This window comes from Triticum aestivum, chromosome 5A (genome assembly GCF_018294505.1).
Source record: "Triticum aestivum cultivar Chinese Spring chromosome 5A, IWGSC CS RefSeq v2.1, whole genome shotgun sequence".
NCBI lineage: Eukaryota > Viridiplantae > Streptophyta > Magnoliopsida > Poales > Poaceae > Triticum > Triticum aestivum.
Window position 1 is genome coordinate 384,358,865 of NC_057806.1, and position 71,907 is coordinate 384,430,771.

Genomic DNA, 71,907 nt, shown 5'->3' on the forward strand with positions numbered 1-71,907 from the left:
GAAGAAAGAGTATAAGGAACTATTGTTCCTCTTTCTTCAACAAGTATCGGTATGTTTTCGGATTCGTTTTGTTCATGCGATATGTGCAATCTTGGAGCGTCTTTTGCATTTAGTTTTCATTTTTCTTTTATGCACCATGCTGGCATGAGATAGTCCTTGGTTGATTTATAGAATGCTCTTTGCACTTCACTTATATCTTTTGAGTATGGCTTTATAGAATGCTTCATGTGCTTCCCTTATATGATTTGAAGTTTGGATTGCATGTTTCTCTTTACATAGACAACCGCCATTTGTAGAATGCTCTTTTGCTTCACTTATATTTGTTAGAGCGTGGGCATATCTTTTGTAGAAAGAATTAAACTCTCTTGCTTCACTTATATCTATTTAGAGAGATGACAGGAATTGGTCATTCACATGGTTAGTCATAAAATCCTACATAAAACTTTTAGATTACTGAATATGATGTGTTTGATTCCTTGCAATAGTTTTGCGATATAAATATGGTGGTATTAGAGTCATGCTAGTGGGTAGTTGTGGATTGTAGAAATACTTGTGTTGAGATTTGTGATTCCCGTAGCATGCACGTATGGTGAACCATTATGTAACGAAGTTGAAGCATGAGGTATTTATTGATTGTCTTCCTTATGAGTGGCGGTCGGGGACGAGCGATGGTCTTTTCCTACCAATCTATCCCCCTAGGGGCATGCGTAGTAGTACTTTGCTTCGAGGGCTAATAAACTTTTGCAATAAGTATGTGAGTTCTTTATGACTAATGTTGAGTCTATGGATTATACGCACTCTCACCCTTCCACCATTGCTAGCCTCTCTAGTATCGTGCAACTTTCGCCGGTACCATAAACCCACCATATACCTTCCTCAAAACAGCCACCATACCTACCTATTATGGCATTTCCATAGCCATTCCGAGTATATTGCCATGCAACTTTCATCATCATCATATACATGACTTGAGCATTCATTGTCATATTGCTTTGCATGATCGTAAGATAGCTAGCATGATGTTTTCATGGCTTGTTCGTTTTTTGATGTCATTGCTACGCTAGATCATTGCACATCCCGGTACACTGCCGGAGGCATTCATATAGAGTCATATCTTTGTTCTAGATATCGAGTTGTAATATTGAGTTGTAAGTAAATAAAAGTGTGATGGTCATCATTATTAGAACATTGTCCCATGTGAGGTTATCAAAATAAAAGTGGCCAAAGAAGCCCCCCCCCCAAAAAAAAGAGAGAGGCCAAAGAAGCCTACAAAAAAAGAAAAAAATGAAAAAAATGAAAAAAATGAGAGAGAAAATAGAGAATGGGAAATGTTACTATCCTTTTACCACACTTGTGCTTCAAAGTAGCACCATTTCGTCACTTTCATATACTAGTGGGAATTTTCATTATAGAACTTGGCTTGTATATTCCAAAGATGGGCTTCCTCAAATGCCCTAGGTCTTCATGAGCAAGCAAGTTGGATGCACACCCACTTAGTTTCAGTTTGAGCTTTCATATACTTATAGCTCTAGTGCATCCGTTGCATGGCAATCCCTACTCACTCACATTGATATCTATTGATGAACATCTCCATAGCCCGTTGATACGCCTAGTTGATGTGAGACTATCTTCTCCTTTTTGTCTTCTCCACAACCACCATTCTATTCCACCTATAGTGCTATGTCCATGGCTCACGCTCATGTATTGCGTGAAGGTTGAAAATGCTGAAGCGCGTTAAAAAGTATGAAACAATTGCTTGGCTTGTCATTGGGGTTGTGCATGATGTGAGTATTTTGTGTGGTGAAGATGGAGCATAGTGCTACCTCTTTTAGCACTGCGTTGGTTTTCCCCGAAGAGGAAGGGATGATGCAGCAAAGTAGCGTAAGTATTTCCCTCAGTTTTTGAGAACCAAGGTATCAATCCACTAGGAGGCTACGCGCGAGTCCCTCGTACCTGCACAAAAAAATAAATCCTCGCAACCAACGCAAATAGGGGTTGTCAATCCCTATAGGGCCACTTACAAGAGTGAGATCTGATAGATATGATAAGATAATATTTTTGTTATTTTTATGATAAAGATGCAAAGTAAAATAAAGGCAAAGTAAATAACTAAGTAGTAGATTAATATGATAAAGATAGACCCGGGGGCATAGGTTTCACTAGTAGCTTCTCTCGAGAGCATAAGTATTCTACGGTGGGTGAACAAATTACTGTTGAGCAATTGACAGAATTGAGCATAGTTATGAGAATATCTAGGTATGATCATGTATATAGGCATCACGTCCGAGACAAGTAGACCGACTCCTGCCTGCATCTACTACTACTACTCCACTCATCGACCGCTATCCAGCATGCATCTAGAGTATTAAGTTAAAAACAGAGTAACGCCTTAAGCAAGATGACATGATGTAGAGGGATAGACTCATGCAATATGAAGAAAACCCCATCTTGTTATCCTCGATGGCAACAATACAATACGTGCCTTGCTGCCCTTACTGTCACCGGGAAAGGACACCGCAAGATTGAACCCAAAGCTAAGCACTTCTCCCATTGCAAGAAAGATCAATCTAGTAGGCCAAACCAAACTGATAATTCGAAGAGACTTGCAAAGATAACCAATCATACATAAAAGAATTCAGAGAAGATTCAAATATTGTTCATAGATAGACTTGATCATAAACCCACAATTCATCGATCTCAACAAACACACCGCGAAAAGAAGATTACATCGAATAGATCTCCACAACAGAGGGGGAGAACATTGTATGGAGATCCAAAAAGAGAGAAGAAGCCATCTAGCTACTAACTATGGACCCGTAGGTCTAAAGTAAACTACTCACACTTCATCGGAGAGGCTATGGTGTTGATGTAGAAGCCCTCCATGATCGATGCCCCCTCCGGCGGAGCTCCGGAACAGGCCCCAAGATAGGATCTCGTGGATACAGAAAGTTACAGTGGTGGAATTAGGGTTTTGGCTCATGGTCTGATCGTTTGGGGGTACGTGGATATATATAGGAGGAAGAAGTACGTCGGTGGAGCAACAGGGGACCCACGAGGGTGGAGGGTGCGCCTGGGGGGGCAGGCGCGCCCCCTACCTCGTGGCCTCCTGTTAGTTGGCTTGACGTAGGGTCCAAGTCTCCTAAGTTGTATTCGGTGAGAAAATTACGTTCCCGAAGGTTTCATTCCGTTTGGACTCCGTTTGATATTCCTTTTCTTCGAAACCCTAAAACAGGCAAAAAAACAGCAATTCTGGGCTGGGCCTCCGGTTAATAGGTTAGTCCCAAAAATAATATAAAAGTGGATAATAAAGCCCAATAATGTCCAAAACATTAGATAATATAGCATGGAGCAATCAAAAATTATAGATACGTTGGAGACGTATCAAGCATCCCCAAGCTTAATTCCTGCTCGTCTCGAGTAGGTAAATGATTAAAACAGAATTTTTGATGCGGAGTGCTACTTGGCATAATTTTAGTGTAATTCTTCTTAATTGTGGTATGAATATTCAGATCCAAAAGATTCAAGACAAAAGTTCATATTGACATAAAAATGATAATACTTCAAACATACTAACTAAGCAATTATGTCTTCTCAAAATAACATGGACAAAGAAAGTTCATCCCTACAAAATCATATGGTTTAGTCATGTTTCATTTTCGTCACACAAGAATGCTATCATCATGCACAACCCTGATGACAAGCCAAGCAATTGTTTCATACTTTAGTAATCTCAAACCTATAAACTTTCACGCAATATATGAGCACGAGCCATGGACGTAGCAGTATAGGTGGAATAGAATATAATGAGGGGGGTTATGTGGAGAAGACAAAAAAGGAGAAAGTCTCACATCAACGAGGCTAATCAATGGGCTATGGAGATGCCCACTGATTGATTTTAATGCAAGGAGTAGGGATTGCCATGCAACGGATGCACTAGAGCTATAAATGTATGAAAGCTCAACAAAAGAAACTAGTGGGTGTGCATCCAACTTGCTTGTTCACGAAGACCTAGGGCACTTGAGGAGGCCCATTGTTGGAATATACAAGCCAAGTTCTATAATGAAAAATTCCCACTAGTATATGAAAGTGATAACATGAGAGACTCTCTACTATGAAGATCACGGTGCTACTTTGAAGCACAAGTGTGGCAAAGGATAGTAACATTGTCCCTTCTATCTTTTTCTCTCATTCTTTTGGGCCTTTTCTCTTTTTTTGGCCTTTCCTCTTTTTTTATATTCCTCACTTGGGACAATGCTCTAGAAAATGATGATCATCACACTTCTATTTATTTACAACTCAATGATTACAACTCGATACTAGAACAAAGATGACTCTATATGAATGCCTTCGGCGGTGTGCTGGGATATGCAATGAACCAAGAGTGACATGTATGAAAGAATTATGAATGGTGGCTTTGCCACAAATACTATGTCAACTACATGATCATGCTAAGAAATATGACAATGATGAATGTGTCATGATGAACGGAATGATGGAAAGTTGCATGGCAATATATCTCAGAATGGCTATGGAAATGCCATAATAGGTAGGTATGGTGGCTATTTTGAGGAAGATATAATGAGGTTTATGTGTGAAAGAGCGTATCATATCACGGGGTTTGGATGCACCAGCGAAGTTTGCGCCAACTCTCAATGTGAGAAAGGGCAATGCACGGTACCGAAGAGGCTAGCAAGGATGGTAGGGTGGGAGTGCGTATAATCCATGGACTCAACATTAGTCATAAAGAAATGACATACTTATTGCAAAAATCTAAAAGTCATCAAAAACCTCGGTACTATGCGCATGCTCCTAGGGGGATAGATTGGTAGGAAAAGACCATCGCTCGTCCCCGACCGCCACTCATAAGGAAGACAATCAAATAACACCTCATGTTTCAAATTTGTTGCATAACGTTTACCATACGTGCATGCTATGGGACTTACAAACCTCAACACAAGTATTTCTCAATTTCAAAACTACTCAACTAGCACGACTTTGATATTATTACCTCCATGTCTCAAAACAATCATCAAGCATCAAACTTCTCTTAGTATTCAACACACTCATAAGAAAGTTTTATTATTAATCTTGCATACCAAACATATTAGGATTTTAAGCAAATTACCATGCTATTAAGACTCTAAAAATAATCTAAGTGAAGCATGAGAGATCAATAGTTTCTATAAAACAAATCCACCACCGTGCTCTAAAAGATATAAGTGAAGCACTAGAGCAAAATTATATAACTCAAAAGATATAAGTGAAGCACATAGAGTATTCTAACAAATTCCAAATCATGTATGGCTCTCTCAAAAGGTGTGTACAGAAAGAATGATTGTGGTAAACTAACATGCAAAGACTCAAATCATACAAGACTCTCCAAGCAAAACACATATCATGTGGCGAATAAAAATATAGCTCCAAGTAAAGTTACCGATAGAAGTAGACGAAAGAGGGGATGCCTTTCGGGGCATCCCCAAGCTTTGGCTTTTAGGTGTCCTTAGATTATCTTGGGGGTGCCATGGGCATCCCCAATCTTAGGCTCTTGCCACTCCTTGTTCCATAATCCATCAAATCTTTACCCAAAACTTGAAAACTTCACAACACAAAACTTAAAGTAGAAAATCTCGTGAGCTCCGTTAGCGAAAGAAAACAAAAGACCACTTCAAGGTACTGTAATGAACTCATTCTTTATTTATATGGGTGTTATACCTACTGTATTCCAACTTCTCTATGGTTTATAAACTAATTTACTAGCCATAGATTCATCAAAATAAGCAAACAACACACGCAAAATAGAATCTGTCAAAAACAGAACAGTCTGAAGTAATCTGTAGCTAGCGCAAGATCTGGAACCCCAAAAATTCTAAAATAAATTGCTGGACGTGAGTAATTTATCTATTAATCATCTGAAAATAATTAACTAAATATCACTTTCCAAATAAAAATGACAACAGTTCTCGTGAGCGCTAAAGTTTCTGTTTTTTACAGCAAGTTCAACAAGACTTTCCCCAAGTCTTCCCAACGGTTCTACTTGGCACAAACACTAATTAAACACACAAAAAACAACCAAAACAGAGGCTAAATAATTTATTTATTACTAAGCAGGAGCAAAAAGCAAGGAATAAAAATAAAATTGGGTTGCCTCCCAACAAGCGCTATCGTTTAACGCCCCTAGCTAGGCATAACAAGAAAGAATAGATCTAGGTATTGCCATCTTTGGTAGGCAATTCTTTAATGAGGCATCTACCATCTTTAGGAGTTTCTTTCTTTTTATTAGTTATCAAACTTTTAGGCACAAGATCGAAAAATTCATTTGTAACAAATGGTTCCTTAATGATAGCAAAAAGATTGGGATGAACACTTATAGATTTAAGATCCGTATTTTCCTTACTAGATGATTCACCCTTATTTTTAGGAACATACATAAGCTTGGCAACTTTAGTGGAGGAACTTGGAGTACTCTTTACGGAAGAAAAAGCGGTTCCCAAATTGGTAATAATATCCTCAAGTTTATTGATCCTAATGGAATCATGATTTATTTTCTCATTAACTATGAGTTCCTTTTCTTTAATATCTTTCAAAGTAACTCCTACTTCAGATCCATATTGAGAGATTCGGCTGTGGATCTTTTTATCCAAATTTTCAATTAACTCTAGGTAGCAACCTTATTTTCAATAATTTCAAGCCTTTGCATTACATGCTCCAAAGTTAATATAATTCCATTAACCAAAAGAGGGGGAAGCCAAATAAATCTAACATAGCATTATAAGAATCAAAAGTATGGCTACCCAAAAAATTCCCTCCGGTAATAGTATCAAGAACATAACGGCACCAAGGAGTAATGCCTACATAAAAATTGCGAAGGAGAATGGTAGTAGATTGCTTCCTAGCAGATTTATTTTGAGCATTGCAAATTCTATACCAAGCATCTTTTAGATTTTCACCCTCCCTTTGCTTAAAATTTAGAATTTCATTCTCAGGAGACAACGGAGAAGATAAGGGACTAGCCATAACGACAAGCAAGCAAACTAACACACAAGCAAACGAAAAGCAAGCGGACAAAAAGGGCAAATAGAGAAAGAGAGAGAGGATAGAGAGAGAGGGCGAATAAAACGGCAAGGGTGAATTGGGGGGAGAGGAAAACGAGAGGCAAATGGCAAATAATGTAATGCGGGAGAAAAGGGTATGTGATGGGTACTTGGTATGTTGACTTTTGCGTAGACCTCCCCGGCAACGGCGCCAGAAATCCTTCTTGCTACCTCTTTTAGCACTGCGTTGGTTTTCCCCGAAGAGGAAGGGATGATGCAGCAAAGTAGCGTAAGTATTTCCCTCAGTTTTTGAGAACCAAGGTATCAATCCAGTAGGAGGCTACGCGCGAGTCCCTCGTACCTGCACGAAACAAATAAATCCTCGCAACCAACGCAAATAGGGGTTGTCAATCCCTATAGGGCCATTTACGAGAGTGAGATCTGATAGATATGATAAGATAATATTTTTGGTATTTTATGATAAAGATGCAAAGTAAAATAAAGGCAAAGTAAATAGCAAAGTAAATAACTAAGTAGTAAATTAATATGATAAAGATAGACCTGGGGGCCATAGGTTTCACTAGTGGCTTCTCTCGAGAGCATAAGTATTCTACGGTGGGTGAACAAATTACTGTTGAGCAATTGACAGAATTGAGCATAGTTATGAGAATATCTAGGTATGATCATGTATATAGGCATCACGTCTGAGACAAGTAGGCCGAATCCTGCCTGCATCTACTACTATTACTCCACTCATCGACCGCTATCCAGCATGCATCTAGAGTATTAAGTTAAAAACAGAGTAACGCCTTAAGCAAGATGACATGATGTAGAGGGATAGACTCATGCAATATGAAGAAAACCCCATCTTGTTATCCTCGATGGCAACAATACAATACGTGCCTTGCTGCCCTTACTGTCACCGGGAAAGGACACCGCAAGATTGAACCCAAAGCTAAGCACTTCTCCCATTGCAAGAAAGATCAATCTAGTAGGCCAAACCAAACTGATAATTCGAAGAGACTTGCAAAGATAACCAATCATACATAAAAGAATTCAGAGAAGATTCAAATATTGTTCATAGATAGACTTGATCATAAACCCACAATTCATAGATCTCAACAAACACACCGCAAAAAGAAGATTACATCGAATAGATCTCCACAAGAGAGGGGGAGAACATTGTATTGAGATCCAAAAAGAGAGAAGAAGCCATCTAGCTACTAACTATGGACCCGTAGGTCTAAAGTAAACTACTCACACTTCATCGGAGAGGCTATGGTGTTGATGTAGAAGCCCTCCATGATCGATGCCCCCTCCGGCGGAGCTCCGGAACAGGCCCCAAGATAGGATCTCGTGGATACAGAAAGTTACAGCGGTGGAATTAGGGTTTTGGCTCATGGTCTGATCGTTTGGGGGTACGTGGATATATATAGGAGGAAGAAGTACGTCGGTGGAGCAACAGGGGACCCACGAGGGTGGAGGGTGCGCCTGGGGGGGCAGGCGCGCCCCCTACCTCGTGGCCTCCTGTTAGTTGGCTTGACGTAGGTCCAAGTCTCCTAAGTTGTATTCGGTGAGAAAATTACGTTCCCGAAGGTTTCATTCCGTTTGGACTCCGTTTGATATTCTTTTTCTTCGAAACCCTAAAACAGGCAAAAAAACAGCAATTCTGGGCTGGGCCTCCGGTTAATAGGTTAGTCCCAAAAATAATATAAAAGTGGATAATAAAGCCCAATAATGTCCAAAACATTAGATAATATAGCATGGAGCAATAAAAAATTATAGATACGTTGGAGACGTATCACATAACCAGACTATATGATTTTGTAGGGATAACTTTCTTTGGCCATGTTATTTTGAAAAGACATGATTGCTTTATTAGTAGGCTTGAAGTATTATTGTTTTATGTCAAATGATAGACTATTGCTTTGAATCACTCGTGTCTTAATATTCATGCCATGATTAGACATATGATCAAGATTATGCTAGGTAGCATTCCACATCAAAAATTACCTTTTTATCATTTATCTACTCGAGGACGAGCAGGAATTAAGCTTGGGGATGCTGATACATCTCCGTCGTATCTATAATTTTTGATTGTTCCATGCCAATATTATTCAACTTTCATATACTTTTGGCAACTTTTTATACTATTTTTGGGACTAACATATTGATCCAGTGCCCAGTGCTAGTTCCTGTTTGTTGCATGTTTTTTGTTTCGCAAAATATCCATATCAAACGAAGTCCAAACGGGATAAAAACTGACGGAGATTTTTTTTGGAATATATATGATTTTTGGGAAGAAAAATCCACGCGAGATGGTGCCCGAGGTGGCCACGAGGCAGGGGGTGCGCCTGCCCCCCGGGCGCGCCCCTGACCCTCGTGGGCCACCCGTAAGGCGGTTAGTGCCCTTCTTTCGCACAAGAAAGCTAATTTACGGATAGAGATCGTGTTAAAATTTCAGCCCAATTAGAGTTACAGATCTCCGGGAATATAAGAAACGGTGAAAGGGAAGAATCTGGGAATGCAGAAACAGAGAGAGACAAAGAGACAGATCCAACCTCGGAGGGGCTCTCGCCCCTCCCACGCCATGGAGGCCATGGACCAGAGGGGAAACCCTTCTCCCATCTAGGGAGGAGGTCAAGGAAGAAGAAGAAGGAGGGGGGCTCTCTCCCCCTCGCTTCCGGTGGCACCGGAGTGCCACCGGGGGCCATCATCATCACTGCGATCTACACCAACACCTCCGCCATCTTCACCAACATCTCCATCACCTTCCTCCCTCTATCTACAGCGGTCCACTCTCCCGCAACCCGCTGTACCCTCTACTTGAACATGGTGCTTTATGCTTCATATTATTATCCAATGATGTGTTGCCATCCTATGATGTCTGAGTAGATTTTCATTGTCCTATCGGTGGTTGATGAATTGCTATGATTGATTTAATTTGCTTGTGGTTATGCTGCTATCCTTTGGTGCCCATCATATGATTGTGCGCATGGATCACACCCTAGGGTTAGTTGTATGTTGATAGGACTATGTATTGGATGGCAAGAGTGACAGAAGCTTCAACCTAGCATAGAAATTGATGTATACGGGATTGAAAGGGGACCAATATATCTTAATGCTATGGTTGGATTTTACCTTAATGAACATTAGTAGTTGCGGATGCTTGCTAATAGTTCCAATCATAAGTGCATAGAATTCCAAGTCAGGGATGACATGCTAGAAGTGGCCTCTCCCACATAATACTTGCTATCGGTCTAGTAAGGTAGTCAATTGCTTAAGGGACAATTTCACAACTCCTATCACCACTTTTCCACACTCGCTATATTTACTTTATTGCTTCTTTACTTATAACAGCCCCTACTTTTTATTTACGTGCTCTTTATTATTTTGCAAACCTATCCAAAAACACATACAAAGTACTTCTAGTTCCATACTTGTTCTAGGTAAAGCGAACGTCAAGCGTGCGTAGAGTTGTATCGGTGGTCGATAGAACTTGGGGGAATATTTGTTCTACCTTTAGCTCCTCGTTGGGTTCGACACTCTTACTTATCGAAAACTGTTGCGATCCCCTACACTTGTGGGTTATCAGTCAGCAGCCCACTGGTTTCATCGACACCGACTATTCGGACCACGTGTGCTTGCTCTCCCATTCTCTTTACGGGTTGAAGCAGCAGGCACCCCAGGCCTGGTACCAGCGGATCGCGGCCTTCCTTCAGCAGCAGGGTTCTGGTCCACACGGTTCGATGCCTCCCTGTTTGTTTATCACCAGGGCGCCGCCACCGCATACCTTCTCATGTACGTCAACGACACCATCCTGATTGTGTCCTCGCCAGTGCTACTTCAGCAGATCACAGCTCACCTAGACACCGAGTTCGCCCTCAAGGACTTGGGGGCTCTCCACTACTTCCTCGGCATCGAGGTTGTCGGTCGTGCCACTGGCTTCTTCCTGCATCAGCAGAAGTATGCCTATGAGCTTCTGGAGCGAGCCGGCATGCTTCCACGCCTGTCGACACGAAGGCTAAGGTGTCCGCCGTTGAGGGCTCTTCGGCGTCCGACACTCCCTTCTACCGCTCCATCGTCGGTGCTCTCCACTACCTCACCCTGATGGTCCGGATATTCAGTCTATTGTCCAGCAGGTGTGCCTCCACATGCATGCTCCTCATGACACCCATTGGGCTCTGGTGAAACGTATTCTCCAGTATATGTGTGGCACCACGACTATGGGTCTCACCCTGATGGCATTACCCGACACCAGCCTCGTCGCCTACTCTGACGCCGACTGGGCTGGGTGTCCCGACATTCGGCGCTCCACCTCCGGCTACTGCGTCTACCTTGGCCCTCTTTGATCTCGTGGTCGCCTAAACGACAACCCACGGTTTCACGATCGAGCGCCGAGGCCGAGTACAGGGCAGTGGCCAACGCCATCGCGGAGTGCTCCTAGCTACGACAGCTGCTTCAAGAGTTGCTATGTGAGGTTCCCAATGCCACGATTGTCTATTGTGACAATGTCTCCGTGGTCTACCTCTCCGCTAACCCTGTTCATCATCGCCGGACGAAGCATATTGAGCTCGACATTCACTTTGTCCAGGAGCACATTGCACTTGGCCGTGTTCGAGTCTTGCATGTACCCACCGATCAGCAGTTCGCCGATGTCATGACGAAGGGACTGCCTACCTCGACTTTCGAGGGTTTATGGTCCAGTGTTTGCGTCTCCGGCGACACTTTGGCTACAGGGGGTGTTGAGCACGGTTGTTATTGCATGTATATCTGGCGGCTAGGATCTCTTGTATTACTTCCTAGCTTAGCAATATCTCCCAATCCTTTCCCTGTATAGCGGATACGGCTGAGATCTCGCAACCCTTGTACCTATATATGTGCCTAGTGCATGATAAATGAGATTTATTGATGCACACAATCAATTCTACAATAACATGTGATAGATTTAAGCTAGGGTTTCTCTGCCTCCCGTCGACGTCGTCGTCGGTTCGCCTCGTCTTCGGTGGTCTTAGGGCCATGAGGGCGGAGTGGATTCCGACCTTTGTCGATGGGAGGGCTCCGATTTTAGATCTTTCTTCGATTTTTGTTAGGGTTTGTGTCGTACTTAGGAAGGTGGGACGGTGGCGGCTGTCTGAAGATGGAATAAGATTCTTCCCACCTAGCCCCCTTTCTGGTGGTGCGTCTAGCATTGTCGATGGGCGTGTGGAGGTGTGCCTCCGGTTGATCTGTCTTTGGTGGATTTGCTCGGATCTAGTTGTTGTTCGTCTATGTTCGTGTGTCTTCAGGTTGCATCCTTCGGATCTACGATACTCTTCATTGGCAATGGTTGTTGTTTTGGTACGTTGGTCCTATAAGGCCTTAATACGACGACTTCCCGACTGTCTACTTCAACAAGTTTTGCCCGACTCCGGCGAGGGAGGGGCGACGACAACGGCACGTCTTCAACACGCTTCGGTGCTTGTAGTCGTCGCTAAGTGGTCTTCGGATCAGATATAATTTTTATTATTTCTAGTATTTATTGTATTACCATGATTAAATATGAATAGATCAAAAGTTTTCATGTTCCATGCAATGTTGTACTAGGTGAATGCAGTACTTACACGCCACGTAAGTTTAAAAATGGAGAGATCACTCTTTCTTTCTTTCTTTTTTGTACTTGGTAATCTTAACTGTGGATGGAGTGCAGCGGTTGAGTTCTATTGTTACCTGCCAGGGCTTTTTCGCGTAAACAAACAAACAAATAACAATAATACAACACCCCTGAAGACCTTACGTAACTTTTACTAAACCTTCCTAACTAATTAACTCAGCCCCTGATTTTCATTGGGGTGGGCCCCTTCCTCCGGACAAGACTTGCCTGTTCTTCGCGTGTGCGCCCATCCGTGCTCCTACATGGTTTGGTTTTATTGAAACAAAATAAGGCCCGGTCTTATCCCTTTAAAATCAAGGAAGGAAATGATTAGATTAGAAAGGAAAAAAAGACAATCATAGAATAAAGTAAGAGCACGAATGGAAGCATGAGAAGGAAGTAGGCAAGCCGGATCCCTTTCCTCCCCCTATTTCTAACCCCACACCTTCACGTCAACTTGTACGTAAAGGCTTTCCGTTACTTTTAGTGGGTCTAGCATTGCTCAACAAATAATGTTATGTGACTTTTCTTATAAAAAACCTTTAATCTATTCATCTTCAATTATTGTAGTACAACGAACATTAGAAATAAAAAGGTTTTATGAACAAAAAAAGGTTTGCGAAAATGTTCTCCCTATTTTTTATCTCTACTACTTAAAAAGAACGTAAGGTTCCCATTTCACCTTTTTTTCGTCCAACCTTCCATATATAGGTCGCACTCTTTCCTTATCCTTTTTGATTTTTTCCTCCCATATTTGATTGTTCTCCCATCCATTTAATTGTCTCATGTTTATTAACTTACCAAAATAATCACATATTTTGTTGGCAAGTCATTAAATTCTTACCAAATAAGTGCTTATCTCTACTACTTAAATCTCTACTACTTAAAAAGAACGTAAGGTTCCCCATTTCACCTCTTTTTTGTCCAACCTTCCATATATACGTCGCACTCTTTCCTTATCCTCTTTGATTTTTTCCTCCCATATTTGATTGTTCTCCCATCCATTTAATTGTCTCATGTTTATTAACTTACCAAAATAAACACATATTTTGTTGCCAAGTCATTAAATTCTTACCAAATAAGTGCTTAACAATAAAATGGCAGAGAAATCATGGCGATTGCATACAAACATTTGGTAAGATTTTAGGGATCAATATAATAATATACATGGATTCTCAAAAACAATAATATAGTACAATAATAGTCGTGCAGTCAGGGGCTAATCTACTAGAATGTTTATACTCCCGTTGCAACGCACGGGCAATTGTCTAGTTTATTTAAAAAGAACATAAGGTTTCCATTTCATCTTTCTTCACACCACTCTTTCGTCCAACCTTCTATGTATATGATAACCAATCACCTTAATTACTTACCTTTTGAACCAATTTCACTTTAATTTACTTACCAAACTTCTAATCAAAATATAACGGTCGGAATTTGATGAATATTTATTTACACAATCGCATTACTGTTGACAATCTAATATATTAGAATATTTATATCACGTTGTAACGCACAGGCATTGTTCTAGTTTTAAATGATACAATCGTAGATGCTCACACAAAAATGTATCAATAAGCATGGTGCCACATGCACACGAGTGTACAATAAAATTGAAAATGGCAAAAAGAAAAGTAAACATTTTTTAATAAAGATGCCCAAGTGTTCTCTTCTTGTGGTGTTTTGTGAAAGAATGACACCTACTCCTATGGTGCTATGAGTGAAGAAGATAAAATCGATTCTCTAAAGTTGTTTTTTGCCTGGGATACTACATCGTCATTTCATCACGAAAATTCACATGTAGACAGAACACTTGGCCGTGTTTGCTACAAGATCTTTTTTTTACCATTCATCTATACGCAAGTGTACCTAGGAGCCAAAATTCGGTGACGTAGGATGCTGAATTTTTAACATGGGTATACACGCATCCTTTATAATAATAAAAATTCTAAAATAGTAGAAATAATAATAATGATTTTTTCTGTAACATACATGGTCAAGTATTCTACCTACATGGTGAAGGTTTGGAAAAGAAATGACATCCATAGTACTGGGCAATTGGGGTTGCCCACGACGCGATTGTTGAACTCAAAGAGCCTCACCCGCAAGAACCAGCATATTTGCGAGCGCGCCTGCAAGGTGGCGGAGAAAGGTGTTGCAAAGAAGGAAGTCTTGTGCCCTTGGCCATGCCCACGTTTTCGCTCTTGGACGACTCTGGTGAAGGAAATCTACCCTAGAGGAAATAATAAAGTAGTTATTTTATATTTCCTTATTCATGATAAATGTTTATTATTCATGTTAGAATTGTATTGATTGGAAACCTAAATACATGTGTGAATACATAGACAAACATTGTATCCCTAGTGAGCCTCTACTTGACTAGCTCATTGATCAAAGATGGTTAAGGTTTTTTAACCATGGACATGAGTTGTCATTTGATAAAGGGATCACATCATTAGAAGAATGATGTGGTGGACATGACCCATCTGTTAGCTTAGCATATTGACCGTTCAGTTTTATTGCTATTGCTTTTTTCATGTCAAATACATATTCCTTCAACTATGAGATTATGCAACTCCCAGACACCGGAGGAATGCCTTGTGTGCTATCAAACGTCACAATGTAACTAGGTGATTATAAAGATTCTCTACAGGTATCTCCGAAGGTGTTTGTTGGGTTGGCATAGATCGAGATTAGGATTTGTCATTCCGGTATCGGAGAGGTATCTCTGGGCCCTCTCGGTAATGCACATCATAAGAAGCCTTGCAAGTAAAGTGATTAATGAGTTAGTTACAAGATGATGCATTACAGAACGAGTAAAGAGACTTGCCAGTAACGAGATTGAACTAGGTATGTGGATACCGACATTCGAATCTCGGGCAAGTAACATACCGATGACAAAGGAAATAACGTATGTTGTCATAACGGTTCAACCGATAAAGATCTTGGTAGAATATGTAGGAGCTAATATGAGCATCCAGATTCCGCTATTGGTTATTGACCGGAGAGGTGACTCGGCACGTCTACATATTTCTCGAACCCGTAAGGTCCGCAGGCTTAATGTTTGATGATGATTTAGTATCATATGAGTTATGTGATTTGGTGATCGAATATTGTTCGGAGTCCCGGATGAGATCATGGACATGATGAAGAGTCTCGAAATGGTCGAGAGGTTGAAACATATAGGATGATAGTATTCGGACACCAAAAGTGTTCTGGATAGTATCAGGTATTTATCGGAGTACCGGGGAGGGGGGGGGGGCTTACCAGAACCCCTGGGGAAAAGATATGTGTCATAGGAGGGGAGCACACCAGCCCACAAGGGGTGCCCCCCACCAAGGAAGGAGGCTGATTGGGAGAAGGGAAAGAGGGGATTCGCCCCCCCCCCCCCATTCCTTCTCTCCTTCCTCTTCCCTTTTCCCTCTCTGGCAAAAAAGAAAGGGGGAGGCCGAATTGGGAAGGACCCCAAGTAGGATTCCTCTTACTTGAGGCGCACCCTTGCTGCTCCCCTCCCCCTCTCACCTATATATGTATGGGGAGGGGGCGCCTACAACACACAACAACAATCGTTAGCCGTATGCGGCGCACCCCTCCACAGTTTACAACCCCGGTTATAATTTTGCGGTGCTTAGGCGAAGCCCTGCGAGAATCACTTCACCATCACCGTCACCACGCCGTCGTGCTGACGGAACTCATCTACTACCTCGACACCTTGCTGGATAAGAAGGTGAGGGATGTCACCGAGCTGAACGTGTGCAGAACTCGGAGGTGTCGTACGTTCGGTGCTTGATCGGTTGGAGCTAGAAGAAGTTCGACTACATCAACCGCGTTGTCAAATGCTTCCGCTTTCGGTCTACGAGGGTACGTGGACACACTCTCCCCGTCGTTGCTATGCATCTTCTAGATAGATTTTGCGTGAGCATAGAAATTTTTTTGAAATTGTATGCTATGTTTCCCAACTTCTGACATGGGTTTTCAAGGGTGGACCGTCCTGGAAGGCTTCACCCAAGACACGGGAATGGATGCAGACACCACCTTCGACTCACTACAGCTCCAATGGATGTGCACTCTGTTTTCAAGCTTCAACAGCGGACGCACACAACAAAGTTTGAGGATGTGGTTCTCAACTTAGTTTGTTTTTACCGCATAGGCATATTTAGGATGCTAGGTTCATTGTGACACATATTCATGATAATTACATGACGGATGTGATCAACAATGGTCAAGGGCCTCCAAATTTTGAAGTGGGTGATCAAAATTCACCGATGTTTGACATTGAAAAATCATCGGGAATGAAGAAGGTGACAAAGAGAGAAAGTGCATACAACACAAAAGAAGATATTTTGTTGTGTCAAGCTTTGCGGAATACTTATAAAAAATTGTACATTACACTAACAAACTATTACGATTTTCAAAAATATGTAGATGATATTTTAAAAAAAATTATACAAATGCAAAATAATTTCACATAACTTTTTTAAAAGTTTTGTTGATTCAAGAAAATGTATCAATGCATATTTAAAAAATGTTTATCACGTATTTAAAAATATATTCAAACCATGCATTTGAAAAACGTAAAACATGTATAAAAAATTAGTTGTATACTGAAAATGTGCAATGTGTAAGAGAAAAATAGACAGCAAAATAAATATTTGAAAACATATTAATCATGTATTTTAAAAATGCTAAATGTGTATAAAAATATTCCCAGTGTATAAAAAGTTTGTACAATATGTATGAAAAATAAGCACATGTGTTGAAAACCACAGAAGAAAACGGAAGAAAGAAAGACTAAAGAAAACCAGAGAAAACCTATGCAGATAGTGAAAACAATAGGAAAACCATGAAAAAATACTCACGCGATGCATCTACAGTAATTGGCCGACCTAGTAGAGCGCTTTGCCAAAGGCCAGTGAAGACTAGACGGCCCTACAAATGTTTACTATTGTTCTCGAAGATGCGAGAACAACTAACTAAGGGGTACCCTTCCTGTCAAACAACACATAAACTAAGCGACACCCCTTCTCCCGCAAGGGTCACTTTGGTGGACTAAGAGCACGCCAAGTGATGCGTCCAGCCGCCGCCACGTGTTGCGTGTTGGGTGCTTTCTCAATATTTTTTTAGGTGTTTTCGGTTTAGATGTTTTCTTACTTTTTCGATTTTCACTTGATTTTTCTTAGGTATTGGAGAAAAAAGTTTGAAAAAAATTTCACAATTTTTTTTTTGCTTCTGCGAGAAGCACGACTATGACTCTCGAAAAGATTCTTCCATGAGAGGCATAGATTTGATCCTCATGGAGACACAAATTTGCTTCAGCGAGAAGCAAAGTAGTGCCTCCCGGAAAGAAAAAATGTGTCTTTTGGCTTCCACGAGAGGCAAATATTTACTTTCACGAGTCCATGAGAGAGACGAATTTTCTTCTCGTGAAGGTACAAATTTGCTTCCGCGAGAAGCATAACCGTTCCTCTTGAAAAGAAAAAAAATGCGTCTTTTTCCACGAGAGGCACATATTTATTTCTCGTGGAGGCACATATTTTCTTCCGCGAGAAGCATCGTTGTGCCTCTCAAAAAGGAAAAAAAAACATATTTTTCTTTCACGAAAAGCATTGTTGCTCGTGGAGGCACAAATTTGCTTCCACGAAAAGCATAAGTTCTAGGAAATTAAAAAAAACATGCTTCTGGCTCCGACTTTTTCTTCCGGTTTTTTCATGAAAAAGAAGTTCATCGTAACCTTATTAATATGAGATCTAGTTTCGAAGATCTCGGCACGAGAAATCAAACGGTGAAAATGGTTTGGGATTTGAAAACACGGTTCAAAATATTTTTTGAATAAATAAATTTAAGAAAAATAGAAAAACTCTTTGTGAGTGTATGAGAAGGTGGAGTGATCGTTGTAAAGGGTATCCCTTAATTAGCAAAGATGCGCTCAGAGAGACTCTTAAAAAAAAGCCGGTCACGTGGCCCAACAGGCCCAAAGGTCCATCAATATCTCCTCATTCGGCCTAGAGCTGCGAGCGCTTCTCGGCAAAGCGCTTGGACGGACATGGGCGGCGCCGCCGTAGCCTTGCTCGCCGCCACTAGACGACGCTCCATCCCGCTTGTTACCTCCTCGCTCCCTCGTGCTGCGCGCGGTCTCCACGAGGCTGCAGCGGCGGCGGGGGAGGACAAGGCGAGGACGCGCCGGCGGAGGAGCAGTAGCAGCAGCTTTCTTGGACCAGACATCACCGACACCTGGGATCCACCCCCGCGCCCCGCGGCGAGCCCGCTTCCCCCGCGAGCCGCCGGAGGTGAGCGGGACTCATGTTCTTCTTGCTAATCTCTGCGTTATGGTGTTGTATTATTGGCGTACGCTTCTTGGATCAGTGATTTCGGGATTTCATATTGTACAAAGCATTAAATGTAAACACGATTAGAAATTTGGAATATGAAGTTTAAGAACGCTGAGTCCGCTTGCTTTCAGTTGGTGCGATTGTTCAGAACCCATGGCCACCCTGAAGTAGTGCTGCTAATGATTTAGAGGAGGTTTTAAGCTCTATCTATCTCTATCCTCTGAAAGTGGAAGCACTGTCACATCAAAATGTTCGTTTAAACAGAGGGCAAGTGGAGATTGTTTAGAAGCTCTTCTTATACTGTCTAGTATTGATGCCTCGATTTGGTTGGTCTAGCTTGTTGTAAGTACCCGAATAATGGTTTTTCCTTTCTTTCTTAGATTTAGTAGTGGTATTTGGCGTGCTGCAGTATTACTATGTCTGGTTGGTGAAATGGTGTCGGAGAATTTCAAGGTTTGATACCTTTTATGGTTGGGACTAGCTTTCACTTCCATGTAAAGGACATGGATGAATCCTTGTTTAGCATCTGTGCTTCACCTTATCTCATTGTTTAGCATCTTATGCTAATTATTGATTGTTGTGTGTTCATACTTTTCTTGGTCTTGTAGTTGATTATGAGTCCACGGCAACCATTATCGATGGCAAGTCCATTGCAGAGGACATAAGGTTACAGGTTGCTGAGGAGGTTCTTCAAATGAAAAATGCAGTCGGACATGTTCCTGGCCTTGCTGTCGTATTGGTAGGCGATAGAAAGGACTCTCAGTCCTACGTGAGATTTAAAGTAAAGGGTTGTGAGGAAGTCGGAATAAAATCTTTGCTGGCAGAGTTGCCTAGGAACTGCACAGAAGATGAGGTGGTGGATTCGGTGTCAAGATTCAATGAAGACCCATCCGTTCATGGCGTCCTTGTTCAGCTACCACTACCACAAGTAATCTATTCTACTTTTCTGGTTGCCGCCTTATAAAAGGATGATGTTTGGTTTAGTTCATAGATTGATACCATGAAAGCCTTTTTCATCTACACAGATTACAAAATTATTTTGGTAACTGAATAATACAAAGTACTTCTGTTGTCATGGTAATAGATGGGCAACTTCAGTTGTATTTTATCTGAGTTTTCATTTCAATGTATATTTGGCTTTATGTCCAAGCTCTGTTCATCAAGCCTTTTAATTTTATTTGATCATTTTGTGTAAATCAGCATATGGATGAAGAAAAGATTCTCAACGCCATTAGCCTAGACAAGGATGTTGATGGTTTCCACCCCTTAAACGTTGGTAATCTTGCCCTTAGAAGCCGGAAACCTTTGTTTGTTTCCTGTGCTGCAAAGGCTTGCCTTGAATTATTGCTCCAATCTGGTATTGATCTCATGGGAAAGCATGTGACTATTATCGGGAGAAGCAAAGTTGTTGGATTACCCACTTCCTTACTTTTACAGGTAAAGTTCTAAAATGTACTCAGGAATGATTATCCTTCAGTTTTGAACTGCATTATGTTATGATGGCTGTATTTGAACTTCATTTTGTTTCCCCAGAGACATCACGCTACTGTAAGTGCTATCCATGCCTACACAGAAAATCCAGAGGAGATTACTCGTGGATCTGACATTGTGATCTCAGCTGCTGGAGTGGCCAACCTTGTAAGAGGAAGTTGGTTAAAGCAAGGTGCAGTTGTGATTGATGTTGGGACAAATCCAGTGGAGGTAACAACAGATGTTTGTTGTGCTTTTGCTCAAGAAACTTGATCTATAATGTCTGCAGTATCACTTCTATTGCATGTTCATCATATTTATTTAGTAGTGTCCATGTTAATGAAGTAAAGATTTCTTTAGTCAAGTAGTTCTGATTATAATTCCAAACTTGTTTGCTGATACTGGTTTTTCTTGTTAGTAGTTTTTCCTTGGTGCACAGCATGGTAAATTTAAATCCACGCACCCTAATTCACTGATAAATGTTTAAATGGTAGCTCAATTTGTACTATTAAATCGCCACCTATTGTAGTACTTCTACAAATAATGAGCTTGAGTTTTGAAGAAGGTTTCAAAATTGAATACATAACCCTTTCGTTTTCCCTTATAATTACCGAGTTAAGTTACTACTGATGACCGCCTACTTTAATTCAGATGGTAGTATTCCCAGATCTGCTGGTCGCAGCGTAGCATAGCTTAGCATCGTTTTTTCCCCTCTTCCACATTGTAGATTAGTTCGGGTTTCTGTTTCCTTTAGTTTTGGTTTTGTTAGGCTAGGCTTCTTTTGCAGTGTGTTGGTTTTGGCTTTGTAAGCTTTTGCGCCTTCTCAGCTTTCTTGATCCATGCTCAGGACAAAAAATCAACATTAGTAATGACTCTTTCGGTAAGAGTCTGATTTTTTTAATAGTACAGCATGCATCCCCCCCCCCCCCCCCTCCCAAATGGGTACGCGGGAAGCCATGGGCACCAATGTAATACATATTTTTATTCCTACTTGGCTGTAACCTGTTCTTACTCTTTTTTTTCTAGGATCCAGCCAGTGATTTTGGCTATCGATTAACTGGAGATGTCTGCTTCGAAGAAGCAGTGAATGTGGCTTCTGCTATAACTCCAGTTCCAGGCGGAGTGGGACCAGTCACCATTGCAATGCTTCTTGCCAACACACTTGACTCGGCCAAACGAGTTTATGGCTTGAGTGACTGAACCCCCGGAACTAAGGGTGTTAAAAAACGGCCTGGGTCGACCCGTGAAACCCGTCCTATAAAACCTTTGAACTAGGGCTGCTACTTGGGTCTTTTACATGAAAAACAAATTGAACCAGTGCCCCTCTGCCGGTTTTGGTAGGTTCATCCCAACCTGAGAATGAAACCCTCAACTGTAACCTTGTCACAGTTCCCCTTTGTAAATTAGTTTGCCTTCTCTTGTTCCTCTGCCCATTGCTCTCAAGTTAAGCTAGATTAGAGCTGGGATGTAATATTTCGTTTTTTGCCAACAATATATTGTATGCTTGATAATGTCCGAACTTTCAATAATTTATCCCTTGTCTGGGGATCATATGAATATGGCAACCCAGTTTCTAGCATACTAGCAACAGCCAACTCACAGAAATCATCAAGTAAAAGCAGGCACAGCTATATGGTTCATAATGTGATGTGTGCTTCATTATTATTAGAACATTCTTGGACATTAAACAGTCTCAACAGGCAGTTTCGTACTCAATATATTTATAAAATAAAACCTAGTGAAGTCATGAAACTGTATTTCCTTTTGAGATAAAATTGACCAATATACGGATATTCGAATTGCTTCTGGGGGAATACAATCGACCAATATATTTCCATATATTCATGAAGATACTGACCGCACCTATTCCTTCTGACTGCACGGACTCGTTTTTATGCCAGGTAGTTAATTGACAAGTGCTTGATAAGCAGGTGTTAAAAAAAGTGATTACTGTTCTTTGAATCAGGGAGATTACTATGAACAAATCTGATTTATCCCAAATTTGAGCAGCCCTTGCTTGTTTCTCTACTGTAAAAAGAGCAACAATACATACAGAATATATTGTCTAGAGCTAGATACATCTTACATGGAAAAATGTTAACCCTGTCTCATTCAACTATGAGCAGAACATACAAGATAGCCGACCACCACAGAGAAGGGAAATAAGAACTGAATTACTTTATTTACTTATAAAACATAAAATAGTTATAAGATGTACATCTGATGTGAGGGCATAAGTTGAAGTACACCGGGGAATGACACATGTTTACACTGCCAGACACGTAAAAGGGCCCTTTGACGTCGCCGCACTGTACTGTTCTCAACCCATTAGCTTCAGACAAGTTCAATTTTCTGCTCTGCCACCCAAGATTCTTTTGGACCCAGTTGTACTGTTTCAATCTACATGATGCAATCAGTCATACCATCAGTCAAAATTGTGCAATCACCCAGTGTGCCTCTCCCATGATTCATTCAGGAACATGGAAGAGTAGACAAGAAAAAGTATGTGCATTTATCAACTTCTGTTCATACCTTTGCATTTTCAACACAAACAAAGTCTTTGTAGCATGCCTCCATCTGCAAATGAGGATTCCACAACACTGCATCTGACCAGCTGCATTTCAAATAGTAACAACAATTTGATCATGTGATCTTTGCAATGTTGAAAAGGGATGCATTGTTTTACAGATCAATTAAACCTACTTTGTGTTTGAGATTACAATTTTGTCACCCAATCCATTGTCCAGTGTAAGCTCAGTCGGTGCGCCAAGGTAAACACAGTCCACAAATCCTGGAAAGGTCACCTCGTCCCTGCATCGAAAGGAAGCGACTCAGAAGCACGTCCAGATATTTACTTCATGCTCAGCAACTTACACTAGGATATGTTGCTTCAGTGAGTGCATACTTGCTTTGAAAGTCACAACTAAGTCAATTCAATAGATTAGGAAAAGAAAATTAAGAAATGCAATAGCACTAAGTTGTGCACACCATAGAATGAAATGACACTAAATGCTTAGTGTTTAGTGTGAGTACTCTTATTTTCCACAGATGAGGTTAGCTTTATTGCGAAGTTCTTGGAAACATGTGGGAGTGTGAGACCCTGGGAGTTTCAATGTTGTAAACTTGTAATGTTAAGATATATTGTAACTAAGACTGCACTAGCAGACCAGCTCAAACTGACCTTTCTTCTTTGCCCTCCAGAGGATTTTTAGGATCAGGATCCTTATTGAGAGTCTTGCTACCTTTGAGACCTTTCACTGAAACACCAGCGATGGAAGCCTGTACAAAAACATTTGATGTGTTTAATGTGAAAGCGAAAATCTATAGAGTTTAGCAAGCAAATGTTAGTTTGGCTCCGTTCAGAAAGCTGCAACTTACACTGAAATAAGTGTGGAGGGCTGAGTTGAACGAGAAAGGTTTATCGTCTGTATTTATTATTTTCAGGGTCGTTGACAGGCTTGTAGAGTGCAGCACAACCTACGGAACAATTAAACAAGCACAATTTCATATTCTGCAGAAGGGCAAGATTGGAATTCCGAATTCCAGCTCCGATTACTGGATAGCATTAATAGGCTTATGATTTCGCAGATAAGAGTGCATGGAGGCACATGCTACTACACCAGGGCTTAACCTTGTATAAAGCTTGGAAACTAAAATCCCACATTGAACGGCTGTACGAGTCGTCTTTTAGTTCCAAAGTTACAGTTGGATCTCCTTCTGTGACTTCTGAATCAGTAATAGACCAATTCACATTCCTGGCAAATCCATGCTGCAAGAAAGTAAAATTTGCCTTGATTACAGTACGCAAGAACAGGCTGCATAAAAATGTTCAATTCTTTCACAGTTGATGGACAGATGTGCATGAATATTATGTAAATAATTGCTCACACCACAACTATATAACAACGGCTAGTGATGTCTCATTCTTTATATAAGTTCAGGAATTTACTATCCCGCAGGAATGCAGGTAACATTTTGATCTAAACTAGTATGCATTGCTTGATTTAGCATTGGACATGGTTCACATATCTGTTTCCCATCAACAATAAATTTGCTAACTAATATTCTTAAATGGAACCGAAAACTGAAATCTTGACAAATATTGGTCTCTATGCCTGTCTGTATGGGGCGTGATTGAAAAATGGCTTCACAAACCTGCTGCATGGGACCGGGGCCAAACTGGGGGAAACAATGTGGAATTCCACCGCTAGTTTCAGAAAAGGAAATTGTTAGCTGTGAGTTAAACTCGTTAGATTTATCCAATCGGTCTCGAGGCTGACCTGATGGGTTTCTGGCCATTGAACACGGCATCTGGTCTGACAAAGAGCAGGTCCTTTCCACTGGGAACCTTCCAAGATGTGACACATGCTCCAAATAGATAAATCTCAGCCTCACTTCATGCATAAAGTGAGTACACAATTAGCTGTTGCAAATAGGTAAAAAGGAAGCCCATCTACTATATTTCTGTTGTGGTAGTAGAGAAACTCTAGTGATGAACTGAGTTGAAACTAACAGAAGTCATGATAGGCTTACCCATGGTCCATATAAGCATTATGTGCTAGCTACTATTCAGCACTGCAGAGATCCATTGAACTATAATTCAAAACTTTCAGTATCATGCTAGCACCATAACAAAATAATAGTGTCGTATTGCCTTATTCTAAATAATGAGCCATCAACCCTTATGGCACTGCTGCCATAACATCAACTTCGATATCAAACAGTTTGTTTTCCAACTCTTGATTTTAATCTTCACCGTGGCTATCAAATTATTTACGTCCGATCGAGTATTATCTTACTCATGCTGCATTAGCTAAACTACAGAACAACACAAGTCATCATAATACACCTGAAAAATCCCCCACCAAGTCAACCAAAACCAGAATTACCTCCCGTGCGGGGATTTGAGGCTGATCTTGGGCAGGCCGCCGTTGCCGTCGGAGACGGCCACGCCGGGCGCGTACACCTTCTGCCCCACGCTAGCCATGGCAACCACCCCGAATCGCCTGCGCGCACCCGGCAAAACCGCAAGAACCACCACGGGGTCAGGCCTTGCGAGACCGCACGAATCGAATGCAGACCAGTACGGGGGAGGAACCGCGTGCGGTGCTGGTACCTGTACCGACGGGCTGAAGTGGAGGAGGAGGAGGAGGCGGCGGCGAAGGGGGCGGGGACGGTGAGCGTGCAGGAAGCCGCCATTTCTGCTTGGCCTCTCGGAGAGGCTGAGACTTCGGTGGTGCTCTGTCTGGTTTTAGAGTGGCCGGTGCCTTGGATCCTCTGTTGAGTGAATCTCTGTGCTGTACCATGTGTTCGAGCTGGACCAGGAGTCCTTTTTTGCAAATGCAGACAGATTTAATTAGATTATGTCTTTTTTTTGTGGGAACTTTTTTTTTGAAAAAGTAATCCGACATATAATAATATGCGGTATTAGTACAAGAATCTCCAAAGGTAATAAAAAATATAATTAGATTAATGGACCATCTAGCTAAAACCATTGGAGCGAGCCAAATGCGCGTCACCATCATCGTCCATCCCGCATTGAGGTTGGGTAAACCTTACTGCAGTAATCAGAAAATCATCGTCAGCCTATGAGAAATATAGATTAGAAGGGCCAAATCTATAAAAACGCCAACGAAAACGAGAGGCGACTGAATTCAGACAGATCTGCGGAAGACGGACTTTGAATGGGTCCAAAAAGATCCGGCAAGGGTAAACCTCCACACACACCCTCCGCCAACGCTAAGCATATTGTTAGAGCGAGGATAAAATGGAGAGAATATTATTCTAACTATGGGACGCTCCAACCAAGACACTAAAACTACCTGCGGTAAGGATGTGATCGTCCCGCCAATGGGGGCCAAGGGCCGCCACACCTCCCAGGCCCAAGAGCCACCAGAGGCGGGGCGGACCGCGTTGGCGTCGACGAAGTGGTGGAAACCCTGGTTCTTTCCTCTCTTTGCTTGCCGGATGTTTGCATCACTTCATATGACTGTGAAGTCCTGTGTGTGTGCGCGCGCACGCTTCAGGACTCTGGTGAATTGGTTGATGTTCTTTTGCGAATGAATTGGTTGATGTTCGACCCTACATGATAGGCCCCTTTAAAATGCATGTGTCGGATTTTGTGCTGCTACTCAGGTCAGGATGCACCCACTATTTTCAGAGCCATGTTGCAGAAACTGTCAAATATTGGCTAGAGATTGGTTGCTTGCCAATTCTCACTGCCAATCTCACAAAAAGTTGTCAAATGTTGGTAATTTTTGGTTTTGCCAAATGTTGGTAGCAAACCAATTATGCTCTAAAGTTATGGTTTGGTAAAATGTTTGAACAAAACTTGTACATGCATGATAGTAGCATCAAATAAAATGCGGTTTTGTGGATTGCTACTCATTTATACTTTCACATGCAAATTGCATTTTGTCTATAATAGGAGCACAAGACAAGAGAGACGCCACGGTCCGGTACACAAAGGATCCTTGCTGAGGTGCTTTGGTGGCCTTCACGGCGGCACAAAATGCAAGTGTCCCTTGCCAACAATTTTATTCCTGGATATGCCTTTTGAGCGACTGAAAGGCAAGAGGCTATCTCCATTTCTCTGCTGCTACATTTTCTGGCCTCAGCAAGAGGATATCCCAATGACAATTCTTTTGTAACATTTCATTTTCGCCAGACATGTTCGAGTCTGCTGGAGGCTGTACACATGAAACTTATCACAGCATGTGGCAAAGTGAAGCAGCTTCTGATCCCTTTTTACCAAGTTAGCAGTAATGTCGTTTGGATTTACAGTAGTATTTTTGCACAAAAACTGAAGTGCTTTCGACTCCGACATCACCTCGTGCTCTCTGTTAGACTGTATAGCTTCTGTATATGTATACATATGATATAACATTGTATACCTCTTCATTATATATATATGTGATAGGCCACCCCTAAAGGGTTGAGCCGGTTCCCCCAAATCTATTGTCCTACATGGTATCAGCCTAGGTCAACACGCTTCCACCAAAACCCTACAACTCGCGCCGCGCCGCCGCCATCCTTGAGCTCGCGCCGCCGCCGTCATGTCGGGCCCCGCCGCCTCCGGCTCCTCCACGGCTAGCTTCCTGCCGGCCTCCCTTGCGGCTCTCCTCTCCCGGCCTCTCGACTTTGCGGCGCCCTCGACGTCCTCGATCGGGACGAGGAGCATCGGGTCCCTGTTCTCCCCGTCGCCTGATCATCATGCGCTCGTGGCTCCAACCGCTGGTGCCATAGCGGGTGCCTCGTCGCCCGTTCCCATCAGCACGGCCCCGATTGCTCCATCCAGCGATGGCCAGCCCCTCGCGCTGGTGGCCCCCCCGTCGGCCCTGATGGCTGGCGTTGCCGCATCGGGCCCGGCCAATTCGTCGCCTGTTCCCGCGGCTGCACCCGCGGTCTCTGCCTCTACGGCGTCTACGCCTCCGGCAGCCTACCCCGCGGGCTCTTTGCCGCCGCCGCCGTTCCACTTTGGTAATCTCATCACCATCAAGCTGTCATCGGACAATTACATCTTCTGGCGTGCGCAGGTCCTCCCGCTTCTTGGGAGTCACTATCTACTGGGCTACGTCGATGGTTCGCTCCCCTGTCCCCCTGCGCTGGTCGATAGCGTGCATGGCCCGGTCTACAATCCGGCGCACCGTGTTTGGACAGGGCAGGACCAGGCAAACCTCTCCTCCATCCAGGGGTCGCTCACTCCGGCTGTTGCCGGACTTGTTGTTTTCGCCAAGACGTCTCATGAGGCATGGACCATCCTCGAACGCTCGTTTGCGACGCAGTCGCAAGCTCGTGTATCCGCTCTTCGTCGTCAGCTTGGGGAGTGTGAAAAGCTGGACTCCACTGCCACTGAGTTTTACAACAAGGTCAAGGGTCTTGCCGACACATTGGCCTCCATTGGACAGCCGCTCACCGACTCCGAGTTTAACTCTTTTATTGTCAATGGTCTTGACGAGGAGTACGATGCCTTGGTCGAGATCATCAACGAGCGGGGCAACTCGAACCCTATGATGGCGCACGAGGTGTTTTCCCGCCTCCTTCTCACTGAGCAGCGGGGCGAGTTGCGCCGCTCTAAGAGCGCTGGCTCCCTTTCGGCCAACACAGCCACCAAGGGTGGTCGCCCTTCGTTGTCGTCCAGGTCCTCTTCTGGGCTGCCACCGCCGCCCCCTTCGCCCCCCCTGCTTCTGCGACACTACCAGGGGCTGGTGGGAAGCGTGTGTGCCAACTTTGTGGCATTGAGGGGCACTGGGCTTCTAAGTGCCACAAACGCTTCCAGAAGAGTTTTTTGGGCCTCGGCAATGATGGCAAGGACACGCGCAACTTTGCACGTCAGGTGGCCATGGCAGATCGACCGGCATCCACGAAGCAACAAGGGCAACAAGGGCATACTCTGTTGATCCCACTAGTATATGGACTCTGGAGCAACGGAGCATCTGACGAGTGAGATGGACAAACTCCATACTCGTGAACCTTACCATGGCTCCGACAAGATCCACACCGCCAATGGAGCAGGTATGCATATATCTCACATTGGTCAAGCATCAATTCTTACTAGGCATGCAAATAGGAGTCTTCAGCTTCGTAACGTGCTTAGAGTTCCCTCTGTGACACGCAATCTTCTTTCAGTTCCTAAACTCACACGTGATAATAATGTGCTTTGTGAATTTCATCCCTTTGATCTTTTTATTAAGGATCGGGGCACGAGGGACATTCTTCTTCGCGGGCGGTTGTGCCAGGGCCTCTATCGTTTGGAGCATCCTCATGTCGCTCGCGTGTTCAGTGGAGTTCGGGTATCTTCGTCACAGTGGCATGCTCGTCTTGGTGACCCAGCCACACCTATCGTTCGTCATGTTTTGCGTCGTCATGAGCTTCCTAGCATATCTAGTAATAAAGATGTAGCAGTGTGTGATGCTTGTCAGCAGGGGAAGAGTCATCAACTTCCTTTTTCGGAGTCTAGTCGTGAGGTGAAACATCCTTTAGAACTTGTATTTTCAGATGTATGGGGTCCTTCTCAGACTTCTGTCAGTGGTCACAATTATTATATCAGTTTCGTTGATGCTTATAGTCGCTTTACCTGGCTTTATCTTATTAAACGCAAATCTGATGTGTTTGATATCGTTGTTCAGTTTCAAAAACATGTTGAACGTCTTCTCAAGCACAAAATTGTTCATGTTCAGTCGGACTGGGGGGTGAGTATCGCAATCTCAACTCCTTCTTTCAGTCGCTTGGGATCGCTCATCGTTTAGCATGTCCACATACACATCAACAGAATGGTTCTGTGGAACGTAAGCATCGTCACATTGTTGAAACTGGTCTTACTCTTCTGGCCCATGCATCGGTTCCGTTTCACTTCTGGAGTGATGCTCTCACCACTTCATGTTTCCTCATAAACCGTACTCCCACTCGTGTTTTGAACATGAAGACTCCCATTGAAGTTCTCCTTAATGAACAACCTGATTATAACTTCTTCAAGGTGTTTGGATGCGCTTGCTGGCCTCATCTCCGTCCATATAACAAGCGCAAGCTTGAGTTTCGTTCCAAGAAGTGTGTCTTCCTTGGCTATAGCTCCCTTCATAAAGGTTACAAATGTCTTCATGTCCCCTCCAATCGTGTTTATATATCTCAGGATGTCGTGTTTGATGAGCATGTTTTTCCATTTGCCAAACTTCCTGTGTCCACTACTGAACCACCATCTATGCATTCATCCTCTGTTGCCTCTGAACAATTTGATGATATTGCATACTCTCCTATTTTGCTGCCTAACCATGGTGCAGGCACTGGACGCGGGGCTCGGCTTGAACTCTTGGAGGCACCAGTGTCTCCCTCGTCGGTCTCCCCTGCGCCTAATGACAATAAGGGTGCACCCTTGCATGGCGTCGATTCTCGTGCTCATGCACATTCGGTCGAACCAGCGATGTCAGGTGACTTGGCGCCTCTGGCCTCTGGACCAGCGCTTGGGCCGTCTGTGATGCCCTTGCCGACTGGCGCGGTGTCCCCGGTACCTCGGTTGGCAACTGGGTCGGCCTCGCCTCCTCGGCCTGCTACACCAACTCCGTCGCCCCCTCGGCCTGCTACGCCGATGTCGCCTGGGCCGGTTTCGCCTGGGCCGAGTTCACCTGCCTCTGTCGCTGGCCGGCTATCGCCTGTGCTGGATGAGGCTGCCCCGTCGCTGGCTTCTCCGTTGCTGGCCGAGGCGTCTCCATCGCCATCACCGTCACCGTTGCTCAGTTCAGTATCGACTGAGCCCTCTCCGATGGTTTCTCTAGCTCCTCAACGGCCACATATGCGGAGCCGCAGTGGTGTTTTTCAGCCCAAACAGCGCCATGATGGTACTGTTGCTTGGTTGGCTGCATGTCTGGCGGCTGCTCGTGCTGATCCGGCTTCTGAGCCTCGTACATATCAAGCTGCCTTGAGTATACCTCATTGGAGAGAGGCCATGGAGCAAGAGTACCGTGCTCTTCTTCGTAATCAGACATGGACTCTTGTTCCTCCACCACCCCGAGTGAATGTCATCGATTCTAAATGGGTTTTTAAAGTGAAGAAGCATTCTGATGGATCTATTGAGCGTTACAAGGCGCGACTGGTTGCTCGTGGTTTTCGGCAGCGCTATGGTCTTGACTATGAAGACACTTTCAGTCCAGTGGTTAAACCTACTACTATCAGGCTTCTTCTCTCTCTTGCAGTTACTCGGGGTTGGTCTCTTCGCCAGCTTGATGTGCAGAATGCCTTCCTTCATGGTGTTCTAGAGGAGGAGGTTTACATGCGGCAGCCCCCTGTTTTTTCTGATCCTGATCATCCTGATTATTTGTGTCGTCTTCCAAAGCACTCTATGGTCTGAAGCAGGCTCCTCGTGCTTGGCATGCTCGTCTTGCGACAGCTCTTCGTGCTCATGGTTTTGCATCATCGGCTGCTGACTCTTCGTTATTTCTCCTACAGAAGCCTGAGGTTACTATGTATCTGTTGGTCTATGTGGATGATATTATCCTTGTTAGTTCCTCTCTGTCGGCTGCTACTGCTCTTGTTCGGTCTCTTGGTGCTGATTTTGCGGTCAAAGACCTCGGGAAGCTTCATTACTTTCTTGGTGTGGAAGTTGCCTCTTCTTTTGATGGTCTTGTTATGATGCAGAAGAAGTACTCATTGGATTTACTGCAATGGGCTGGGATGCTTAAGTGCAAACCGAGTACGACACCTATGTCTGTCACTGACAAGATTACTGCTGTCGATGGTGAGCTTAGGACAATAGATTTGGGGGAACCGGCTCAACCCTCTAGGGGTGGCCTATCACATGTATATATAATGAAGGGGTATACAACGTTACATCATATGTATACATATACAGAAGCTATACAGTCTAACACCCTCCCTCAATCTTAGCCACTTTCTAAAGAATCTAGAAGGGTAAGATTGCGCCGACAAGTCTCAAACTGTGGTAGAGGCAATGTCTTGGTGAAGATGTCTACAAGTTGATCCTTGGAAGAGATAAACTTGATTTGTAGTTGCTTCTGAGAAACACGTTCCCGTAAAAAATGATAGTCAACCTCGATGTGTTTCGTTCGGGCATGAAATACCGGATTAGCAGAGAGGTATGTAGCACTGATGTTGTCACACCAAAGAACAGGAGACTGTGATTGAGATATACCCAATTCCTGAAGCAAAGACTGTATCCATATAATTTCGGCAGTTACATTGGCCACAGCTTTATACTCAGCTTCAGTGCTGCTACGCGAAATAGTAGCTTGTTTCCGAGCACTCCAGGCAACCAAGGTAGAACCAAAGAACACAACATAGCCCCCCGTGGATCGCCTGTCATCCGGACTGCCAGCCCAGTCTGCATCAGAATAAGCTGAAATGACCCCAGAGGGGTGCGGTCGAATGTGCAAACCATAGGACAACGTGAAGCGAATATAGCGCAAAATACGCTTAACCGCAGACCAATGAGTATCACGGGGTGCCTGGAGATACTGACAAACTCTGTTGACAACAAAAGAAATATCTGGACGTGTGATCGTCAAATACTGAAGCCCACCAACAATACTCCTATACTGGGTCGCATCAGCAGAAGTCAGAAGCTCACCATCGACAGCAGTAATCTTGTCAGTGACAGACATAGGTGTCGTACTCGGTTTGCACTTAAGCATACCAGCCCGCTGCAGTAAATCCAAAGAGTACTTCTTCTGCATCATAACAAGACCATCAGAAGAAGAGGCAACTTCCACACCAAGAAAGTAATGAAGCCTCCCGAGGTCTTTGACCGCAAAATCAGCACCAAGAGACCAAACAAGAGCAGTAGCAGCCGACGGAGAGGAACTGACAAGGATAATATCATCCACATAGACCAACAGATACATAGTAACCTCAGGCTTCTGTAGGAGAAATAACAAAGAGTCAGCAGTCGATGATGCAAAACCATGAGCACGAAGAGTTGTCGCAAGACGAGCATGCCAAGCACGAGGAGCCTGCTTCAGACCATAGAGTGCTTTGGTAAGACGACACAAATAATCAGGATGATCAGGATCAGAAAAACCAGGGGGCTGCCGCATGTAAACCTCCTCCTCTAGAACACCATGAAGGAAGGCATTCTGCACATCAAGCTGGTGAAGAGACCAACCCCGAGTAACTGCAAGAGAGAGAAGAAGCCTGATAGTAGTAGGTTTAACCACTAGACTGAAAGTGTCTTCATAGTCAAGACCATAGTGCTGCCGAAAACCACGAGCAACCAGTCGCTCCTTGTAATGCCCAATAGATCCATCAGAATGCTTCTTCACTTTAAAAACCCATTTAGAATCGATGACATTCACTCGGGGTGGTGGAGGAACAAGAGTCCATGTCTGATTACGAAGAAGAGCACGGTACTCCTGCTCCATGGACTCTCTCCAATGAGGTATACTCAAGGCAGCTTGATAGGTACGAGGCTCAGAAGCTGGATCAGCACGAGCAGCCGCCAGACATGCAGCCAACCAAGCAACAGTACCATCATGGCGCTGTTTGGGCTGAAAAACACCACTGTGGCTCTGCGTATGTGGCTGTTGAGGAGCCAGAGAAACCACCGGAGAGGGCTCAGTCGATACTGAACTGAGCAACGGTGACGGTGACGGTGATGGAGACGCCTCGGCCAGCGACGGAGAAGCCAGCGACGGGGCAGCCTCATCCAGCACAGGCGATAGCCGGCCAGCGACAGAGGCAGGTGAACTCGGCCCAGGCGAAACCGGCCCAGGCGACATCGGCGTAGCAGGCCGAGGGGGCGACGGAGCTGGTGTAGCAGGCCGAGGAGGCGAGGCCGACCCAGTTGCCAACCGAGGTACCGGGGACACCGTGCCGGTCGGCAAGGGCATCACAGATGGCCCAGGCGCTGGTCCAGAGGCCAGAGGCGCCAAGTCACCTGGCATCGCTGGTTCGACCGAACGTGCATGAGCACGAGAATTGACGCCATGCAAGGGTGCACCCTTATCGTCATTAGGCGCACGGGAGACCGACGAGGGAGACACTGGTGCCTCCAAGAGTTCAAGCCGAGCCCCGCGTCCAGTGCTTGCACCATGGTTAGGCAGCAAAATAGGAGAGTATGCAATATCATCAAATTGGTCAGAGGCAACAGAGGATGAATGCATAGATGGTGGTTCAGTAGTGGACACAGGAAGTTTGGCAAATGGAAAAACATGCTCATCAAACACGACATCCCGAGATATATAAACACGATTGGAGGGGACATGAAGACATTTGTAACCTTTATGAAGGGAGCTATAGCCAAGGAAGACACACTTCTTGGAACGAAACTCAAGCTTGCGCTTGTTATATGGACGAAGATGAGGCCAGCAAGCGCACCGAAACACCTTGAAGAAGGTATAATCAGGTTGTTCATTAAGGAGAACTTCAATGGGAGTCTTCATGTTCAAAACACGAGTGGGAGTACGGTTTATGAGGAAACATGCAGTGGTGAGAGCATCACTCCAGAAGCGAAACGGAACCGATGCATGGGCCAGAAGAGTAAGACCAGTTTCAACAATGTGACGATGCTTACGTTCCACAGAACCATTCTGTTGATGTGTATGTGGACATGCTAAACGATGAGCGTGTTGGAAATATGCCCTAGAGGCAATAATAAATTGGTTATTATTATATTTCCTTGTTCGTGATAATCGTTTATTATCCATGCTAGAATTGTATTGATAGGAAACTCACATACATGTGTGGATACATAGACAACACCATGTCCCTAGTAAGCCTCTAGTTGACTAGCTCGTTGATCAATAGATGGTTACGGTTTCCTGACCATGGACATTGGATGTCATTGATAACGGGATCACATCATTAGAAGAATGATGTGATGGACAAGACCCAATCCTAAGCATAGCACAAGATCGTGTAGTTCGCATGCTAAAGCTTTTCTAATGTCAAGTATCATTTCCTTAGACCATGAGATTGTGCAACTCCCGGATACCGTAGGAATACTTTGGGTGTGCCAAACGTCACAACATAACTGGGTGGCTATAAAGGTGCACTACGGGTATCTCCGAAAGTGTCTGTTGGGTTGGCACGAATCGAGACTGGGATTTGTCACTCCGTGTGATGGGGAGGTATCTCTGGGCCCACTCGGTAGGACATCATCATAATGTGCACAATGTGATCAAGGAGTTGATCACGGGATGATGTGTTACGGAATGAGTAAAGAGACTTGCCGGTAACGAGATTGAACAAGGTATCGGGATACCGACGATCGAATCTCGGGCAAGTATTGTATCGCTAGACAAAGGGAATTGTATACGGGATTGATTAAGTACTTGACATCGTGGTTCATCCGATGAGATCATCGTGGAACATGTGGGAACCAACATGGGTATCTAGATCCCGCTGTTGGTTATTGACCAGAGGACGTCTCGGTCATGTCTGCATGGTTCCCGAACACGTAGGGTCTACACACTTAAGGTTCGATGATGCTAGGGTTATAAAGGAAGTTTGTATGTGGTTACTGAATGTTGTTCGGAGTCCCGGATGAGATCCTGGACATCACGAGGAGTTCCGGAATGGTCCGGAGGTAAAGATTTATATATGGGAAGTCCTGTTTTGGTCACCGGAAAAGTTTCGGGGTTTATCGGTAACGTACCGGGACCACCGGAAGGGTCCCGGGGGTCCACCAAGTGGGGCCACAAGCCCCGGAGGGCTGCATGGGCCAAGTGTGGGAGGGGACCAGCCCCAGGTGGGCTGGTGCGCCCCCCCACAAGGGCCCAAGGCGCCTAAGGGGAGGGGGGGCAAACCCTAAGGGCAGATGGGCCTTAGGGCCCATGCCTGGTGCGCCTCCCTCTCCCCTCCACCTGGCCGCCACCCAGATGGGATCTGGGGGCTGCCGCCACCCCTAGGGAGGGAACCCTAGGTGGGGGCGCAGCCCCTCCCCTCCCCCTATATATACTTGAGGTCTGGGCTGCCCAAGACACACGAGTACCTCTCCTTCTTGGCGCAGCCCTACCCCTCTCCCTCCTCGTCTCTTGCGGTGCTTGGCGAAGCCCTACTGGAGTACCATGCTCCTCCACCACCACCACGCCGTTGTGCTGCTGCTGGATGGAGTCTTCCTCAACCTCTCCCTCTCTCCTTGCTGGATCAAGGCATGGGAGACGTCACCGGGCTGTACGTGTGTTGAACGCGAAGGTGCCGTCCGTTCGGTACTAGGATCTCCGGTGATTTGGATCACGACGAGTACGACTCCTTCAACCCCGTTCTCTTGAACGCTTCCGCTTAGCAATCTACAAGGGTATGTAGATGCACTCTCCTTCCCCTCGTTGTTGGTTTCTCCATAGATAGATCTTGGTGACACGTAGGAAAATTTTGAATTTCTGCTACGTTCCCCAACAGTGGCATCATGAGCTAGGTCTATTGCGTAGATTCTATGCACGAGTAGAACACAAAGCAGTTGTGGGCATTGATGTTGTTCAATATGCTTACTGTTACTAGTCCAATCTTGATTCGGCGGCATTGTGGGATTAAGCGGCCCGGACTGACCTTACACGTACTCTTACGTGAGACTGGTTCCACCGACTGACATGCAGTAGTTGCATAAGGTGGCTAGCGGGTGTCTGTCTCTCCCACTTCAGTCGGATCGGATTCGATGAAAAGGGTCCTTATGAAGGGTAAATAGCAATTGGCATATCACGTTGTGGTTTTTGCGTAGGTAAGAAACGTTCTTGCTAGAAACCCATAGCAGCCATGTAAAACATGCAAACAACAATTAGAGGACGTCTAACTTGTTTTTGCAGGGTATGCTATGTGATGTGATATGGCCAAGAAGAATGTGATGAATGATATGTGATGTATGAGATTGATCATGTTCTTGTAATAGGAATCACGACTTGCATGTCGATGAGTATGACAACCGACAGGAGCCATAGGAGTTGTCTTTATTTATTGTATGACCTGCGTGTCATTGAACAACGCCATGTAATTACTTTACTTTATTGCTAACCGGTAGCCATAGTAGTAGAAGTAATAAGTTGGCGAGACAACTTCATGGAGACACAATGATGGAGATCATGATGATGGAGATCATGGTGTCATGCCAGTGACAATGATGATCATGGAGCCCCGAAGATGGAGATCAAAAGGAGCAATATGATATTGGCCATATCATGTCACTATTTGATTGCATGTGATGTTTATCATGTTTTTGCATCTTATTTGCTTAGAACGACGGTAGTAAATAAGATGATCCCTCATTAAAATTTCAAGAAAGTGTTCTCCCTAACTGTGCACCGTTGCGAAAGTTTGTCGTTTCGAAGCACCACGTGATGATCGGGTGTGATAGATTCTTACGTTCGAATACAACGGGTGTTGACGAGCCTAGCATGTACAGACATGGCCTCGGAACACATGCGAAACACTTAGGTTAACTTGACGAGCCTAGCATGTACAGACATGGCCTTGGAACACAAGAGACCGAAAGGTCGAGCATGAGTCGTATGGTAGATATGATCAACATGAAGATGTTCACCGATGTTGACTAGTCCGTCTCACATGATGATCGGACACGGCCTAGTTGACTCGGATCGTGTAATCACTTAGATGACTAGATGGATGTCTATCTGAGTGGGAGTTCATAAGATGAACTTAATTATCCTGAACATAGTCAAAAGGTCTTCGCAAATTATGTCGTAGCTCGCGCTTTAGTTCTACTGTTTAGATATGTTCCTAGAGAAAATTTAGTTGAAAGTTGATAGTAGCAATTATGCGGACTAGGTCCATAAACTGAGGATTGTCCTCATTGCTTCATAGAAGGCTTATGTCCTTAATGCACCGCTCAGTGTGCTGAACCTCGAACGTCGTCTGTGGATGTTGCGAACATCTGACATACACATTTTGATAACTATGTGATAGTTCAGTTAAACGGTTTAGAGTTGAGGCACCGAAGACGTTTTAAAACGTCGCGAAACATATGAGATGTTTCAAGGACTGAAATTGGGATTTCAGCCTCGTGCCCACGTCAAGAGCCATAAGACCTCCGCGATTTTCTTAGCCTGCATAATAAGGGAGAAAAGCTCAATCTTGAGCTTGTGCTCAGATTGTCTGAGTACAACAATCGCTTGAATCGAGTGGGAGTCGATCTTCCAGATGAGATAGTGATGGTTCTCCAAAGTCACTGCCACCAAGCTACTAGAGCTTCGTGATGAACTATAACATATCAAGGATAGATATGATCCTTGAGCTATTCGCGACACCGCGAAAGTAGAAATCAAAAGGGAGCATCAATCGTTGATGGTTAGTGAAACCACTAGTTTCAAGAAGGGCAAGGGCAAGAAAGGGATACTTCATGGAACAACAAATCAGTTGCTGTTCTAGTGAAGAAACCCAAAGTTGAACCCAAGCCCGAGACTAAGTGCTTCTGTAATAAGGGGAACAGTCATTGAAGCAGAACCACCCTAGATACTTGGTAGATGAGAAGGCTGACAAGGTCGACAGAAGTATATTGGATATGCATTATAATGTGTACTTTATTAGTACTCCTAGTAGCACCAGGGTATTAGATACCGGTTCGGTTGCTAAGTGTTAGTAACTCGAAACAAAAGGCTACGGAATAAACGGAGACTAGCTAAAAGGTGAGATGACGATATGTGTTGGAAGTATTTCCAAGGTTGATCAAATATCGTACGCTCCCTCTACCATCGAGATTGGTATTAAAACCTAAATAATTGTTATTTGGTGTTTGCGTTGAGCATAGACATGATTGGATTATGTCTATCGTGATACGGTTATTCATTTAAGGAGAATAATGGTTACTCTGCTTATTTGAATAATACCATCCCGATCGTAGTGATACACATTTTCATGCCAAAGGTATAAGATAGTAATGATAGTACCACACAAATGTGGCACTGCAATTTGAGTCATATTGGTATAAAACGCATGAAGAAGCTCCATGTTGATGGATCTTTGGACTCACTCATTTTTGAAAGGATTGAGATATGCGAACCATGTTTGTTGGTAGATATGCATGAAGAAACTCTATACAAATGGATTGTTTGGACTCACTTGATTTTGAATCACTTGAGACATGCAAATCATACCACATGGGCAAGATGACTGAAAAGCCTCGTTTTCAGTAAGATGGAACAAGAAAGCAACTCGTTGGAGGTAATACATTTTAATGTGTGCAGTCCAATGAGTGCTGAGGCATGTAGTGGATATTGTTATGTTCTTACTTCACAGATGATTTGAGTAGATGCTAAAGTATATTTACTTGATGGATCATGAGTCTGAAATTATTGAAAGGTTCAAGTAATTTCAGAGTGAAGTTGAAGATCGTCGTGACAAGAGGATAAAATGTCTATGATATGATCATAGAGATTCATATCTGAATTACGAGTTTGGCATAGAATTAAGACATTGTGGAAATTGTTTCACAACTAATACGCCTGGAACACCATAGTGTGATGATGTGTCCGAACATCATAGTTGCACCCTATTGGATATGGTGCGTACCATGATGTCTCTTATCGAATTACCACTATCGTTCATGGGTTAGGCATTAGAGACAACCGCACTCACTTTAATAGGGCACCACGTAATTCCGATGAGACGACACCGTATGAACTATGGTTTAGAGAAACCTAAGTTGTTGTTTCTTAAAAGTTTGGGGCTGTGACGCTTATGTGAAAAGTTTCAGGCTGATAAGCTCGAACCCAAAGCGGATAAATGCATCTGCATAGGACACCCAAAAAGTTGGGTATACCTCCTAATTCATATCCGAAAGCAATATGGATTGTTTCTAGAATCGGGTCCTTTCTTGAGGAAAAGTTTCTCTCGAAAGAATTGAGTGGGAGGATGGTGGAGACTTGATGAGGTTATTGAATCGTCTCTTCAACTAGTGTGTGGCAGGGCACAGGGAGTTGTTCCTGCGGCACCTACACCAATTGAAGTGGAAGCTTATGATAGTGATCATGAAACTTCAGATCAAGTCACTACCAAACCTCGTGGGATGACAAGGATGCGTTCTACTTCAGAATGGTACGTAATCCTGTCTTGGAAGTCATGTTGCTAGACAACAATGAACCTACGACCTATGGAGAAGCGATGGTGGGCCTGGATTCCAAAATGGCTCGAGGCCATATAATCCGAGAGAGGATCCATATATGAAAACAAAGTGTAGACTTTGGAAGAACTACTTGATGGTCGTAAGGCTGTTAGGTACATATGGATTTTAAAAGGAAGACAGACAATGATGGTAAGTATCACCATTTAGAAAGCTCGACTTGTCGTTAAGATGTTTTCCGACAAGTTCAAGGAGTTGACTACGATGAGACTTTCTCACTTGTAGCGATGCTAAGAGTCTGTTGGAATTATATTAGCGATTACTGCATTATTTATGAAATCTTGCAGATAGGATGTCAAAACATTGTTTCCTCGATGATTTTCTTGAGGAAAGGTTGTATGTGATACAACCGAAAGGTTTTGTCAATCCTGAAAGATGCTAACAAGTATGCAAAGCTCCAGCAATCCTTCTAAGGACTGGAGTAAGCATCTCGGAGTTGGAATGTATGATTTGATGAGATGATCAAAGTTTTTGGGTGTATACAAAGTTTATGAGAAACTTGTATTTCCAAAGAAGTGAGTGGGAGCACTATAGAATTTCTGATGAGTATATGTTGTTGACATATTGTTGATCAGAAATGACGTAGAATTTCTGGAAAGCATATAGGGTTATTTGGAAAGTGTTTTTCAATGGAAAGCCTGGATTAAGCTACTTGAACATTGAGCATCAAGATCTATAAGGATAGATCAAACCGCTTAATGGTACTTTCAAATGAGCACATACCTTGACATGATCTTGAAGGTGTTCAAGATGGATCAGTCAAAGAAGGAGTTCTTGCCTGAGTTGTAAGGTATGAAGTTAAGACTTAAAGCTCGACCACGGCAGAATAAAGAGGAAGGACGAAGGTCGTCCCCTATGCTTTTGTCATAGGCTCCATACGGTATGCCATGCTGAGTACCACACCTGATGTGTGCCTTGCCACATATTTGGCAAGAGGGTACAAAGGTGATCTAGGAGTAGATCACCAGATAGCGGTCTAAATTATCCTTAGAGGAATAAGGATATGTTTCTCGGTTATGGAGGTGATAAAGTGTTCGACGTAAAGAGTTACGTCGATGCAAGCTTAACACCTATCCAGATAGCTCTGAGTAGAGATACCGGATACGTATAATGGAGCAACAATTTAGAATAGCTTCAAGTAGAACAGTTATTTGAAATGGCTCCAAATGTAGCGTAGTAGTTGCATCTACAAGATGACATAGAAATTTGTGAAGTACATATGGATCTGAATGCTGCAGACCCGTTGACTGAAACCTCTCTCACAGGCATAACATGATCAAACCCAGAACTCTTTGGGTGTTAGTCACATGGGGATGTGACCTTGAGTGTTAATCACATATCGATGTGAACTGGATTATTGACTCTAGTGCAAGTGGGAGACTGTTGGAAATATGCCCTAGAGGCAATAATAAATTGGTTATTATTATATTTCCTTGTTCATGATAATCGTTTATTATCCATGCTAGAATTGTATTGATAGGAAACTCACATACATGTGTGGATACATAGACAACACCATGTCCCTAGTAAGCCTCTAGTTGACTAGCTCGTTGATCAATAGATGGTTACGGTTTCCTGACCATGGACATTGGATGTCATTGATAACGGGATCACATCATTAGAAGAATAATGTGATGGACAAGACCCAATCCTAAGCATAGCACAAGATCGTGTAGTTCGCATGCTAAAGCTTTTCTAATGTCAAGTATCATTTCCTTAGACCATGAGATTGTGCAACTCCCGGATACCGTAGGAATACTTTGGGTGTGCCAAACGTCACAACGTAACTGGGTGGCTATAAAGGTGCACTACGGGTATCTCCGAAAGTGTCTGTTGGGTTGGCACGAATCGAGACTGGGATTTGTCACTCCGTGTGACGGGGAGGTATCTCTGGGCCCACTCGGTAGGACATCATCATAATGTGCACAATGTGATCAAGGAGTTGATCACGGGATGATGTGTTACGGAACGAGTAAAGAGACTTGCCGGTAACGAGATTGAACAAGGTATCGGGATACCGACGATCGAATCTCGGGCAAGTATCGTACCGCTAGACAAAGGGAATTGTATACGGGATTGATTAAGTACTTGACATCGTGGTTCATCCGATGAGATCATCGTGGAACATGTGGGAACCAACATGGGTATCCAGATCCCGTTGTTGGTTATTGACCAGAGGACGTCTCGGTCATGTCTGCATGGTTCCCGAACCTGTAGGGTCTACACACTTAAGGTTCGATGACGCTAGGGTTATAAAGGAAGTTTGTATGTGGTTACCGAATGTTGTTCGGAGTCCCGGATGAGATCCTGGATGTCATGAGGAGTTCCGGAATGGTCCGGAGGTAAAGATTTATATATGGGAAGTCCTGTTTTGGTCACCGAAAAAGTTTCGGGGTTTATCGGTAACGTACCGGGACCACCGGGAGGGTCCCGGGGGTCCACCAAGTGGGGCCACAAGCCCCGGAGGGCTGCATGGGCCAAGTGTGGGAGGGGACCAGTCCCAGGTGGGCTGGTGCGCCCCCTCACAAGGGCCCAAGGCACCTAAGGGGAGGAGGGGGGCAAACCATAAGGGCAGATGGACCTTAGGGCCCATGTCTGGTGCGCCTCCCTCTCCCCTCCACCTGGCCGCCACCCAGATGGGATCTGGGGGCTGCCGCCACCCCTAGGGAGGGAACCTTAGGTGGGGGCGCAACCCCTTCCCTCCCCATATATATACTTGAGGTTTGGGCTGCCCAAGACACACGAGTTCCTCTCCTTCTTGGCGCAGCCCTACCCCTCTCCCTCCTCGTCTCTTGCGGTGCTTGGCGAAGCTCTGCTGAAGTACCACGCTCCTCCACCACCACCACGCCGTTGTGCTGCTGCTGGATGGAGTCTTCCTCAACCTCTCCCTCTCTCCTTGCTGGATCAAGGCATGGGAGATGTCACCGGGCTGTACGTGTGTTGAACGCGGAGGTGCCGTCCGTTCGGCACTAGGATCTCCGGTGATTTGGATCACGACGAGTACGACTCCTTCAACCCCGTTCTCTTGAACGCTTCCGCTTAGCGATCTACAAGGGTATGTAGATGCACTCTCCTTCCCCTCGTTGCTGGTTTCTCCATAGATAGATCTTGGTGACACGTAGGAAAATTTTGAATTTCTGCTACGTTCCCGAACAGAGCGATCCCAAGCGACTGAAAGAAGGAGTTGAGATTGCGATACTCACCCCCAGTCCGACTGAACATGAACAATTTTGTGCTTGAGAAGACGTTCAACATGTTTTTGAAACTGAACAACGATATCAAACACATCAGATTTGCGTTTAATAAGATAAAGCCAGGTAAAGCGACTATAAGCATCAACGAAACTGATATAATAATTGTGACCACTGACAGAAGTCTGAGCAGGACCCCATACATCTGAAAATACAAGTTCTAAAGGATGTTTCACCTCACGACTAGACTCCGAAAAAGGAAGTTGATGACTCTTCCCCTGCTGACAAGCATCACACACTGCTACATCTTTATTACTAGATATGCTAGGAAGCTCATGACGATGCAAAACATGACGAACGATAGGTGTGGCTGGGTGACCAAGACGAGCATGCCACTGTGACGAAGATACCCGAACTCCACTGAACACGCATGCGACATCAGGATGCTCCAAACGATAGAGGCCCTGGCACAACCGCCCGCTAAGAAGAATGTCCCTCGTGCCCCGATCCTTAATAAAAAGATCAAAGGGATGAAATTCACAAAGCACATTATTATCACGTGTGAGTTTAGGAACTGAAAGAAGATTGCGTGTCACATAGGGAACTCTAAGCACATTATAAAGCTGAAGACTTCTATTTGCATGCCTAGTAAGAACCGGCTCAACCCTTCTAGATTCTTTAGAAAGTGGCTAAGATTAAGGGAAGGTGTTAGACTGTATAGCTTCTGTATATATATACATATGATGTAACATTGTATACCCCTTCATATTATATATATAGGACAAATGTTTCCTACAAGCAGTGGTAGTTACCACCACTTGCGTTTTGTATGTTGTATGTAGTATCTGTCGAAACCGAAAATATGTACGTGTAGTATGTAGTATATAATAATAATTAGATAGTATATATACAAATTTTTAGGTAGTATGTACCATTTTTTGAGTATGCTCTTTTTTACGTACAAATATGTACGTATTTCATAAATATAACAAAAACTATAGGCACATGTGCAATTTTTTCATGTAACTTGTTTTGAAATATCTTAGATATAGTATATGAACATATTTAAAACAATAAAATAGCATATATAGTACCACATGCTAGTATATGAGACATGTGGGGTAACTACCACCGGGTGGTAGGATGGATTTTCCCTATATATATATGTGTGTGTGTGTGATAGGCCTCCTAAAGAGTTGAGCCGGTTCCCTCAAATCTATTGTCCTACACTGTCTTCCGCGCCTTCCTCCCCGCGCTCTTGTTACCGCCGGGGTCGCTCGCCGTCGCCGGCTTCGGCGCGTGGTCCGCCACGCACTGGAACCGGCAGGATATCGGCTTCGGCTTCCGCTCCTCGATCATCAGCGCGCGAAGGCACCGCCTCGTCTTCGGCGGCGCCGGGGACGCCTCGCCGCTGCTCGCTGCTTGCGGCGGCGGTGTTCTTGACGGTTCCTCTGGCTTCTCCTCCCGCTCCTCCTTGCCCTGCCCCAGCGCAACACGATCCTCGTGCGTGTTCTTGATGTCCACGCGCACCCCGGGGTCGCCGGAGTTGCACGTGCTCTCCTCCATCGCCGAGTTGTTCACGCCCTGCACGTTGCTGTTCACGTTTGCGGCAACCAACGGCGGCCTCGCCGAGCGCTCCGGCTCATCGGTTCTTGGCAGTGGCACGCCGCTGGGGCCGTTCCCGAGGACCATGCTCGCGCCGACGTTGTGGCCGGCCAGCGTGAAGACCCGGTACCCCTGGTTGCCGATGTCCGGCGGGCTCGGCGCCGGCGTCTCGCGGCCGGCCAGGCTCTTGAGGCCGTCCTCGATCTCCCGCCGGTACGGCGCGCGGGCGCCGTCGAAGAGGCGCGCCCTCGGGAAGCCGGAGATGGAGATCTTGGCGCCGTCATTCCCACGGTCGCCGCCCCCGCTCGTGCCCTGCTCTGGGCCCGTGGGCGGCGGTGGCGACCTCGAGAGCGTCAGCTCCAAGTCAGCCATGGCCGGCCTGGCTCCTCGTAGCCGCAGCGACTCTAAAGCTTCAACAGCAACCGTGTCCGACTCGTCGGACGAGTCAGCCTGGATGGGGATGTCTTCCTCCACGGCGCGTGACGGAGGCGCTCGCCGTGCGGGCTCCGCCGGGGTTGGTGGGGGTGGACCGGGTGGCTGAGGTCGAGGCGGCAGTGGCATTGGCGGCCGCGGTTGCTGGCGCCACGACCCCACATTGCTTCTGTAAGGAAGCCAGAACCGGAAGGGCTGCGGCTGAGGCGGCGGCATCGACGGCGGCCGTGGATGGTCGGACATGGCTGCCGCGCGGTTGATCAGTGGGCTATAGAATGCAAAAGCTGTGGTAGGGTGGTAGTTTCATAGGGCGACGTTGCCTTGAGCATGTGTAGTAAAGAAAGGAATTGGAGGCTTTCCTTGCCTTGAAGATTTGGAGAAGGATGGATGAACTAGCCCACAAGTTTTGGCCAGGTTTAGAGATTGGCATCTGGTTCATCTGGCCAGCTTCAGTTTTCATGAAACTTTGATTCACATGAGCTCACATCATCACACAGCAACACTGTAATTTTGTTAAAATATTTTAAAGAAATGTACTAGGCACGCCAAGCACGCCAAGCATGAAGATCAAGCAACTTCAGCTGCCCAGAAAGTTCAGAACTGCATATCAAACTGAACCAAAGTAATGATAGCTTCTGGTCGAAGTAGAATTTCATTTGTAACATCATCAAAACAATTATACACCATTCAACATCTCTATCTCAGACATGCTCATCCATAATCATGACCAGTAATCCAAAATTCGAGGAATGCTACACCATCAACACAAAACTGCAAACATATACACTAACTTAGTTATATATTGATCAGGCTTAATAGCTTATCCTGCCCCTATTGTCTTGTGTCAATCTAAGGGAACTTCCATGTCGTCCAGCTTTTCTTCTCTGTCGCCACCTTTCCTTAACATCATTACAATCTTCTGTTAGAACGTCTCCATTAACATCACGATTTTCTTCAGTATGCTCGTTGGCATCCCCATTGCTTGCCAGGCCTCGCAGCCGAGCAGTTTCCGCTATTAGGTCATTCACCAGCATCTCGGTCGTCCTTGTGGTAATCCCTCTCACATACCATGCGATGGGCTGTGGGGGCAACAGAGCAGGTTCAATAAGCTGATCCAAGGTAATGGCAGATCCAACTCTTCCTCTGCCAGCAGAACAAGAATCATATTCTTCCAGCGTATGTGGATCAAGAGGAAGGCATGCTTCCTTGTCAACAAATAGGGGCTCTATTTTCCAGCAACCCTCAAACTTCTTCATAAAACCACTTCGCCCTTGTTTGAACTTCACCTGCAAAACATTCATAGCACGAAACCATATATCATGGTATCAGAAAACAGATCGCACATGTTGCTAAAAGGCTTGTGGGAAAGTTTCAAGTTATTACAGTGTGATTTCTTCTGTCCTGGTCAACAAAAACATGGACTGACAAGATGCCAGACCACCAAAGGAATTTCCATATCGCTGCCTGTTCCACTTCAACTATCTGCCTCGACCCTTCATCAAGCAACACGTTCCTCGACACCACTTCCTGAAAATTAGAATGAACCGTGCATGGGTATTGGGTAAGATAACACAATTATTTCTCTAGAAGTGATTCCTTGGGTTGTTTAACTTTCAGGAAATCATGAACAATCACATGCATGCTGCATGTCCTCTCATGTTTTCTCTCAATGATTGCAATATAGCTACTCCGAACACATTCTGTACAGGAACACATAACTTTAAAAAAAAAAGGGAAGCCCGGTGCATGTAGCTCCCGCTTGCGCAGGGTCCGGGGAAGGGTCCGACCACTTTGGGTCTATTGTACGCAACCTTTCCCTACATTTCTGCAAGAGGCTGTATCCAGGTAGACCTGGCCATGGGCAGCCTGGCCCGGTCGGCCCGACCCGGCCCAGCCTGACGTCAGGCCGGGCTCGGGCCTAGATTTCAAGCCCGAAGGCCAGGCCCAGGCCCGCCATATTAGCGCGTTAACGAAGAGGCCTGGCCCAAGGTCTGGCAGGCTTTTACACTGGCAGGCCGGGCTTGGGCCTGATTTTTAGGCCTGACGCCCGGGCCATGCCAGGTCCGGGCCTGTTTTTTTTGCATCGGGCTTGGTTAGGCCCGGCCCAAGGGATGGCCAGGTATATTTCCAGGTCACAAGGCAGCAGCTTTACCACTGCGCCAGGACAGGAACACATAACTTTGCGGGGGAAAAATCGCATTTCAGATTGTGTCATTCGACATACCGATAGACTTCAGGATACATTTATAGCACTTACAACCTTGCAGGCCAGCCAGTTAATTATCTGTTAAGTTAGTTAACGGGCATCAGATAAATGTATGAAGATAATACAATTTTCCGGGGAATTGCATCCCAATTTTTCCGGGGAATTGCATGACAGAACCACTTTGCTCTATACAATGACATAAATACAACAATGACTGAGTGCCTTGTCCGTATAACTAGTAGAACAACAGAAACTTTTTGAGAGACCAACACTTAAGAGCAACTTTAGAACAGAGCATCAAGCAGATCCCTTAACGGTCACAAGTCCATTCCACCTCAGTCATTAAGGTCATTCTAAGTAATTAACTGTACGCACCTTGATATTTTTGAACACTCTTTTGTTCTCCGGGTCAATTATAATGTTGTAAACTGCATCCGGTGGTAATCCTGCCTGAAATCTTAGATTGAGGTTGCAAAGAGAGCCTTGTGGCACAGTCACCTGTAAACATTGATTAGATAATGTAAGGTTAGGACATCGAATTAATTCCTAACAAGGATATCAAAATAATTCAATAATCTGGAAATAATTATGACCTACTGGAACATCAAACTCAGAGATGTTCCAATAAGAAGAATGATTTCCTTGTGTCCAATTTAATTTTCGAAATATATAAGCCCATCTTTTAACCTACAATACAAGCATTCCCAATCGCAATCCTTGTATCGCAACTCGTTATCAAATACTAGTACCTTGATTTCTGGAGGCTGATCAGTCCAACTAGGATTGTCCCTCCAAGCCTGGAGCTGCCGGTCCAAGCTAACCTCTGAAGCAGCAGCAGCGGTACATGCTACCCTCACCTTCTCTGGTGGCATTTGTGCCTTGATACCCCCGCCGCTAACACCATCCGTCTTCAAGAAACGCCCAAAATGTAGCTATCACAAGATCCAAACATGTCAGTTTACATCTGCCCAACCAATTTCGACCCCATCGATCGATAACAAAGGATCTCTTCACCTGATCAAGAAGCAACCAACCTTGAGAGAGCTCTGAATCTTATCCGGGATCCGCATGAGGCTATCGATAGGCTTCTGTAGCCAGCCGTCCGTCCGGAGACTCACCCCCGGTTCTTGATTACTGCTTCCCATTAGAAAAAAAAAACAGAGCGGGCACCTAATGCGCTGGAACAAGATCTAGCCTCGGGAAAAATGGAACAAGATCTAGCCTCGGGAAAAATGGGAGAAATGGGGATTCGGCTGAGGTGGCGACTGGCGCCGGAATGGGCGGACTGGAGGACGAGCACGCGCTCCGGTAATCTTCGATTTCCCTTTTGCGATGAGTGGGAGGAAGCCAAGTGGAGCACGAGAGAGACCACGACTTCCGGAGCCCAGTCCTTTTCTTTGCCTGGTTCATCCAATCGCAATCCCAAGAGTGTTAAGAGCAACTCCAACTTGCCGGAAAAGAATTCAGTTTTGCTAATGCACGGGAAGAGATTAGATGCTTTGTGATTTGTGAATAACACGTGTCATCCGTTAGGATAGGTTTCACCTGTTAACCGTGAGACCTGGTTTTATATAATTTTTTTTCTAACTTGCCGACCCATTTCGTCCGTGTGCCCGTTCGGATCAAAACAAACATAAAAATCGATCTAATACGTTGGTCTAAACAGACGTGCGTCCGCTCTTCGTTCGCCGGGCGACTCGTTCCTAGCTCAAATTTGGACCTCATTTGCGTCGGCGCGGACGCGAGCGACACCCGCCCGCTCCTCCCTCTGACCCGCCAGTCGGTGGCACATAGGCCATTCTCTTCCTCCCATCGACAGCAAGCCCCCGGCCGCCCCACCCTGTCGCCGCCGCCCAGTTCTGATGCCCTCGCTAGTAGTCTGCACCCACATACCTCCCCCACAACACGCCACCTTCCCACATCATCGCCGCCACCACCGCCTCACCGCCGGGCCACCGCAGCTTCTTCCCCGACGTCGACGCAAGCACCACCTCGGCCCCACGCGCCCAGCCAGCTCCTTCGACAACGCCGGCACGCTCGTCTGACGCCACCACGCTCGCCAGACGCTGCCGAGCCAGCTACCTGGTCCAGGGGAGGCACACGTCTCTTCGCCGACCTACTTCTTAAATGACGCTCGTAAGCTGTTCGGCGGTTTGCCCACAAGGTACAAATGGACTCCGCCGACGAGTTCTTTTTCCACAATTTTCTTTGCGACTCGGATGATTCTTCATCCGACGATGAGGAGATGGTGGCTGCTGTGTTGGTCGTCCATGACCACCTTAGTAGGCAGCGGCCGTTGTTCCGGGGCTCGATACCGGGGCACACTCTGGCGTTTAATCGCAACCGAGAGAGAGGTTATTTTCTTCTTTGGAAGGACTACTTCGAGACACCCAACCCCCTCTTCAAACATCACCAATTTCGACGTCGTTTCTGTATGGCTAGGCATATTTTCAACTGTATTCGGGAGGGGGTGGACGGATACAATAAGTATTTCGAGTGCAAGGAGGATGCTCTTGGAAAGATTGGCTTCTCCTCTTATCATAAATGCACTGCAGCTATCTGGATGCTTGCTACGGAGTTCCCGGTGATCTCATTGATGAGTACGTCCGTATGAACGAGTCTATGTGCCTAGACTCAATGTGCAAGTTCTGCAAGGCTGTGATTGCAGTGTTTGGCCTAAGTACTTGAGATAGCCAAATGTTGAAGATACAGCCCGCTTGTTGATGAGAATGCTAGCAGGGGCTTCACAGGGATGCTTAGTATAGCCTATATGCACTGAGAGTGGAAGAACTGCCCTTCTACTTGGCAGGGACAGTATAGGGGCCATGTCAAAGCTTGCACCATCATACTCAAGGTTGTGGCTTCACAAGATCTCTGGATTTGGCACTCTTTTTTCGGCATGGCCGGATCTCACAATGATATCAATGTGCTTCAACGCTCTCCGGTGTTTGTATGTCTTGCCGAAGGCAACTGCCCGCCGGTGAATGTTAACATCAACGGCCACAACTACAACAAAGGATACTACCTAGCTGACGGTATCTATCTTCAGTGGACTACTCTTGTGAAGACAATCTCCAGCCCTGTAGGAGAGAAGAGGAGGAGATTTACACAAGAGCAAGAGAGTGCTAGGAATATATGGAGCATGCCTTTGGTGTTCTGCAATCTCGATGGGGTATCATTCGGTATACTGCTAGAACTTGGAGCACCAAGAAGTTATGGGAGGTGATGAATGTTTGTGTGATCATGCACAATATGATCGTAGAGGTTGAGCACGCGGAACATATCTATGGCCAAGGGTTTTAGTTTCAGGATGACAATGTTGTGCCTGAGCATGGAGGAGCGGCAACGTTTGCACAATTCACCTAATTTCATCATCAAATGTGTGATTTGGAAACAACTGCAAAAATGATTTGATCGAGTATATGTGGGCTCGCGTAGGCAACCAATAGATATATCTCTTTTTAAAATGTATTTGAGACAATTTAATTTTTATTGGCTTGTAAACTATGATATATTTCTTTGGTTGTGAAACTATGTAAAATGTCTGTATTTTGTTCGGATTATGTTTGAAAAACCGCGGCAAGCCGCCCGTGAGGGGGGAAATGGGTCGGCACGTTGGGCGCACGGCCGACCCAAATAGAAAAAGGGACGGACATCGAGCTGCGGCCAACCCAAACAGACAAAAAACAAATAAAGGGCGTGTCCGTTTGGATCGACACGTTGGAATTGCTCTAATTGCACAGAACCACAACTTTAGTCTAGCTTAGACTAGCACTGGTGCGTGTCGGTCCTAAACAAACGGTTTTTAACCCCTTTCCGCGACGACATTTGGAACTGTCACCAAGTGAGTGTGGGCGATAGGGGGTCCCTCCCACACGACCCAGGAACCGTCGGGGATAGGGCCCCTACAGTACTCCTACTCGTTTCTGCTCGTATTGCCATCGCAGTCGGTATTCTTTGGTGCTACGTTTACGATGCTCGGCCCATCACAAATGGTTCACTATTATATAACGTGTATGATGCGCGGCCCATCACAAACGGTTCACCGTTAAGAAGATTAGCTAATCATTGTACGAGTGTCGGACATGATTACGAAACGTCGGACCGTCGTAACATCGTCGTACACGATAACTATCGCACGCGCTATCCTGTGGTGCAACGTTTATGATGCATACTTCATCAGAAACAGTTCATGGTTGCGAATCGTGTACGATAAGGCAACTAACACAGACGTTTAGTTTGCCCGCACCATTTGTGATATTGTCTGACATCGCACACGGTTTGCAAACGGCAACTGTGTGCATGCTTGCACACATTTCCTCTCTGTGAACCGTCTCGAATTATGGTGCATATCGCAAACATTTGTGTTTTACCAACCGTGTGTGCCGTAACAACCTGGAGAGCGTAATTTCACCCTAATTTAATTGCTGCTTTTCCAAATTATACCGGATTTGAATTTGAATTTGAATTTGAATGTATGCTACAGCTTTATTCATATCCACCAGGTTCAAACAACCAATGCATTATTCGATTCATAGGTACATATGTTCAAGAATTACATAAGAACCAAATAAAGAATGATGAACCACAGTTGTATACTTGTACTATTAAAGACGATAAAGAAAGAGGCGAAATACATTCTGGTTGCTGAACAAGGTGAAGTGGAATGCCCATATTGTGCCTTCCTCCATGTAGAAGGCACGCACGACTCTAGTCCAACCCCTTGTGATGGCCAACCGCCCATCCTTCACGGTCTTCATGAAAACATCTAGATAATCATCGAGTTCTGGTAGAAATACTTTAACCTTTGCATGCTCACCAATCATGTAGTTTGAGAGGTAATCTTGAGTAAACTGCTTTGGCAACCACTGCAAAGAAAAAAAGATTCAGACATTGTCATCTAACACAACTCATTATGGGTAGTAAAAAGAAGGCTGCAGAGTTCTTACTTACCATCTTGCAGTTCACTACTGTCTTGGATAAAATGTAAACAAATAGTTTAATTGTCATCTTTGGACCCATTTTACTAACAGTTTTATCAGCTTCCTCACTTGATGTTGGTTCATCGATATCTCATTGCCCCATACGCAGAAAGGGTCGAAGCGCGGATCTTTACAAATGACATATGTACTTAAAAGCACCAAGTTAATATTAGAAGCTAAACATCAATTGCACAATGATGTAGCGCAACACTCTTTTATAATATGTCTATATACATCTGTATGTGGTAGTCCATTTGACTCTAAAAAGACAAATATTTAGGAACGGAGGGAGTATCTTATAACATCCAATATACTCACATATTAGATGAATTAACATATTATATTATGGGTCGGAAGGAGTTTAGTGCATTCTTACAAATTATCGGCTGATTAACTGCTGCTGTACCCAAGGGTTACAGTTAGTTTGAGCTAGTTCGGGCTCAAATAGCCCTAAAGTATATCTAAACATGAGGGCTAGTTTGAGCTAGTTGCATCTATAACCCACCTAAAAAAACTATCCAACCCAAGAGGTGCTAATTGGAGCTAGTTCTCCTAGTGCATTTATTGTCAATCCAACCTTGCCATCCAAACAACTCTTTGGATGGAGTTAGTTCATGGTTAGCAATGAGCTAGAAACTAACTCTAACCTCTAGCTAAGTTGAGTATTCAAACAGGGTTGTGTTGTTGTTGTTGCTGCTGCTCTTCTACGTATATCTAGACATCATTAGAACATTAATGTAACACTCTTCCTTGTTGCTATGTAGCCTAGGATTGCATATTTAGACATTAAGTACAGTGCATGTTGCTATGTAGCCTCAGATATATTACATATGGCCCTAGTTAACCTAACGATAAATGGGTTGCAGATATATTCAGTTAAAAGTCCGATTCACCGATTAGTCCTTTATCAGCCGCCGGCCTATATGGTACCAGCTACCGATATCTTGAACAGTGAGCAGATATAAGCCATGGGATGAAACTAACCTCGATGGAATAAATAAGGCATACTACACTACAAAAAAAGACACATCCGTGACATTTTGGGCCGAACGAATTATTTTCTGTCATACTTATGACACATCTATGACGATAATTGTGACAAAACCCGGTATCATCATAGATGTGGTGGGCTCCTACTTCTATGACAAAAAATCATGACAGAAAATGGGCTTTTCGTCCTGGGCGGGCCGGAGACACAGCTGCATGACATTCTTTGGACCGTCCATGACGGAAAAAAAACCGTGATACAAGCGAGGGCGAGGAAAATATCGGGGTGTTCCCGGTTACGATGGGTGGTCGGGGCCGAGTGATGCATGTTTCTCTCGTACACGCACGCGCGTGGGTGCGAGGCGTTGGGCTCTAACTGAACTCGAGCGAGGCGTTCGCCTACTGAACCCGAGCGATTGCACTGCACGCTACGCGTTACTGAACCCGAGCGATCGATCGATGGCTATTAACTGAACCTGATCGAGCGATTCCTTCGCTACTGCTGCTAACTGAAGCCGATCGATGCTGCCTCTGGATGAACAGTGAGCATTGCTGGGGGGGTTTGGATGAACAGTTCCCGGTGGGCGTGGATGAACAGGACCCCGTGGTATTGCCTCTGGATGAATAGGACCCCGATCGATCGAGCCGGTTGGGGCTGGATGAATAGGACCTCGTGGAGGGCTGGATGAACAGGACCACCCCGTGGAGGGCTGGATGAACAGTAGACAGTGGAGGGCTGGTTGAACAGTAGCCCGTGGAGGGGTGGTTGAACAGGAGCCCGTGGAGAGGGCTGGTTGAACAGTAGCCGGTGGAGTAGCGCGCGGTGGAGGCTGGATGAACAGGAGCCCGTGGATGAACAGTCGCAGGTGGAGGCTGGAGGAGGTCGACGGTGGATGAACAGTAGCCCGTGGAGGCTGTAGGGGGTCGACGATGGAGATGAACAGTATCCCGTGGAGTCCCGTTTTGCGGTACGCCACACCCCTCCCGATGAACAGGACCCCCGTTTCTACCGTAGCGCTCCAACACAAGTCCGTTTCCTCTATTTTGAGGTACACCACACCTCTCCCGATGAACAAGACCCCCGTTTCAACCGTAGGAGGTCCGTTTCCTCCGTTTTGCGGTACGCCAGGACCCTTCCGATGAACAGGATCCCGTTTCGAACGTGGCCGGTCGAACACAAGGCCGTTTCCTCCGTTGTGCGGTACGCCAGGCCTCGTTTCCATCAGCTGTTCCGTTCAAGCCCTCCCGATGAACACGACGACGCATTCCGTTCCGACCCAGCCGGTTGCCTCCCCATGAACACGATGACGACACAGTTTCTCCGTTCCGACCCAGCCATGTACACGAGCCTTGGCCATACGTATGCGCGAGTAGGCGTTCAAGATCCTGCCTGTATGTACGTACGTGGCCGTATTTTCTTTCTTGCGGTCTTACCGCTGTACGTATGTGTACATGCTACGTGCACGTCTCTACATGGACCAGTATGTACGTACACGTTCGTGACCAGAATGACAACGCTACGTACGCTTCGACCAAGTGGGTCCCGACTGTCAGGCACTTCCTTGCGTGTGAAGATGTAGCTGGTGGGTCACAACAGTCAGGGGAGGAATCGTTTTTTTTGCCCGGACACACTTTCTTGCGTGCGAAGATGTACCTGGTGGGTCCCAACAGTCATGGGGGAAACGTTTTTTCATGAAATACGATGGCCCATCCGGTGGGTCCCCCTGTCAGGTGAAGGAATAATTATTTTGTGCGTAATAAGGAGGCACTTCCTTGCGGCTGCCGTGGACCCAGTTGTCAGCCTCTCCACGTACAGTACTCATCCGATGGAAGTTGGTCGTTGACCACATTGACCACGCCGCGCCGAGAGCACCATGACGGTGGACGATGCTGAGGCCTAGGAATGGGACGGCGCGGAGCCGGGGAAGACGCGGCAGTGGATACCCACGCGGAGAGGAGTACGAGGGTTCACTGGTTCGGCTGCGATGTGAGGCTGCCGTCGCCGCAGAATAACAGGGGGTGTGGGTGAGTGGAGGGATGGCCTGGCCAGCGGTGGGAGTAGTAGGGGGCGGTGAGGCCTCCGCGGCAGCATAGCAGGCCACGCGAGGCAGGAACAGGCGGCACGACCGGCGCTGCTTTGGGCGGCTGGAGCAAGAAGACCAGAGGTTGAAGAAGCACGACGGCCGTTGGATGGACGTCGTACAATCACTGCAGCTAGAATCGTTTATATTGACTAAGTTAACAAAGCCTTTGGTATGCGTCAACTTAGTAGGCCCACAGGTCAGCTTCTGAAACGGTGCGCCCAGATGTCAGGGGGAGGAATCATTTTTTGAGCGGGTGAAGCTAGAATATCCGAGATTGAAGAAGAAGCACGGCATCCGTTGGATGGACATCCAACGGCCACTGCTGCTAGAATTGTGTGTTGACTATAAGTTAACAAAGCCTTGTATACGCGTCAACTCTCTTTTTTAGGGACGTGTTAACTTAGTAAGGCCACAAGTGTGTGGCAAAGAACTTATAGCCCATTTAAGATTTGTAAGAATGTGCAGCCAATTTTTGAATTCTAATGGAATTTACTACAGACCATTTATAGTTTGTTAAAAGTACAACCCATTTCAACCAACCCTTCAAAACAGAATTCAATAAAATTTCCCACATTTTGATGGGATCCGAAATATTTTTATCCCGAAATTTCTAGTTAGATTAAATACAATTTCAATATAAATTTATATTACGTAAAAATCCAACAAAACATTGCGCTCGCAACAATTAATGAAATTAAAATTTTCAATATCCAGAAATAATATTTTATAAAGTAATTACGTGTTTGGTGCATTTTTATAGTTACTGCTCAGTTTTTATAATTACATCCCATTTATTATTTTTAAAGCCTATTTTCTTGTTAAGCCTAATGCATCCCTCCTAGAAAAAATTTGCAGTACAGTGGGGCGAAGAATAACAATTTGACCTTGCCTGGGTATTCCTAAAAAAATATAGCTGGGCTAGCCATTTTCAGCTTGAAAAAAATTAATATTTGGCTGGATATCTGGCATGGGCTAGACGGGCCATAGCCCACCCAGTTAATACCTGCAGTGATGTTTTCGTTGTTGTTCAGAGGAGAAAAATTAATATCTAGGCTAAACATCACTGAAGAAAAACTCTGCAGTGCTCACACCTCAAAAACACAAATACTGCTTGAGCTGCTTGGTCCCAGCTGTCGGCCGCTTCTTATGCAATTCTCTCGTTTATTAACTACATAGGTTGACAATAGTGTGGGACCGTGATGTCAGGAAACCAGGAGGAAGCAAAAAAATATAGTTTTATATACTAATAAGGAGGCACTTGCGTACGTGCGGCTATGGCCCTGGTGGGTCCTCACTGTCATCCTCTCCAAGTAAAGTCATCTCCTCATCCTCATGTCCGTTGACCATGTTGACAACGCGAGACGGCGGTGCCACGGCGAGCGCAACAACTCGAAGGACGACGGAGAGGGCCTCGCCGGCCCTACGAATGGTCTAATACAACATTGTCGTTCGCTTGTTCAGCGGTGCTTGTTGAGGAGATGGAGGTTGCAGCACAGATCCTCCTCTGCTGGTAGCTCTTCCTCCATTATGGCGTCGAAGTGCGGCCGCACCTGCTCTATGGTGAACACGGCATGAACCGGCTTGGACAGTGGCGCCGGCTCCTGGTCGGAAGTTACGTCCATCGTCTGATTGTCGTCGCTCAGCTCGGCGAGCTAATTGGTGAGCCAGCATGTCCGGCTGCTGGACCGACCCGCTGCCAAGCACGAGTCTGACTGCCCTGGCCCACCCAGACCGCCTTCCTCGCCCGCGCGGGCTTTCCGCCTGAAACGGTCAGCGCCGCCCGCCCCGCTTCCCGGTGCAGGCGATTGCTCCACCTTCAAACATCACAAGTGTCGTCTGTCTGTCCTTTTGCCGCCCACATTAATGATACGCGGTTGCCGAGGCGGATACTCTAGCACCATACGTCCGTCCCTCCGCCGCCCACCATTGCTATATAAACTGCTGCGCTGGCCATAGCCGCAGTCATCCGCATCCGTTCCCTTTCTCCTGTCCACACCACTACTGCCCACCATGGCTTCCTTGCGCTCCAGCGCTCTTCGGGACGGGTGGACGACGGACCACAAGGAGATGGCAGTCATTGCTGCCGACTGGCTGGCCGGCAGGCAGCTAGAGGATGATGACGTCCCAATGGAGAACATGTGGTAGTCGACGATCCGGCACCAACCCCCTCCTCCGTGCCATCCTCGCCAGTGCATTGCACCATGACCATCGGCGAGGCTCGTGCCCAATATATGGACACGGTGAGGCAGAAGCGTGAGGACCAGTTCCGGGAGGCGTAGGCCGACGCCACCTACAAGCTACAACCACCATCTCCTCCAGGAGCACCTGCAGGTGGAGGAGCAGATCGCCGCGGAGCGGGCGGAGCAGGAGGCATTGCTCGACTCGTATCGCTCCACCCGCGAGGGCCGCCTCGAGCGCTGGTGGTACCACATGCGGGTGGCTGAGGCACTGTTTGGCGAGACCGAGGACAAGGCAGAGGATAATGGCGGCTCCGACGAGTCCCCGCTCCGCTGGCGTCGACGAGTCCCTGCTCCGCCAAGGCCCCATGGCGCCAACAACGAGGCAGAGGACACCGCCGGCTCTGCCGAGGCCCCACCCTACCGGCAACGAGGGGGAGGATTTCCCCCGCTCCACCGAGGCGCTGCCTGCCGGCAATGAGACAGAGGACATCGCCGGCTCCATCGAGGCCCCGCCCCACTGCCAACAAGGCCGCGCCACACAGATAACGAGGAAGAGTAGAACACGGTAGGTCGCCGCCGCTTGGGTCCAAGTAAGGCCACCACTGCTACCCTCCGGTTGCTGGCACTGAGCTGTACAACATGGAGCAATTCTATGATTACAAGATGATTGAAGACTGCTCCGTGGTTGAGCAAGCTCATGAGATACAATCATTTGCTAGAGAACTTGAGCACTTCAGTTGTATGCTACCGGACACAGGTGTGTAGCTTCGGTTAATTAATTATACATCCAGTGCACCCCTTTTTAGTTGAAGAATGTATGAAATGTAATGAAATCCGGCATGTTTATATGAAATCCGACCGTGTATGAATGCATTTATTTCGATCAGTTCGAATTCTTGTATCACTTGCATTGGATGAACATGCAAAACAATACGTACTAGCATTATTCCCAGGGTGATCACCTCGTTTGCAGCAGTTTCACGTGTACTCCCTCCGGTCCTTTCTAGTCTGCATACAAGTTTTGTCTGCGGTCAAAGTATCTCTACTTTGACCAATCTTATAGAAAAAAGTATGCATTTTCACAATGTGCAAAGTAAAAAGGAACAGAAGGAGTACAAAGAGTTTGAGCAGCTTTTTAGCGTTCCTGTACATTGCAATCAAACACACAAGCCAGGCAATTCATAGAGAACATTCAAAACAATCGATGATTATGCATCTCAGTGATTCACATGTCAGAGCCAATATTTACTTCACAACTAAAGAATAAAGAAAAAATGGATCGACGCTGCTGATAGCAAAGGGCGTCCCATTCGAAAATATCAAACGCATGTCTTCTTGCTAAAATCAACGAGCAAAATTTGACAAGGTTGTCCCAAAATATCAAATGCCTATGATTGTGAAATGGGCAGGGTTTGCCATCAGTTCAGACATTGACATGGCACCTCGTGCTAAATAAACCAGTTGTTCTTCTTGTGCAGTTCCACCAAAATCAACCAAATTCGCTCGTCACCTCCTTTCTTGTGGTGGAAATGAATGATTCGATATATTCATGAACATTTTGTGTAGTTCCCATTGAAATTAAGCTGAGCACCCCTGTTTGCACAAATACAAAAAAGTAATTAGTATAAAGCAAACTGTACTATGAATTGACAGTTTAAACAGACACCTACATGGTCCATGTAGAGCACACTTTTAAAAAAATGGAACTCACCGGAAAGAATCCTAGAACAACATTGTACTCGCGCATCACAGCAAGAAAATGGAGATTTGTCAGTCCTTCTGAGCTGAAATTAGTTTGGTCTTGTGGGGGGTAATGTAACCATCCTTCAACTGCTCCTTCTGATGAGAAGATAGACAGGGCTTCTTCATCCTGGCATAATCGGAACTAGTCACTTCACGTACTCCATATTATTCTTCAGAGGAGGATGATCCTGTTGTGCAAAGACAAGATGACAATTAAATGCTAGCATCCCTGTTTGCTCGAAAAAAAGGAAAGGAAATACTTAAAACAGCACAGATGAAGCATGAGGGAGTCCTGGATTAGGGGGTCTCCGGACAGCCGGACTATATCCTTTGGCCGGACTGTTGGACTATGAAGATACAAGATTGAAGACTTCGTCTCGTGTTCGGATGGGACTCTACTTGGCGTGGAAGGCAAGATAGGCAATACGGATATGGATATTTCCTCCTTTGTAACCGACCTTGTGTAACCCTAACCCTCTCCGGTGTCTATATAAACCGGAGGGTTTTAGTCCGTAGGACAAGAACAATCATACCATAGGCTAGCTTCTAGGGTTTAGCCTCTCCGATCTCGTGGTAGATCAACTCTTGTAATACTCATATCATCAAGAATAAATCAAGCAGGACGTAGGGTTTTACCTCCATCAAGAGGGCCCGAACCTGGGTAAAACATCGTGTCCCCTGCCTCCTGTTACCATCCGCCTTAGACGCACAGTTCGGGACCCCCTACCCGAGATCCGCCGGTTTTGACACCGACATTGGTGCTTTCATTGAGAGTTCCTCTGTGTCGTCGCCGTTAGGCTTGATGGCTCCTACGATCATCGATAGCGATGCAGTCCAGGGTGAGACTTTTCTCCCCGGACAGATCTTTGTGTTCGGCGGCTTCGCACTGCGGGCCAACTCGCTTGGCCATCTGGAGCAGATCGAAAGTTACGCCCTGGCCACCAGGTCAGGTTTGGAAGCTTAAACTACACGGCCGATATCCGCGGAGACTTGATCTTCGACGGATTCGAGCCTCTGCCTTGTGCGTCACGCGGTCACGATGAGTACGATTTAGCTCTACCATCAGACAGTGTTCAGGAGATCGCACCGGCAGCCGCTCCGACCCTCAATTTGGAGCCAGTTGTGCCGTCCATGGACGTGTGGATGGACCCTACCACGGAGGCCTTACCCTCAGCGATAATCGAGCCGAACATCGACCTTACCCTGCACGAGAGCCGTGTTGTCAGACTGCCGGATCCTTCTCCGGCCACGGACTCCGAACCGCCTGCGCCCGTTCCTAGCGAATCCGATTGGGCGCCGATCATGGAGTTTACCTCCACGGATATTTTTCAGCACTCGCCCTTTGGCGACATACTGAACTCATTAAGGTCTCTCTCCTTGTCAGGAGGATCCTGGCCGAACTATGTCCGACAGGATTGGGATGCGGATGACGAAGAAATTCGCTGCCCACCCACCACCCACTTAGTAGCCACTGTCGACGACTTAATCGACATGCTCAATTTCGACTTCGAAGACATCGACGGTATGGACGACGATGCGGGAGACGAAGAGGAACCACTGCCCACAGGGCACTGGACAGCCACCTCATCATACGATATATACATGGTGGACACACCCAAAGAAGGCAATGGTGACGAGACAGCGGAGGATGACCCCTCCAAGAAGCAACCCAAGCGCCGACTTCAGCAGCGCCTCTCTAAATCCTGCCAAAGTAAAAGTGGTGATACCGGCACAGGAGATAATAACACTCCGGACAGTGCCGAAGACAACCCCCTCCAGCAAGATTTAGCACAGGAGGATGGAGAAGCCAGCCCTCATGAGAGAGCGGCAGATAGGGAGGAAGAGGATGATAATTACATACCTCCCTCCAAAGACGAGGCAAGCCTCGGCGACGACGAATTTGTCGTGCCTGAGGACCCCATTGAGCAAGAGCGCTTCAAGTGCCGACTTATAGCCACGGCAAATAGCCTTAAGAAAAAGCAGCAGCAGCTTCAAGCTGATCAAGATCTGCTAGCTGACAGATGGACTGAAGTCCTGGCGGCCGAGGAATATAAACTCGAACGCCCCTCCAAGAGTTACCCAAAATGCAGGTTGCTACCCCGACTGGAGGAAGAAGCATATGATGCGGCTGATCGGCCACCCCGTGGCTGCGACAGAGAGGCATTCCAGCCAAAAGCTCAGCCTGCACCCGACGCCATTCAAATAAAAAGGCATGGGGAAATATGCCAGACCTGCGAGACGTATTGGAGGACAAAGAAAAACATGCAAGATCAATCTATGGATCACGAGGGTGCGCCACTATGCGACACGATAAACATCACACCGGATACAGTAAAAGTAAATCCAGTCGGGCCGAACACAGCGGGCAAGACTCATTGGAGCTGCGTCGCGATATAGCCCAGTACAGAGGTGCCGCACACCCCTTATGGTTCACAGATGAAGTAATGGATCATCAAATCCCAGAGGGTTTCAAACCCGTAAATATAGAATCATACGCTAGCACAACAGATCCTGCGGTATGGATCGAGGATTTCCTCCTGCATATCCACATGGCATGCGGTGATGATCTATACGCCATTAAATACCTCCCACTCAAACTTAAAGGACCAGCTCGGCATTGGCTCAACAGCTTGCCAGCAGAGTCCATTGGCTGTTGGGAAGATCTGGAAGCCGCATTCCTCGACAACTTTCAGGGCACTTATGTGCGACCACCAGATGCCGATGACTTGAGCCACATAATTCAGCAGCCAGAGGAATCGGCCAGGCAATTCTGGACACGGTCCTAACAAAGAAAAATCAAATCGTCGACTGTCCGGATGCAGAGGCTCTAGCAGCTTTCAAGCACAACATCCGCGACGAGTGGCTAGCCCGGCACCTTGGTCAAGAAAAGCCGAAATCTATGGCAGCCCTCACGACAATCATGACCCGCTTTTGTGCGGGAGAAGACAGCTAGCTGGCTCGCAGTAATAACATATCGAAGAACCATGGTACTTCGGATACCAAGGACGGCAATAGCAGGTCACGTCACAACAAACATAAGCGCCACATTAACAGCAACAATACCGAGGATACGGCAGTCAATGCCGGATTCAAAGGCTCTAAACCCGGTTAGCGGAAAAAGCCATTCAAAAGAAGCACTCCGGGCCCGTCCAATTTGGACCGTATACTCGATCGCTCGTGTCAAATACACGGCACCCCCGACAAGCCAGCCAACCACACCAATAGGGATTGTTGGGTGTTCAAGCAGGCCGACAAGTTAATTGCCGAAAACAAAGATAAGGGGCCACATAGCGATGACGAGGTGGAACCCCGACAGTCGAATACCGGAGGACAGAAGAGGTTCCCCCCACAAGTGCGGACGATGAACATGATATACGCAACCCACATCCCGAAGAGGGAGCGGAAGCGTGCGCTCAGGGACGTATATGCGTTGGAGCCAGTCGCCCCAAAGTTCAACCCATGGTCCTCCTGTCCGATCACCTTCGATCGCAGGGACCACCCCACTAGTATCCGTCATGGCGGATTCGCCGCACTGGTCTTAGACCCAATTATTGATGGATTTCACCTCACTCGAGTCCTTATGGATGGCGGCAGCAGCCTGAACCTGCTTTACCAGGACACGTGCGCAAAATGGGTATAGACCCCTCAAGGATCAAACCCACAAAAACGACCTTTAAAGGCGTCATACCAGGTGTAGAGGCCCATTGCACAGGCTCAGTCACACTGGAAGTGGTCTTCAGATCCCCGGATAACTTCCGAAGCGAAGAATTAATCTTCGATATTGTCCCGTTCCGCAGTGGTTATCATGCACTGCTCGGGCGAACCGCATTTGCGAGATTCAATGCGGTACCGCATTATGCATACCTCAAGCTCAAGATGCCAGGACCTCAGGGGGTCATTACAGTTAATGGAAACACAAAGCGCTCTCTTCGAATGGAGGAGCACACTGCGGCCCTCGCAGCGGAAGCGCAAAGCAGCCTCTTAAGGCAATCCACTAGTTCGGCGTTTAAGGACCCAAACACCTTCAAGCGCGCCCGGAGTAATCAGCAACAGGACTGCATGGCACGTTCCGAGCTCGCATAGCAATGCGGCCCCCACCCCAGCCCAAGCCAAACGGCGAAACTCGTGCCACGCGTACATAATTACGCATTAAAAATACCATGGGCACAGGTAGGGAGGGGGCACGACTACGACACGCCCCAAGACGCGGCTTAAACCGCACTAGGGGCTTCCTGCTTTGTTATTTTTCTCTCTTTCAGGACATTAATCTTTGGAAACCCTGTCCGGCAACATGATTGCCGAACACGTGATGCAGCAACCAAGGAGGCAGAAAGCTACATCACACCACGGAACTCCCAGGTGGATTATGATAACGAGTGAAATACTTGCTTTAATATTATTCTTCAGCTTGCCCTTGGAGGGGACATAGTCCTACTTTTTGCTTATCGCACTACCTGTATCATTCTGCTCTAACGCACGCTTTTTAATAAACAATGCATTCATTAAGGCTTTTATTGCATTCTTCTTTATATATATGTGTGTGTGTGTGTGTGTTCATTAATGACACCTTGCAACCGTACACTTTGGTACGGCCAATACACCAGGGGCTTAAGTACCCCACAATATGGTGTGAGAAGTCCGAACACTTCCACAAGTGCGGCACCCCGAACTTATAGCATTATATGCATCAGCTCCGAATCATGTCTTTGGTCAATAGTTGGGTTTACCCGGCTCCCATGTTTTGGTACCTTACGTTCCGCTATATCGGCTAAGGTAGCACTGGGAGAACTACTGCGATTGTGCCCCGGTTCAGCTGGGCTAAGCACCTCAGTAGAGAAAGCTAAAACTGACTGTCATGATAAGGCGAGAGACTGGTCGCTGTTCGAGAGGTTTTCGAGTCCCTAAAGATTTATGCCGCTTAGAGCGAGGAGTTGGCCCTGTCCGGCTTAAGGCGTGTATCGCGCCCCGAATTCGGCCTTCCAAATACTAGGGGCTTTGCCGAAATTTAAAATTATAGAATTTTATGGCTAAGTGAGAGTGATAACGCATTATAGTCCGATTGCCTTGTTCGTTGTGCTGAGCACGTCCCTCGAAGGACCCAACAATGGGAACAAGAGTGCTCAGTTTTATCTTGAACACCCCAGCACTCGTGGCATGGGGGAAGAAGCCGACGACTAGCCATCTCTCAGATTTGATAAACATCCAAACAGAAGGTAATATTTTAAATTCAAACAAGCAGTGCATAGCGCATATGAACAAGTTTTCATAACTACGGGATTACACGAGCGAGTTCACTCGAATATTATATCTTTCGTACACTCGTCCGCTATGAGACGAGCACCCTTCAGGACACCCTCATAGTACATCTCGGGGTGGCGATGCTCCTTGCCCTCCAGCGGCCCTTCCTTGATCAGCTTCACGGCGTCTAGCTTGGCCCATTGCACCTTCACACGGGCGAAAGCCCGGCGTGCACCTTCAATGCAGACGGACCGCTTGACGACTTCCAGCCGTGGGCAGGCATCCATAAGCCGCCTCACCAGGCCGAAGTAGCTGTTCAGAAGGGCATCGCCAGGCCACAGCCGGACTATAAAGCCCTTCATGGCCTGTTCGGCCGCCTTATGTAGCTCGACCAGCTGCTTTAGCTGGTCGCTCATAGGCACCGGGTGTTCGGTCCCAGTATATTGGTCCCAGAACAACTTCTTCGTTGAGCTTCCCTCCTCAGCCTGGTAAAACGTTGCGGCATCTGACATGCTGTGGGGAAAATCTGCGAATGCTCCTGGAGAGCTTCAGATTCGGGTAAGTAACAAGTAATTTACTTTCACATGCTTGCTTTGCATATAGAATTCCTTACCCGCAGCTATCTTCTTCATCGCATCAATCTCCTAGAGGGCCTTTTGGGCTTCGGCCTTGGCACTCTTTGCGCTCTCGAGGGCCGCGGCAAGCTCAGGCTCTCGCGTCTTCAAGTCAAGCTCCAACGCCTTGTGCTTCGTCACGAGAGCGTGGAGCTCTTGCTGCACCTCGCCCACCTGTGCCTCATGCCTTTTCCGCTCGGTGCGCTCATTGGCTGCTTTGTTTTTGGCCTTGGATAGCGCTTGCTTCAGGGTCGCCACCTCGGTCGTGGCCCCTGGCAAATTTACGATTATCCTGTCATTTTGCAATCGCATTCTTTTTATACATATCCATAGACTAGGTACTACTTACCTTTGTTCTCCTCGAGCTGCCTCTTGGCAATGCCGAGCTCGTCCTTGGACCCTTTAAGGTCCTGCTTCAGTGCGGTGACCTCCGCAGTTAGTGCGGCAGAGGCCACCAGCGAAGCCTGCATACGCATATAGACATACTTATATTAGACTCCTGTGATATTGTTTGATCCTCTGTTCGGCTATTCTTTGTGAACACCGAACAGAGCATCAGGGGCTACTGTCTATGCAGTAATATTTCTCCTATATTTCAAAAACTTACCTCATAGCCTGTTAGAAGGCTGGCACAGGCTTCAGTCAGTCCGCTCTTGGTGGACTGGACCTTCTGGACCACCGCACTAATAATAGTGCGGTGCTCTTTGTCAATGGAAGCACTGTGAAGCGCTCCTAGGAGATTGTCAGGTGCCTCTGGATGGGCAGAGGTCACCGGCACAAGCGTCTTGCCCCTCTTGGAAGGAGGCCGCCTACCTGAGTCCAGAACCACTGGAGGTTCCGGCACGGTGTTCGGCTGAGGGCCGAACTCGGAGCCCTCGGGGGCTTTGCTCCCCTGCTCCCGGAGTCCGGAAGGTCGCTTTGAGGCGCTTCCGGGGCTGTCTCCCCTCGACCCAGTGCCTCTTGAGACAACACCTCGGCGTTGTTCATAGGGCAAGGGGAGGTGGCGGTCGGAAGTGGATCGCTATCCATATCCGACGAGCCCAGGGAGCCATCCGACGAGGATACATCGATACGGGTTCGGGGCGGTCTGCACAATCATAATTTGACGTTAGGAGAAGCAGTGCAACAAAGGAATTCTATGAGTTACTCTGGTATCCTAATACTTACGACTTCGCTAGGGGCTTGGCCCTGAGCAGCCACTCGTCTTCGCCTTCGGCGGCAGTGGTGGAACCGTCCGGAAGGAGAGTCCTTCCCTTCTTGGACCCTTCGGCCCCCCCAGTAGGGGCGGCCTTCCTTTTCTTGTCTCCCCCAACTGGAGGGGGAACATCTTCATCTTCCTCCTCGTCTTCGTGGGAGGAGTGCACCGAGGAGTCCTCGGACGATGAGTCCGATAACACCTGGCGTCGGGAACTCTTTCGGGTTCCCTTGGCCTTCTTGGTCTTCTCCGGCACCTTATAAGGGGCCAGAGTCAGCATCTCTGTAAAGAGAGCATCCGCAATGTCTTCGGGTAGAGGGGCCGGACAGTTAATTTGCCCCGACGTCTCCACCCAGTCCTGTCAAAGGCATGGAGATCAGACCCCGCACATGATTAAGCTAGGGAAAATAAAATATCCTACCGGATGTATAGAACTCATCGAATGCGCTCGGCGCTTCGCGCTTAGCCCGCGGTCCTCGGTGAGGGAGGGAGGGACCTCGACGCCCTTGAACAGCACCTTCCAGACGTCCTTGTGCGTCGTGTCAAAGAGCTCGGTCAGAGTCTGGTGCTGGGCCGGGTCGAACTCCCACAAGTTGAAGTCCCGTTGTTGGCACGGGAGGATCCGGCGGACGAGCATGACCTGGACTATGTTGACAAGCTTGAGCTTCTTGCTTGCCATGTTCAGGATACATTTCTGGAGTCCGTCCAGCTCCACCGATGAACCCCACTACAAGCCCTTCTCTTTCCAGGAAGTGAGTCGTGTGGGGAATCCGGATCGAAACTTGGGGCAGCCACCCATTTGGTGTCATGCGGCTCGGTGATGTAGAACCACGCCGATTGCCACCCCTTTATGGTCTCCATGAAGGAGCCTTCAAGCCATATAACATTGGGCATCTTGCCCACCATGGCTCCGCCGCATTATGCTTATTGGCCGCCCACCACCTTCGGCTTGATATTGAAGGTCTTTAGCCACAGGCCGAAGTGGGGCCGGATGTGGAGGAAAGCCTCACACACAACGATGAACGCCGAGATGTTGAGGACGAAGTTCGGGGCTAGATCATGAAAGTCCAACCCGTGGTAGAATATGAGACCACGGACAAATGGATGGAGGGGAAACCCCAGTGGGCGGAGGAAGTGGTGGAGGAAAACTACCCTCTCATGAGGTTCAGGGGTAGGAACGATCTGCCCCGCAGCGGGCAGCCGATGCGCGATATTCGCGGCTAAGTATCCGACGCCGCGCAGCTTTTTGATGTGCCCCTCCGTAATGGAGGAAGCCATCCATTTGCCTCCCGCTCCGGACATGATTGGAGAAGGTTGAGGGGAAGGATGTAGGCTTAGGTGTTGGAGCTCGAGTGTGCAAGAATGGATGAGCAAGGAGGAAGAAGGCGTGGGTAGAAAAAGGTTAAACCTTGTCCCTTTATAAGGGCGGCCGAAGCCATGCGCCCCCACTAGCCTGGTAAAACTCGCTTATTCCCCAAGCGCCATAATCGATGGCGCAGTTGGGTTACCCACGCCCGTATTGATGAGAATCCCGTAATAAGGGGGACACTATCCCTGCTTTGACAAGACGTGTCAGGAAACTGCCTCGCGTTATGTGCGGAGTTAGTTAAAGGAAACGGTTCGAATAATCACCGGGCCATGACATAACGTCATGTTGCCGAAACATGTCAGCAGGTTAGATTTGTGGAAATATTATTCTTTCTATGGTGGTATGTGGAACTTATTTTGCAGGGTCGGACACTGTCCTTGTATTCAAATTCTTCCGGGTGTATTCGGAGGAGGAACCCGCCTTGCAATGCCGAAGACAACACTGTGCGCCGGACTCATCGTCATTGAAGCCTGGTTCGGGGGCTACTAAGGGAGTCCTGGATTAGGGGGTCTCCGGACAGCCGGACTATATCCTTTGGCTGGACTGTTGGACTATGAAGATACAAGATTGAAGACTTCGTCTCGTGTCCGGATGGGACTCTACTTGGCGTGGAAGGCAAGCTAGGCAATACGGATATGTATATTTCCTCCTTTGTAACCGACCTTGTGTAACCCTAACCCTCTCCGGTGTCTATATAAACCGGAGGGTTTTAGTCTGTAGGACAAGAACAATCATACCGTAGGCTAGCTTCTAGGGTTTAGCCTCTCCGACCTCGTGGTAGATCAACTCTTGTAATACTCATATCATCAAGAATAAATCAAGCAGGACGTAGGGTTTTACCTCCATCAAGAGGGCCCGAACCTGGGTAAAACATCGTGTCCCCTGTCTCCTATTACCATCCACCTTAGACGCACAGTTAGGGACCCCCTACCCAAGATCCGCCGGTTTTGACACCGACAAAGCACTTCTCAAGGACAATACCACTTTTTAATGTCAGTATCTAAATAGTAGCACAACACCAATAGATATGACAAAGCTCAATCATATGGATGAAATCAGTGGGCGAGTACCAACCTTTGTCAGGAGGCTTATTGTGTAGAGCATACAAATGAAGCATTTCTCCGGAACCATTTGTTGCTATCTACTATGGTGGACATGCTTACTATATACTCCTCGATTAGTTTAATGCTTCCAACATCTTCTTGTGCAGTTCCACTAAAATATATGGTATCTTCAAAGAAGATCCCTGTTTGCACAAGTAGAGATAATTACGTATTACATTAAGAGTGGCATCAAATCAGTGGCAAAACAATTGCTTGTTCCAGCCATAGCAATAAATTAAGATGCAAAACTATATCATTACTTGTGTCACCATAGTTCCAGTGCTTCATTACAGCACCGGGAGTTGATTTTTGTTTTTCTTCTGCTTGTTCTTCCCCTTCATCACTTGGTTCAATAACAGACAAGCTTCGCCTTCAATGTAAGATTTGGTATGTCAATTAGGTTGCACAAGTATAGCACTAAACAATGAAATAAATTTTCTGATGAAAGTGGCAAAATACAGGCCAACAGTTGTGAAATATCCTTATCTTACCTCAATGGGATATTATGGTACACATACAGATTGGAAGTCTTGTCTCCATTTGTGTTGTTCACTAAAATCAAGCAACATTACCATACAAGTAGCACAACATATGAAAGCACACTGCAGGATCATGTGAAAGAAGGCTAGTACTGACCTCTCATGACACGGAATTCAAACAACTCACAAGAAGAAGATCTGAACCAAATTTGCCAACACGGATAGGAAGTAAGATCTCCTCTTGTGCAGTTCCACTAAGATCAAGCAATCAAGCAATGTTGTCGGTGTGACATTTTGGTTGAACTGCACAAAACACTCTTAAAACAAAAGTGTTTTGTGCAGTGCAACAAAAGGTCACAATGGCAACGAGGTGAAGTAGATAACCCTGTTTACACAGAGATGCAAAGGAAACAACTAGTGGTCCATAATGATGGATGACACAAAAGCCAACAAAAAGAAGCATCTACCTTATCTAAATGGGAAAGAAAGCAAGACAGTAGCATTTCTCAAACGGTGGCATTGATTAATATTAACAGAGAGATTATATTAATAATAAAATTCGTTAAACATGTAATTTGCTTTTAACTGTAGCATTGCATCAATTTTCCAGCGACATTATTAGAGGGTGTTTGTTTACAGGGACATTTTGGTGGAGGGACTAAAAAAACTTCGTGTCAGTCTATCTAAACCAAATAGGAGGGACTTTTAGGGACTAAAAGTGGGCATTTGGGACTAAAGAAAGAAGACCCTGCCACGCATCGCACCTTGTCTCCATTAGTTCATTACTAGGGGTAACATGGTCTTTTAGCATGTCATTTAATAACCTCTACTTCATGTTTAGTCCCTGGAACCAAGCAGGTAGGGACTAGGGAGTTTTTAACCAAACAGGGCCTTAGATTAACAACAGCTAAAGAGTTGCACGGGACAGTGGACGCACCAGCACCATGTGCATCTACCGATGTACTGGGGTGATGCACAGTCTGTTGCAATAAAGAACAAACAACCAAGGAGCATATTTGTGTTGGTCCCAGTTTTGTTATCTTTAGACACCTTTCCCTATGTGAGCGCAGCAAATCTAGTCCTGCTCAAACTCTACAGCCTTGTCCCCCAAAACAAAACAAAAGATCAGTTTGTTACAGATGTGCGTACTGCATTTGTCATTGTTTTCCCTTTTCGACCAACGTAGGTGCTGGATAGCCAGTCTGTACTAGTACTTTCCCCCCTTCCTTTCCTCTTTGAACCACGTCCTAGATTTATGATATACAACTTTCCCCACTACTTTCCCCCATTCCTTTCCTCTTTGAACCACGTCTTAGATTGATGCGATACAACTTTCCCCTTCCTTTCCTTTTTGAACCACGTCCTAGATTCATGCTATACAACTTTTCCCACTACTTTCCCCCATTCCTTTCCTCTTTGAACCACGTCATAGATTCATGGTATACAACTTTCCCCACTAGTTTCCTGTTTGATCCAACACCTAGATTCGAGTGCAGAAGAGGAAAAAGCCCACATGCAGCTAGAGCAATGTATGTGGAATAAGTAAATTATACCTTAAGGTTCTTGGGGTGTGGTTCGGTGGGCGACCGGAGGCCGTTCGGCCCACACTATGTATGACGGCGAAGAAGAAGGGGTCGGAGGCCCTCCCGCGCCACCGTTGGGTGAAAGTGAACAACTGCGCCGGTAGTGGATTCCCTCCCTCACCGACGGCGACAACATTAAGCCTCCTTCCCTTCCCGGCGAACGGATCGTGCCGGCTCTTTGACCAGCAGTGAGGGGAGAGAGAGAGGCCAACAAAGTCTTATTTAGATCTGGAGAGGGTGAGAGAGTGTGAAGAGAGCAACTACAAGCAAACCAACAGTGAGGGGGGAGAGAGAGAGGCCAAATAAGTCTTGTTTAGATCTGGAGAGGGTGAGAGAGTGTGAAGAGTGCAAACCCTAGAAAACAAGCACCGAGGCTGCAGCTGATCGTATAGCTCCGTATCCATCCATTTTGAGCAGTCAAAGAATCCTCCTGGCATGAATTATGCTCAAGTGTAGTTATCGAACCCGAGACCTCAAGTTTGATGAGCGAACAGGCTAACCAGCTACACAACCCTCCTGTTATGTTCAACAAGAGGAAAATAACCTTTTATACATTCCTGCATTCGTGTGACAAGCATGCCGTGTCTTTTTTATGTGTGGGAGTCATTGGGATTTAAATCATAATCATGTCATATGGCTTTGGTGGTAAGACTATCCACAGTGGTGCAGAAATAATGCAGCCTTAGTCACCTTACCTCTCTCCACGTAATACGTTGGGTCCCACCATCAGAGGGTGAATCAAACAAATTAATAAGAAAAATTAAAAGCGCCAGCGGTGTATCTTACCTCACACATCTCGCTACTGCTTGGGAACACTGTCCAATTGATCCCTCTGTTCGCTCACGTACTATTTTAAGTGAATCCTTATTATAACATGCACACAA

At 46.0% G+C, this 71,907-nt stretch overlaps 3 protein-coding genes across 3 annotated transcripts; 1 reads left to right on the forward strand and 2 right to left on the reverse strand.

The window, feature by feature from the left end:
• Nucleotides 1-18,652: 18,652 nt before the first annotated feature.
• On the forward strand, nucleotides 18,653-22,041 carry LOC123103510 (bifunctional protein FolD 1, mitochondrial). Its single transcript, XM_044525119.1, has 5 exons — nucleotides 18,653-18,950; nucleotides 19,601-19,920; nucleotides 20,193-20,429; nucleotides 20,526-20,693; nucleotides 21,489-22,041. Exons 1-5 carry the CDS (start codon nucleotides 18,707-18,709, stop codon nucleotides 21,660-21,662), a joined length of 1,143 nt encoding a protein of 380 aa, XP_044381054.1. The 5' UTR covers nucleotides 18,653-18,706; the 3' UTR covers nucleotides 21,663-22,041.
• A 584-nt stretch (nucleotides 22,042-22,625) lies between these two features.
• On the reverse strand, nucleotides 22,626-25,771 carry LOC123103511 (putative glucose-6-phosphate 1-epimerase). The gene is made up of 10 exons (XM_044525120.1): nucleotides 25,579-25,771; nucleotides 25,352-25,468; nucleotides 24,743-24,856; nucleotides 24,618-24,669; nucleotides 24,094-24,231; nucleotides 23,841-23,939; nucleotides 23,644-23,741; nucleotides 23,166-23,273; nucleotides 22,995-23,076; nucleotides 22,626-22,862 (listed from the first exon to the last, which is right to left on the reverse strand). Exons 1-10 carry the CDS (start codon nucleotides 25,659-25,661, stop codon nucleotides 22,797-22,799), a joined length of 957 nt encoding a protein of 318 aa, XP_044381055.1. The 5' UTR covers nucleotides 25,662-25,771; the 3' UTR covers nucleotides 22,626-22,796.
• Nucleotides 25,772-45,873: 20,102 nt separating this feature from the next.
• LOC123103512 (uncharacterized) lies at nucleotides 45,874-48,884 on the reverse strand. Its single transcript, XM_044525121.1, has 5 exons — nucleotides 48,501-48,884; nucleotides 48,216-48,398; nucleotides 47,842-47,964; nucleotides 46,644-46,787; nucleotides 45,874-46,546 (listed from the first exon to the last, which is right to left on the reverse strand). The coding sequence occupies exons 1-5, from the start codon at nucleotides 48,609-48,611 to the stop codon at nucleotides 46,073-46,075; spliced, it is 1,035 nt and encodes a 344-aa protein (XP_044381056.1). The 5' UTR covers nucleotides 48,612-48,884; the 3' UTR covers nucleotides 45,874-46,072.
• Nucleotides 48,885-71,907: the final 23,023 nt, after the last annotated feature.

What these genes read in the sequence shown, in the direction of transcription:
- LOC123103510 (XM_044525119.1), top strand. Translation starts at nt 18,707, where the DNA reads ATGGGCGGCGCCGCCGTAGCCTTGCTCGCCGCCACTAGACGACGCTCC. An exon ending in TCCCCCGCGAGCCGCCGGAG is followed by an intron (nt 18,951 to 19,600) that starts GTGAGCGGGACT and finishes TTGGTCTTGTAG; the next exon opens with TTGATTATGAGTCCACGGCA. An exon ending in TTCAGCTACCACTACCACAA is followed by an intron (nt 19,921 to 20,192) that starts GTAATCTATTCT and finishes TGTGTAAATCAG; the next exon opens with CATATGGATGAAGAAAAGAT.
- LOC123103511 (XM_044525120.1), bottom strand. Translation starts at nt 25,661, where the DNA reads ATGGCGGCTTCCTGCACGCTCACCGTCCCCGCCCCCTTCGCCGCCGCC. An exon ending in CTCAAATCCCCGCACGGGAG is followed by an intron (nt 24,857 to 25,351) that starts GTAATTCTGGTT and finishes TTATGCATGAAG; the next exon opens with TGAGGCTGAGATTTATCTAT. An exon ending in GTTTCCAAGCTTTATACAAG is followed by an intron (nt 23,940 to 24,093) that starts GTTAAGCCCTGG and finishes ATTGTTCCGTAG; the next exon opens with GTTGTGCTGCACTCTACAAG.
- LOC123103512 (XM_044525121.1), bottom strand. Translation starts at nt 48,611, where the DNA reads ATGGGAAGCAGTAATCAAGAACCGGGGGTGAGTCTCCGGACGGACGGC. An exon ending in ATCAGCCTCCAGAAATCAAG is followed by an intron (nt 47,965 to 48,215) that starts GTACTAGTATTT and finishes CAATGTTTACAG; the next exon opens with GTGACTGTGCCACAAGGCTC. An exon ending in GAGTGTTCAAAAATATCAAG is followed by an intron (nt 46,788 to 47,841) that starts GTGCGTACAGTT and finishes TCTAATTTTCAG; the next exon opens with GAAGTGGTGTCGAGGAACGT.